General features: G+C 34.4%; 2 protein-coding genes across 4 annotated transcripts; one reads left to right on the forward strand and one right to left on the reverse strand.

Annotated features, from left to right (window-relative positions):
* Positions 1–407: 407 nt before the first annotated feature.
* Positions 408–12,374, reverse strand: LOC140803447 (adenine phosphoribosyltransferase 5-like). Of its 3 annotated transcripts, XM_073159325.1 has the most exons (7): positions 12,151–12,374; positions 11,877–11,987; positions 11,568–11,660; positions 11,173–11,322; positions 11,007–11,065; positions 1,228–1,302; positions 408–784 (listed from the first exon to the last, which is right to left on the reverse strand). In XM_073159325.1, exons 1-6 carry the CDS (start codon positions 12,239–12,241, stop codon positions 1,243–1,245), a joined length of 564 nt encoding a protein of 187 aa, XP_073015426.1. In that variant the 5' UTR covers positions 12,242–12,374; the 3' UTR covers positions 408–784; positions 1,228–1,242. The 3 variants fall into 3 exon arrangements, with proteins under 3 accessions (XP_073015426.1, XP_073015427.1, XP_073015428.1); XM_073159326.1 differs by lacking the exons at positions 408–784; positions 1,228–1,302 and adding an exon at positions 1,312–1,584; XM_073159327.1 differs by lacking the exons at positions 408–784; positions 1,228–1,302 and adding an exon at positions 1,312–1,664.
* Positions 12,375–31,776: 19,402 nt separating this feature from the next.
* Positions 31,777–43,638, forward strand: LOC140803449 (pre-mRNA-processing-splicing factor 8A). Its single transcript, XM_073159328.1, has 26 exons — positions 31,777–32,231; positions 33,727–33,850; positions 33,952–34,044; positions 34,187–34,577; positions 34,824–35,310; positions 35,418–36,208; positions 36,306–36,391; positions 36,502–36,684; positions 36,825–37,139; positions 37,315–37,619; positions 37,695–38,149; positions 38,274–38,400; positions 38,526–38,767; positions 38,888–39,011; positions 39,096–39,285; positions 39,377–39,484; positions 39,829–40,082; positions 40,224–40,840; positions 40,920–41,026; positions 41,110–41,364; positions 41,447–41,920; positions 42,058–42,219; positions 42,308–42,505; positions 42,580–42,858; positions 42,960–43,202; positions 43,291–43,638. Exons 1-26 carry the CDS (start codon positions 31,912–31,914, stop codon positions 43,480–43,482), a joined length of 7,122 nt encoding a protein of 2,373 aa, XP_073015429.1. The 5' UTR covers positions 31,777–31,911; the 3' UTR covers positions 43,483–43,638.
* The last annotated feature ends 9,450 nt before the right edge of the window (positions 43,639–53,088 follow it).

Consider the following 53,088-nt stretch of genomic DNA (forward strand, 5'->3'; position numbering starts at 1 on the left):
CTCCAGCTTAGTTGGAGACCGGATTTGACTCCGAGACTTCCCTACAGTTTATTAAAAAAAAAACACCTGGTCCCTCCATTTTATTACAACATTTTCTAATAATTTTATATTTGATAAAAAGTATTATTTTATTTTATTATTCAAAAAATAACAAAATTTTAAGACTTCCACATTAAAAAAATCTAAACATATATGTTTTCGTAAGCGTTGAATGCATTATTATTAGAGTGGCTCTCATGTAAGACCGTCTCACGGATCTTAATCTGTGAGACGAATCAACTCTACCGATATTCACAATAAAAAATAATATTAAGATATCTGTATCACAAATACGATCCGTGAGACCGTCTCACACAAATTTTTATCTTATTATAATGTGCATGAAACACAAAAATTAATTACTGCCATATTGCAAGAGGACAGACTTAATAAGAAGAAGCTATAGTCCAGTAGTAGACATCGAACCTACGTTAGATATTACAGAACATCATCAAAATAAGGAAAAATTCGTGACTAAAAAAAACTGCAATAACCAAACCAAACAATGTAATGAGAAGATAAAGGTGAATACACAGATAGAACAATACATAGAAGGAAAAAAAGGGAACAAAATGATGCAAGAACTTGTCCCACAGCCGATAGTAAGTCGATAGCAGCTTGAACATGCTAGAGTCCAGTTGCAGAAGAATTTTCACTTCATATGCAATCTCTGAAACTTACACCATCCTGCGTAGCTCAGGGAATTCAATGACACGAATTTTCTCGGAAGAACTCGACCCCATATCTGGTCAAATGCGCAGACGAGAGACAAAGTGAATATATAGTGCCGGTGATAATCGACTAATTTGCTAGAGGGTACAACTAGAACTTATGCGGTATTTACTCTTGAGGACCACAGGTAGGATTCAGGAACCATGAGTGTGTGTTCTTCGTTATATAGGAGAGTTATTTTACATAACTTTCTTGCTTTACGAAATCATTAGCCTTCTTCTAACCGATACTTAGAAAGTACAAAAAAGATGTGCAGAATATGTTTCGATCATTGTCGAGATAAATATTGCGAATCTGTCCAGTGACCACCGACGCGGTGGGGATATACTGATGATATTGTGAGCCAGACTGGTGCAATGACCAAGTTTTAGGGGCATTTATCCATTGTGTGACCACAGTTATTCGTACCGAGCATGTGCAATAACTAGGAATAAAGGGCGTGCGAATCCGGAGTACCTAGAAAATAAATTTCTATTGACGAGGTTCCACCAAGATGTAGAGTGGTCTTCCATCCAATCTGCTGCAACGCCCCTGTAAAAGTTGGGATCGAAAGATTTGGTAGATTTGGATTTCAAATCTTTCAGACTAATCCAATTACGTTTTGAACTATATCAACTAATCAAGGCATTTCCAATCCTAAATTATTGGTCATTTCAAATCTGTTAATCATTCGAAATTCATTGCTCCAATGAAATCTTCATGCAAACATAGCTTTCAAAAGAATCATCCCCAAGAACACGGATACTTGCTTCGGCTAAAAATGTGGGCTTTCCCGCATTACTTTCTGGTTAAGAGTTTCACACATACTACAATCTAACATAAAATGGAACAAATATTACAGATAATCAACTGAACAAGAGAAGAATTCACAGGGAATAAGCTATTTCAATTACCTTTGTGGAGACCGTGCATTATGGAAGGCACCAGTCTTGGGGGAAATCCTCACAACCCAAAAATCACTCTCCTATTGCAATTAAAGAAGCCAACAATCACTCCATTTGCAGCATGAGTCTCGGACGTGAACTTGAACCAAGAAAAGGGCCACATTCAGCTTGGAAGAGGAAACCGTAATCACCCGTTGACTAAGCTATCAGCAGAAATCTTGGAGTGATGGGAGCTTGCCTTGGAGCTGATAATTCAAGCCTATAAATATAGGTGAACCGAAGGGATACTACATACTGTAAGCTTCATCCCCGTACCTGCAGAATTCGAAAGTTCAGTTGCTGGAAAACAGATTTCTTGGCCCAACCTCCTACCCAAATTCGAGGCATTTTAGTAACATTTCGAAGTCCAGTTGCTATCGTTGTTAACAACCCAACCTTAGCCAAGTTCCTGCTGTTTCTTCGAGAGCAGTTGCTGCTCAAAATTGGTCCAGGAATAGCCGAGGAGCTTGATCAAACAAGCTATCCAAAAACCCGAGAATCCCGCAACGGTTCGAAGCAAGGTTGATGCCATTTTTTCCAGACCACTATCTGTCCATTTCCGAAGGTGACAGTAGCCGAATTCAGCCAAGATCGAGGCATTGCAGCAGCTAATTCGAAGCTTTGCCGTAGCGTTTTGAAGTCTAGATTCCACCACTTCAGAAACTCTCCACAAGTTGCTGTCTTGGACCAGTAGCCATTTGAAGCTTCAAATCCTCCCCACAAACTCAATTCTCGATTATCTTATTTGAAACGTAAGTGGGTTTTCTCCTTTGTTTTATTTTGCCTCTGATTTTATTGAATAAAATTGCTCAATCATATTTATTTAAGTGGCCTTGATATTTATACTCTTAAATAAATATGGTCCACTTATTTGATTATTTTGTTGTGGACTTCTTTTGTTTATTATATAAAAATTTCACAAATATAGTTATTTTAAGTGACTATTAGTATTTATACTCTTTTAATAAATATGACTTATTATTTAATTGTTTTTAAGGTAAACTTTTGAATATGTATATTTTTATATAAAATATTTGGGCACACTAAATCCTTTTATTTTTGTGAGAATGATATATGTAGGAAATAATTTAAATACGACTTTAAAAATTCGATCGGCATAACCTATTCATTTCCATTCGGTATAAAACCTCTTGAATTATTCGTTGTTCGATATCAGTTATAATATTCGAAAGCATGTTGAATTATTTGAAATGCACTGTAATGATTTGATTTAGAAATGGTAAAGGAAATTCCGAACTTCGATATGTTTTGTTTAGGCCCTGATGCGGTGGGTTACAATAACCGTTCCTTTGGCCTCGCCCCTTAGAGGAGTAACATATAGGGGACTGATCAGTAAAACCATAGAAAATGAGATGATTTTCAGTGCTATATTCGTAGTTTGTTATTATTTGATTCAACATGCTTAATATTGAAATTTCGATAAATTATTCGTATGTATATCCTCGATATTTGTTATGCTCGATCGGCCCCCATTTACTGAGTATTTCCCCAAAATACTCACCCCTTACATTCCCACCCAGATAAGAACGAGGAACAAATCGGGGGTGAAGAGCAAGATCACTTTTGGGGATGGTAATGAAGAAAACTCCATTTGAGACCAGTCGAATTTATTCTGTCTTTAATTTTATCATCATGTATTCCGCTTCCGCATTTTATTTCTATCGCATTGTAAAGACGATTATTGGTTATGAAAAAGACTGGTTATTTTGATTTACTACGAGGCTCGTTGTTTTGCAATTATGTGATTGTGAGACAACGCCGGTGTCGAATAACCCTGGTCTCGGGGCGTGACATTTAAGTGGTATCAGAGCACACCAGGTTCATAATCCGGATGGGAGATTGCCATAGGAAATTTGACGAAGTCAAATTTTGGCAAAAGCTTAATCATTTTCCTAACCAACTTTGTCATCAATATCCTTATGATTCATTCTTTAGAACCCTTGGAAAATATTCCTTGTTTTGTATCATGTTCCTTGACCGCTTTTCCGATACTTGTTAAACATTTCCTCTCGTTATTTCAGGAAATGGCTCGCACACGTTTGACTGCCCGTAAGAGTGTAGCTTCGATTACTCATAGAGAGACGTTCCAACTAGACAGTCCCCGACCTCGCCCGCGCGCCCAGTCCCTTCTACGTTTAGATGATTTGACTCTAGCACGCCACGATAGGACGGCTAGGAGGCTAAGAGCTAGCAACCTGGAGAGGAGGAAGCAAGTGGAGGATCTGACTACCAAGCTATTGGCAGCAGAAAAGAGGGTCGATCAGGTATATGAAATGTTTCAACTCGTTAATGAAGATAACGGCGAACTGCGAGAGTCACTACAACTGACGAGGGTCCAAACCAAACGAGCTATGGATGAATTGGACCGACGTACCGTAGAATTGGCTGAAGCTCGTCACGCACGGGTAAGAGATAAGGAGAGAGTGGAAGAGTCGTGGAAGGTGGTCATGCAATTGTCAGAAAATAACCAAAGGCTATCAAGGGAGATAGACGAAAGGAAGGCAAGGGAGAAGGCACTCATCCAGAAGGATCAAGCCAACTGCGCGCGTGCAAAGAATGAGTTGGACAACGCGATAGGGAAGATTCTGACTCATAAGGAACAGATTGCTGAATTAGAATCGGAGAATCAAAGTCTGCAGATGCAGCTGGCAGAATTTTTAGACCCGGAGATGCCGGAGGAGGATTCCGAAGAGGAGGAAGCCCCACCTGACGTAGCTGTGGGGAATGGAGAGATATCAGATTAGAATATTTTAGTGAACCTTTTTTTGTTTATTTCCGTTGTTGCCATTTTTTTTTTTCCATTCCAATAAATTCCCATTCAGTTGTTTATGTTTAATTGAGAAATCAATAAACGTTGTTAGTTCGATTACTTGTTGGCGTCAATTTACTTTCGCACAAATTATTCAATGCATTCTATCAAATTGTGCAACAAATATCTTAGAAACTTGTACACTTGTAGGAAATGGCCGGAAGACCTCCACGAGCCAATCGCAACCCACGGTACGCCAACAACCACAATGACAATAATGAGAATCCGAATCCTGACGGAAATCCACCTCCACCGCCATCACCTCCCAGAGTGGGCCTGAGCCAAGCAGATTTAATAGCTATAGCCACCATAGTGGCAACAACCATCCAGGGTTTGGGAAACCCCAATGGTAATCAGCAGCCACAACCACCACCGGCACAGAATGGGATCAAGCATCATTATGAGTCCCTTCGTAAGAACCGTTGCCCAGTGTTCAAGGGAGACGCCGACCCTGAGAGTAGCCAGAGTTGGTTGAAAAGCGTGGAAACCCAACTGCGACTGCTGGAAATACCTGAGGCACTTAAAGTAGAGGTGATAGTGCCATTCCTGGAGGATAAGGCAAGCAAGTGGTGGGAAACAGTCTCACCTGCCCTGACAGCCGCCGGAGTAATCACCTGGCAACAATTTCGAGATGTCTTTCTCAAACATTATTTCCCAACAGAAGTCAGACTACAGAAATTGAGTGAGTTTGAGAATTTCTCGCAAACTCCAGACATGTCAGTAGTAGATTACACCTCCCGATTCAATGACCTTGGAACTTATGCCCCGACAATCATGGTAGATGGGGTTCTGAAAATGCACCGATACAAAAAGGGATTGAGCAGCCGTATTCAGTCATCCTTAGCAGTTTACCAACCTACGAGCTTTACTGATTTAATGGGAGCAGCAATAAGAGCTGAGACAGACATCAAGCGTCGTGAGGACGAGAACAAGAATAAGCGGCACCTTACTGGACAATCATCCCAGGGGAAGCCGCCATTCAAGAGACCAAATCAGTCCAGTGGATCCTTCAAAGGTGCTTCGTCCCACCCAACTTACCAAGAACCAAAGATGTGCCCCAAATGTAATAATCGTCATTCTGGAGAATGCCACCGACAGACGGGAGCATGTTTCAATTGTGGGAAATTAGGGCATCGAATTGCTAATTGCCCCGAGCCATTGAAGAGAAGTACAAAGCCTAATGCTGATGCAAACCCAAACAAACCAAGGGAGAATAAGCCCAACGCTCGTGTGTGTGCAATAACCCAAGAAGAAGCAGATAATGCAAACGATGTCGTGGCAGGTACTATTTTTGTCAATGAAATGCCAGCTTATGTGTTGTTTGACAGTGGTGCTACTCATTCATTCATATCTAAAAGGTTCACTAAGAAACTAGGGCTTACACCTGAAATACTAGTCGAACCATTTAGAGTAGCAACTCCTACTAGTAAGACAATCGAAACACATAGAGTGCACCGACAGTGTAAAATCTGTATCCATGAGCACCTATTCCAAGCAGAATTGATACAACTGAACATGGTGGAGTTCGACATCATCTTAGGAATGGATTGGTTAGCAAGAAACAATGCGATGGTAGATTGCAAGGGAAAGAGTGTTAGGCTCCGAACCCCGAGCCAAAAAGAAGTCGTGTATCATGGCAAATCCAAGAAACGGAAGTCACTTCTTTCCGCATCCCAAGCATGGAAAGCCATGAAATCTGGAGAAAATATCTATCTAGCAATGGTTAATGTAGTGAAGGAGGAGATTGAACTTAAACCAGAGGACATCCCTATCGTGCGAGATTTCCAAGACGTCTTTCCAGAGGAACTACCAGGGACAATCCCGGATCGTGAAATTGAGTTCGAAATCAACTTAGTGTCGGAAGCGGCACCCATCTCCAAGGCACCGTACAGAATGGCACCAGCTGAACTTAAGGAGCTAAAGGAGCAACTTCAAGAATTGCTAGACAAAAAGCAGATTCGACCAAGTGCGTCTCCATGGGGAGCTCCAGTACTTTTTGTCAAGAAGAAAGATGGGAGCATGAGGCTGTGCATTGACTATAGAGAATTGAATAAGATCACTATCAAGAACAAATACCCTCTTCCGAGAATAGATGACCTGTTTGATCAGCTTAAGGGAGCCACAGTGTTTTCCAAATTGGATTTGAGAACGGGCTACCACCAATTGAAGGTCAGGGCTGGAGACATCCCAAAGACGGCCTTTCGGACAAGGTATGGACACTACGAATTCACAGTGATGCCCTTTGGTCTGACAAACGCACCAGCAGCCTTTATGGACCTAATGAACAGAGTATTCAAGCCGTTCCTGGATCGGTTTATAGTGGTATTCATTGATGACATCCTTGTCTATTCTCCTAGCAACGAAGATCACGAAGAGCATCTCCGCCTCACTCTACAAACTTTAAAGGAGAAAGAACTCTACGCCAAGTTCAAGAAATGCGAATTCTGGCTGAACAGTGTGTCTTTTTTAGGGCATGTGATATCGGAAGCAGGAGTATCAGTAGATCCAAAGAAAATGGAGTCAATTCTAGATTGGCCGAAACCGAGAAACGCCACAGACATTAGAAGCTTTCTCGGACTGGCAGGCTATTACAGGAAATTCGTCGAAGGATTCTCTTCCATAGCCGTGCCATTAACAAGACTTACTCAAAAGAATTCTAAATTCATTTGGGATGACAACTGCGAGAAAAGTTTTCAGACATTGAAAGAAAAGCTCGCGTCTACACCAGTGTTAGTCTTGCCCACCGAAGATAAGGATTTCACCATCTACAGTGACGCATCAAAGGAAGGGTTGGGATGTGTACTCATGCAAGAAGGAAGAGTGATTGCCTATGCATCAAGGCAGTTGAAGCCGCATGAACGAAATTATCCCACTCACGACCTCGAACTGGCAGCAGTCGTCTTTGCTTTGAAGATATGGAGACATTATCTCTATGGCTCCAAGTGCGAAATCTTCACAGACCACCAGAGCCTCAAATACTTGTTCACCCAAAAGGAATTAAATATGAGGCAAAGACGATGGATTGAGCTGTTGAAGGATTACGACTTGACTATAAGCTACCATCCAGGTAAGGCAAACAAAGTAGCTGATGCTTTGAGTCGGAGGAATATGAGTAAGGTTACCTTAGCTGCAATCTCCGCTCAACCATGTCTGCGAGAAATCGTCAAGTTGAACCAGGATCGAGACCCAGTTCTAGTAAAACTTAAGGAACAAGCTAAGGAAGCAAAGTCTCAAGACACTCAGATCGACGACAAAGGAGTCCTTTGGATGAAAGGACGATTGTGCGTACCAGACATAGATAACCTTCGACAAGAAGTAATGTCAGAAGCACATAAGTCGAAATTTTCAGTCCATCCTGGCAGTACCAAGACGTACAGAGACCTAAAGAAGAATTTCTGGTGGAGTGGAATGAAAAAGGATGTTGCGATATTTGTTTCCAAATGTCTTGTGTGCCAACAGGTCAAAGCAGAGCACCAAAGACCTGGAGGACTTCTTCAACCTCTAGAAATTCCAGAATGGAAATGGGAACATATCTCCATGGACTTTGTAGTTGGATTACCAAAGTCTAGACAAGGCCATGATGGCATCTGGGTAATCGTAGATAGACTCACAAAATCTGCGCATTTCTTACCAGTCCGCATGAACTATAATTTGGACAAGCTAGCCACATTGTACATGAATAACATCGTACGATTACATGGGGTTCCAGCCAGCATCTTGTCAGACAGAGACCCGAGGTTTGTATCTCGTTTTTGGAAAAGTTTTCAACAAGCCATGGGAACTAAGGTCACCCTCAGTACGGCCTACCACCCTCAGACCGATGGTCAAACAGAGAGGACAATTCAAACTTTAGAAGACATGCTGAGAGCATGTGCCCTAGACTTTAGCGGTAATTGGAGTGAACATTTGCCTCTTATTGAGTTTGCTTACAATAACAGTTTTCACAGCAGCATCGGAATGGCGCCGTATGAAGCTCTGTATGGGCGAAAATGCCGGTCACCACTATATTGGGATGAAGTAGGAGAAAAGGCCATCACTGGACCCGAGTTGATCCAAGGAACAGTGGACAAAATCGCTATAATCAAGGAGAGACTTAAAGTGGCACAAGATCGACAGAAAAGTTGGGCTGATTTGAAAAGAATACCAATGGAATTCATAGCGGGAGATAAAGCATACTTGAAGGTATCACCAATGAAAGGTGTGGTTCGATTCAACAAACCCGGAAAACTGAACCCTAGATATGTTGGACCTTTTGAAATTCTGGGGAAAGTGGGAACACTTGCATACAGACTGGCACTCCCACCAAATATGTCTAGAATCCATAATGTCTTCCACGTTTCGCAACTAAGAAGATATGTTTCAGATCCAAGCCACATTCTTGAAGCTGAACCACTCTTAATCGAGGGAGACTTGAATGAAGAACTTAAGTATAAAGAAGTCCCGATCCGAATCGTGGATACAATGGACCAAGTACTAAGAAGACGAACGATTCCATATGTCAAAGTACAATGGTCTAATCATACCGAAAGAGAGGCCACTTGGGAACTCGAAGAGAAAATGAGAGACCAATACCCCTATCTTTTCGAAGGACAAGTTAATCCAAGTTTCGAGGACGAAACTTAAAATAAGGAGGGGAGAATGTGGAGACCGTGCATTATGGAAGGCACCAGTCTTGGGGGAAATCCTCACAACCCAAAAATCACTCTCCTATTGCAATTAAAGAAGCCAACAATCACTCCATTTGCAGCATGAGTCTCGGACGTGAACTTGAACCAAGAAAAGGGCCACATTCAGCTTGGAAGAGGAAACCGTAATCACCCGTTGACTAAGCTATCAGCAGAAATCTTGGAGTGATGGGAGCTTGCCTTGGAGCTGATAATTCAAGCCTATAAATATAGGTGAACCGAAGGGATACTACATACTGTAAGCTTCATCCCCGTACCTGCAGAATTCGAAAGTTCAGTTGCTGGAAAACAGATTTCTTGGCCCAACCTCCTACCCAAATTCGAGGCATTTTAGTAACATTTCGAAGTCCAGTTGCTATCGTTGTTAACAACCCAACCTTAGCCAAGTTCCTGCTGTTTCTTCGAGAGCAGTTGCTGCTCAAAATTGGTCCAGGAATAGCCGAGGAGCTTGATCAAACAAGCTATCCAAAAACCCGAGAATCCCGCAACGGTTCGAAGCAAGGTTGATGCCCTTTTTTCCAGACCACTATCTGTCCATTTCCGAAGGTGACAGTAGCCGAATTCAGCCAAGATCGAGGCATTGCAGCAGCTAATTCGAAGCTTTGCCGTAGCGTTTTGAAGTCTAGATTCCACCACTTCAGAAACTCTCCACAAGTTGCTGTCTTGGACCAGTAGCCATTTGAAGCTTCAAATCCTCCCCACAAACTCAATTCTCGATTATCTTATTTGAAACGTAAGTGGGTTTTCTCCTTTGTTTTATTTTGCCTCTGATTTTATTGAATAAAATTGCTCAATCATATTTATTTAAGTGGCCTTGATATTTATACTCTTAAATAAATATGGTCCACTTATTTGATTATTTTGTTGTGGACTTCTTTTGTTTATTATATAAAAATTTCACAAATATAGTTATTTTAAGTGACTATTAGTATTTATACTCTTTTAATAAATATGACTTATTATTTAATTGTTTTTAAGGTAAACTTTTGAATATGTATATTTTTATATAAAATATTTGGGCACACTAAATCCTTTTATTTTTGTGAGAATGATATATGTAGGAAATAATTTAAATACGACTTTAAAAATTCGATCGGCATAACCTATTCATTTCCATTCGGTATAAAACCCCTTGAATTATTCGTTGTTCGATATCAGTTATAATATTCGAAAGCATGTTGAATTATTTGAAATGCACTGTAATGATTTGATTTAGAAATGGTAAAGGAAATTCCGAACTTCGATATGTTTTGTTTAGGCCCTGATGCGGTGGGTTACAATAACCGTTCCTTTGGCCTCGCCCCTTAGAGGAGTAACATATAGGGGACTGATCAGTAAAACCATAGAAAATGAGATGATTTTCAGTGCTATATTCGTAGTTTGTTATTATTTGATTCAACATGCTTAATATTGAAATTTCGATAAATTATTCGTATGTATATCCTCGATATTTGTTATGCTCGATCGGCCCCCATTTACTGAGTATTTCCCCAAAATACTCACCCCTTACATTCCCACCCAGATAAGAACGAGGAACAAATCGGGGGTGAAGAGCAAGATCACTTTTGGGGATGGTAATGAAGAAAACTCCATTTGAGACCAGTCGAATTTATTCTGTCTTTAATTTTATCATCATGTATTCCGCTTCCGCATTTTATTTCTATCGCATTGTAAAGACGATTATTGGTTATGAAAAAGACTGGTTATTTTGATTTACTACGAGGCTCGTTGTTTTGCAATTATGTGATTGTGAGACAACGCCGGTGTCGACTAACCCTGGTCTCGGGGCGTGACAACCTTGACCTCGGGTAATCCAATAACACATGCACACTCAACAACCTCGGCCCCGACACGTTCTGGGCAATGGAAAGAGCATGGATGTCAATCAATATACAACTTAAATAGAAGCTACCAGAATTTATATTAATGAGATACCAAGAGAACAAACACTTCAGGGCCGCACCTAATAGCCTTATGGCCGCTGCTAGAGTCCCTCCTGTAGCCACCAAATCGTCGATTACCAACGCACGGTCGCCTCGTTGGACAGCACCCAAATGCATTTCCAAACGATCATTGCCGTACTCGAGCTCGTACGATTCCATAATAACTTCACCTGGACAATACTTACAAAATTTTCTCAAGTATAAATCGCCAATTACCAAGATACTGCTGCAAAAGCATGACTGTAATGTGACAAGATTTTAAGGTTTGGAGGTGGAAGTTTATGTCAAATCCCATGCATCCGGGGTTCGTGCAAGCAAAATCTTGCTAGAAACTACTTTATATGTGTGCTCGTTTTACGAGAACGATTAGAATAGTCTAACATAGACTCTCATGAATCCATTCATTCAAGTTCACCTGGCAGCTTCCCTGGTTTACGCAGGGGAATGAACTTGGCGCCAATTGCCAACGCAATTGCAGGAGCAAAGATGAATCCTCTGGCTTCAACTCCTACAGCACAATTCAAGTTCAACAACACAGATTTGACTTCTTTATCTAAGCCATCTAAAATTTTAGTAAAATTACAGTATTGGAACAGATGAAATCATAAAAAGGCTGAAAGAAATCAAGATCCAATGTCTTTCAACAGATCAACTCTATTTTTGCATGCACTGACTATTACTTACAATTCTGGCAATGGAAATCTTACAAACGAAAACAGATTACCAGCAACAACAGAGATTCCCATGTCTCTGTATCTGTCAACAAATATGTCCACAACATCCTTGAAGGCTTTGTGGTTAGAGACAAGCGTCGTTATGTCTTGAAACATAATCCCTGAAAAACCCATGAAAGACTTGAAACCAAAACAAAACAAAAACATGAATTTCTCCAAAAACAATCCCACAACCCACAAGAACATGCATACACCCAAAATCACACGAGAGTGGCCAAAGATTACAAGTAAATGAACCAAATTTTCTCGAGTGGGAAAAAAGACCTGGTTTTGGGAAGTTGGGGACAACTCTAATGGCATCGGATATGGCCTTCAATCTTGGGTCACCCCTTAAACCATTTTCTGCGGCGAACATCTTTCTTTTTAAGCTCCTTTTCGTCTTTAATTTCAGTTCTGTTCAGGAGTCTTTACCCTTCCAGGGGGAGAGTGGAAAAGTGAAAGGACAGATGCAAACGATCTTTGAGTTGAATTGAAGCTGAACTAAGGAAGATCTATTTGCATGGTGGCTCTATTTTATACTAGAAGCCATAGCTGGATCATAAAATTAGGATTTTTAAAAGCAGTAAAAATTTATGATATAATGTAAAATAGTTTTTACACCATTAAAATAATTTATAAGAAAAATGTTTTTCAGTTTGTTATATTTGTCCTTGATTTTAGTATGTTATATAATCAAAATACAGTCTTAATCTTAGTCAATTTTGATCTAATTTTGGGCAAGAAAAATCTTACTATCAGGACTTTGATGATTTGGCGTCGGAGTTTGTCCATGTATCTTTCAAGTAATAGTTTGAAAGGATTCAAGACCATTCTCGTCTCCCAAATGGATATCGACTTCACATAAAAAATAACCCGAAAGTAACATTTTAAAATTGAAGTTTAATAATATAGATGATCAAAATTTCAATTTCAATATAATTGTCCTAAATTATATCTTTATTTTTGTATAATATATAATAGAAATAGTAGATAATAAAATTGAGTGTTATATCTTTTAAAACAAAATTTTAGACCAAAAATAATTCCCATGGCTGATATATTGAAAGAGAAAATTTGAGTGGTTTCTTGAATGATGGACCGAAGACCATTGTAAGGTGTCACTTAGTTAGGACATGGCATAGACACGTGCTGGTGACTTTTTTGCATTTGTAATGCATGCACGTTAGGTCTGGTATTAATGTAATCCTACGTACGTAAATTTTCGAGTTACGTGTAATTATGATTGTGCAATTCTTTTCTAGTCAAAAAATATATATGTGAATGATTACTTTGCGGGCAAAAAATTGTGTTTTGGAGCATTATGATTTGATGAAAACTTGTGTGACACGTTTTCACGGGTCGTATTTTGTGAGACGGATCTCTTATTTGGATTATACATGAAAAAATATTACTTTTTTATGCTAAGAGTATTATTTTTTATTGTAAATATTGGTAGGGTTGATCCGTCTCACATATAAAAATTCGTGAAACTATTTCACAAGAAACCTATTCTTGTAATTTAGAGATTGATCGCCAATTTTCAATACATGTTGGTTTGGGGTAAAGGGCATAATTTTCATAAAAAAATCTTGATAGTATCTATGTCATTATCATCATCATCTATTATTTTTATATTATTAAAGACAAAATTTAATAAAATATATAAAAACTTATTTTAGTGAATTTATGTCTATTATATAACTAACATATCTTAATAAAATATATTTTTTTCTCTATGTTTATTTTTGAAAAAAAATTAAATGATCATATCTATAATAACATAAAATATATTATAGAAATTACATTTTAAAAAACTTTTAATTTATTATGATCTCTATATTTTATACACAAAAAAATCATATGTAAGAACGCATGTCAAAATGTATATATACAAGATATATATATTATTTTATGTCATATTATTAAAGTTAGGAGTAACTAATTTTGGTGTATATGTACTCACAAAAATAATTCCATTATTCACATGCCAAGGGCACTAGTCAAATTTTTTTTTAAAAAAAAAAATCTATACGTGTTGAAATAATATATTTGAATATTGAAAAAGTAATAGTTGAATATTTGAATGTTGAAAATAAGAGTTGTAAAGTTAGAAATTTGTGTGTGATGATGTAGATAATGATGTATTTTATTTTTGGATTATATGTAATGAAACTCTATAAATAGATCTCTCATTTGTGAAGAAAATAACAATTGAGTAGAGAGAAAAATATTATAAAGTGTGTAGTTTGGTAAATTTTGAGAGTTTGAGATTTTTACTTTTTACCATAAATTTTTACTTTTTCACAACACGTTATCAGCACGAAGCTCTAAAAGTCCTACATAATTTTCCAAGCTCCAAACAGAAGAAAAAGGTAACAAAAGTAATAATATTTATTTTACTGTTATTTATTTATTGTGTATTTATTTAATATACAATATAATGTTATTATTATAAATAATAAAAATAAATTTTTCATAAACTTGTTATAAATCCTGGGAGGATGTTAAGACAACATCCCACACTCCCGGTAAGGGATACGACAAGTATAAAAGCCTATAAGGTTTTTAAACAAAATAAATTATGACACTCATTATAATATTATGATATGATATACATAATTATTTAAACATGTCTAATATTATATATATCATATTATTACCATAAAATTATAAAAATACATACCTTTATTTTTTTGTACACCAACGGTCATAAATGGTAAAAAACGGCTAGTTTTTGCCCTATAAATATGATCTCACAAACACATTCAATCACTCCAACTTTCTCTTCTTCTCTAAAAATTATTCATCATCAAATTTTTCGAAAAAAAAAAGAAGATGGCTTTCTCAAGGATATTTTTAATTATTTTGGTTATCATACTCACGAGTCTTGTATTTATCGGAGAATATCCTCATCGTGCGTTTTCTTTATTTTTACAAATACTTGTACTTGTTGTTTATCCGTTACTTTGTATTACAATATTTATTAACTAATAAAATGCATCGTAATTTTTTTTAGTACCACCATGTCAAATTTAACAAAGCTCGAATTTATTGCGCTCGACATCACGGGAAAGAATTATATGCCATGGACTCTAGATGTAGAAATGCATCTTGAGTCATTGGTCTAAGCGAGACCATTAAAGAAAATGGCATATGCACGTCACAAGAAAATGCAAGAGCCGTGATATTTTTGCGTCGACATCTCGACGATGGATTGAAATGTGAATATCTGACTGAAAAAAATCCCATGGTTTTGTGGAAGGGATTAAAAGAAAGATTTGAACATATAAGGGAAGTTATACTTCCGACCGCCCGGGATGAATGGAATACACTGAGATTCCAAGATTTTAAAAAAGTCAGTGATTACAATTCGGCGATGTATAGAATAATCTCGCAATTAAAATTTTGTGGACATGAGGTCACAGAATCTGAGATGCTTGAAAAAATATTTTCCACATTTCATGCATCAAATATTACTCTATAGCAACAATATAGAGTACGTGGATTTGCGAGATATTCTGAGCTCATCTCCTGTCTTCTCGTGGCGGAAAAGAACAATGAGCTATTAATGAGAAATCATCAGTCCCGACCCACTGGATCAACAGCATTTCCCGAAGTAAATGCTGTAAGTAAAAATGAATTTAAACCTCGGAACCAAAATCAAATTCATAGGCAAGATTTTGGTCGAGGTCGAGGTCGTGGACGTGGACGTGGACGTGGAATTGGCCGTGGTCGTGGTCGAGGCCGTGGTTTTGAAAATAATAGAGATAGTTATTTTTATAACTCATCTCAAAAGAGCGTCCCAAACCATCCACAGAAAAGGCATCATGAGAATACAAGTGTTAATGAGAATCACTCAAAAAGATATGAAAGTTCTTGTTACAGATGTGGTACTCCAGGACATTGGTCCAAATTTTGTCGAGCCTCTGAGCACCTTTGTAAACTTTATAAAGAATCATTAAAGGGGAAAGAAAAGGAGACCAACTTCACTGAACGCAGTGACCATTTGAGTGATTCAACTCATTTTGATGCTGGTGATTTTATGAATGATTTCTCTGGAAATGATCAACATGTTGGTGGGATAGAAATGAACAATTTTGATGCTACAGATTTTCTCAATGATTTCTCTGAAAATGAACAATTTAATGGTAGAATATAAATGTACAATAATTTATTTTTCATGTATTCATGTAATAATGTTTTATTGTACAATTATGATATGTGTTATATTTACATATGTATTTTCAGTAATTTTATTTCATTGCATATTTTTTTGAAGTTCAGATATGAAAAATGCTATGAGCAAAGCTGAAGTTTGCATACCCGATAGTGGTACAACGCACACTATCCTCCGAGATAAAAGATATTTTTTGGAACTAAAACCAACAAAAACAACGGTGAATACAATATCAGGTTCTGTAGACTTGATTAAAGGATGTGGTAAAGCACAATTTTTGTTACCTAATGGTACAAAATTTTTGATCAATGATGCTTTATATTCACCACAATCGAAAAGAAATTTGTTGAGTTTTAATGATATATATTCCCATGGGTATGATACTCAAACAATGAATGAAGGGAATGAGAAATATATGTGCCTTATCACATATAAATCAGGAAAGAAATATGTGATTGAAAAATTACCAATGCTCCCTACTGGATTGCATTATACACATATAAGTCCCATTGAATCAAACATGGTAGTTGATAATTCTTCGATATTAACCAATTGGCATGATCGATTGGGACATCCTGGTTCAACAATGATGCGAAGAATTATAGAAAATACACATGGTCATCCACTGAAAGACCAGAAGATCTTTCAGAATAATAAGTTTCAATGCAAAGCATGTTCTCTTGGAAAACTTATTATAAGACCATCACCAGTCAAAATCCAAACTGAATCACCAATGTTTCTTGAACGTATTCAGGGTGATATTTGTGGACCAATCCATCCACCATGTGGACCATTCAGATACTTTATGGTATTGATTGATGCCTCCAGCAGATGGTCACATGCATGTTTATTGTCAACTCGAAATGTTGCATTTGCAAGATTACTTGCTCAAATAATAAAATTGAGGAATCAATTTCTCGATTATACAATCAAGAAAATTAGACTGGATAATGCTGGTGAATTTACTTCCCAGACTTTCAATGATTATTGTATGTCTATGGGAATCATTGTTGAGCATCCTGTTGCTCATGTACATACACAGAATGGATTGGCTGAATCATTGATTAAACGTCTGCAAATGATTGCTAGACCAATGATTATGAAAACAAAGCTCCCTATTTCTATATGGGGACATGCAATTTTACATGCTGCTTCATTAATTCGCATCAGACCAAGTGCATATCATAAATACTCCCCATTGCAGCTTGCATTTGGTAAAGAACCAGACATTTCTCATCTGAGAATTTTTGGATTTATGGTGTATGTGCCTATTGCACCACCACAACGAAAGAAAATGGGACCTCAAAGAAAGGTTGGAATTTATATCGGTTATGATAGTCCATCAATCATTCGATATCTTGAACCTCAGACAGGCGACGTGTTCACAGCACGTTTTGCTGATTGTCATTTTAATGAGGAAATCTTCCCAATGTTAGGGAGAGAACAGAAACATAACGAAAAGGAAATTACATGGTATGTATCATCATTATTACATCTGGATCCAAGAACAAAACAATGTGAAAAAGATGTACAACAAATTGTACAGTTGCAAAGAATAGCAAATCAAATACCAGATGCATTTGCAGACACAAAAGGTGTAACTAAATCATATATACATGCTGCAAATGCCCCTGCTCGAATTGAAATTCCAAAGAAACAAATGGAAGATACTCATGATGTCATTAAACGCCTGAAGTGTGGAAGGCCAGTCGGTTCCAAGGATAAAAATCCTCGAAAAAGAAAATCCATAGAGAAACACGATGATCACAAAATAAAGAATGATGTTTCTGAAGAAACACATGATTATCACAAAATAGAGAATGGTGTTCCTGAAGAAACACATGATGATGAAAATGTTCTGTCAGAACCACAAACTGACGAGAATCATGAAATCTCTATCAATTACATTAATACTGGAAAAATATGGAACCGAAAAGATATAGATGAAATTGATGATATATTTTCTTATAATGTGGCAATCGACATCATAAATGATAACGAAGATCATGAACCAAAATCTTTTGGTGAATATAAAAATCGGCAGGATTGGATAAAATGGAAAGATGTCATCCAGGTTGAATTAGATTCGCTAAATAAACGTAATGTTTTTGGACCTATAGTCCTTACACCTGAAGGTGTAAAACCTGTTGGATACAAATGAGTTTTTATTCGAAAGCAAAATGAGAAAAATGAAATAGTAAGATATAAAGCTCGACTTGTTGCACAAGGTTTTTCTCAAAGGCCTGGAATTGATTATGAAGAAACGTATTCTCCTGTGATGGATGCAATTACGTTTCGGTATTTGATTAGCTTGGCGGTATCTGAAAATTTAGAAATGCGTCTTATGGATGTTGTTACAGCTTACTTATATGGATCACTTGATAGTAATATATATATGAAAATCACTGAAGGATTTAAGATGCCTGAAGCACAAAGTTCAAAACCCAGGGAATGTTATTCTGTGAAATTACAAAGATCATTATATGGGTTAAAGCAATCAGGTCGAATGTGGTATAATCGACTAAGTGATCATTTGATGAAAAAGGGATATGTAAATAATTCAATATGCCCTTGTGTTTTCATTAAGAAAACAACATCCGGATGCGTAATTATTGCTGTATATGTTGATGATTTAAACATCATTGGAACGAATAAGGAAATTCAAAAAGTTGTGTCATACTTGAAGGAAGAATTTGAAATGAAGGATCTTGGAAAAACCAAGTATTGTCTGGGTTTACAAATTGAACAAAAAGAATGTGGAATGTTTGTTCACCAGACAAATTATACAGAAAAGATCCTTAAACGTTTTAATATGGATAAATCATATCCTTTAAGTACTCCAATGGTTGTTAGATAATTAAACATAGAAAAGGATCCATTCCGTCCATGTGAAGATGATGAAGATATTCTTGGTCCAGAAGTATCATATCTAAGTGCCATCGGTGCCCTTATGTACCTTAAAAATTGTACAAGGCCTGATATATCTTTTGCCGTGAATCTGTTGGCAAGATTTAGCACATATCCAACAAAGAGACACTAGAACGGAATTAAACATATATTCCGTTATCTACGAGGAACGACAGACTTGGGACTTTTGTATTCAAAAGATGCTAATCCAAGTATAATTGTTATGCTGATGCTGGATACTTATCTGATCCACACAAGGCACGTTCCCAAACTGGATATGTATTTACTCGTGGAGGCACTGCAATATCTTGGCGTTCACAGAAACAAACGCTTGTAACAACTTCATCAAATCATGCCGAGATTATTGCACTACATGAAGCAAGTCGTGAATGTGTGTGGTTAAAATCAATGACCCAACATATCCAAATCTCATGCGGATTATCATTCGACGAGAAACATGTGATACTATATGAAGATAATGCTGCATGTGTTGCTCAAATGAAAGAAGGATACATAAAAAGCGACAGAACTAAACATATTCCTCCTAAGTTCTTCGCATTCACCAAGGAGCTAGAGAAGAATAAATGTATTGATGTTCGTCACATTCAATCAAGTGAAAACTCATCAGATCTCTTCACAAAGGCACTTCCTACGTCAATATTCAGAAATCACATATATAATATTGGGATGCGCAATCTACGAAATTTGTAAAGAATTGTTCATGTCAACATCAGGGGGAGTTTACGTGACTGCACTCTTTTTTCCTTACTATGGTTTTTATCCCAATGGGTTTTTCCAAGTAAGGTTTTTAACAAGGCAGTACAAAACACGTAATGAAGACATCATCGTATGATGATCATCATCATAAGGGGGAGTGTTGAAATAATATATTTGAATATTGAAAAAGTAATAGTTGAATATTTGAATGTTGAAAATAAGAGTTGTAAAGTTAGAAATTTGTGTGTGATGATGTAGGTAATGATGTATTTTATTTTCGGATTATGTGTAATGAAACTCTATAAATAGATCTCTCATTTGTGAAGAAAATAACAATTGAGTAGAGAGAAAAATATTATAAAGTCTGTAGTTTGGTAGTATGTGTGAGAAAACACTTGTTGCATATCTTTGTTCGGGGAATATCTTGAACCCAAGGTCGTATTTGAAAGTGGATAAAACTACAAGTACTGAATTTGATATGATTTCAAAAATATTGCTAAAAGTTAGTATATATCCAAGTGTTGCGAGTTGGTGAATAAAAACTTTAAATATTTTGTAGATTTTAAAACTAAGAGTAACATAATTAGCTAGGTTAGTAACTACTTTCAATTCAATTGAGTGCAACAAACAAGTGATAGAACCAAGCTATAACTGCGGAAAGAATCTACTAGACTTGGTGAATAAAAATACACAACAAGCTGGCTAGACAACAAGATCTAGACAGGGGACGATGAATAAACTATGAATGAAACTAGCAGGAAACAATGATTCAAGATTTTTATGGAAGTTCGATTAAAGTCTTAATATGTATCTCTTTCTTCTAATATTGAAAGGATTTCACTGTAAGATTTTGTTTAATACCGAAACATGTACAAACTCACTTCAATTGGTTGAACTTTAACCACCGAAGCTCCTAATATTCTTAATACAACTCTCACAATCTATCAATTAATTGGTTTATGACAATGACAAATAATTCACTCTTCTATCGGCGTAGTTAGAATAAATAGCAGAGTGATTAAAGTAGCATTGAGTGATCCTTGATGATCGGATATAATAATTTTCAGCAAATGCTTTTGAACAGTTTGATGTCTGGATTGAAAGAGTACTCAAAGACCCAAATTTTTACAAAGTTGATGTAGTTACTCAAGTGATTCAATATTCTTTAATGTTGAATGAAATGTTCCTTAAAGATAAGACATTTTTGAAAAAAAAACTTCTTATGTATGATCAGCTAACATACATACATAGAATATCACATGTCATTATTATCTTATTTTCATATAGGCTATGTTTGGTAGCCATGATAAGGGAATGATTATTAAATAATCATCCCTTATCTTACGTGTGATTCATTTTTTATTTAATCTATAGGCCCTTGATTATGTTTGAAAGCCCTCACAATTCAAGTTATTTGTGTGATTAAACATCCCTCTAAAAAGGTGTGATAATTTTTAATTATTGAATAATGATCATGATAAGATTTTATATTGATCATAATACCCTTGAATTATCTTCTTCAATATAATATGAAAATTAAAATTAGTGAAAATTTAATAATTAATTTAATATTTAAATTTTTATTATATTTTTTTATAAATTAATTTTATATATTTTTATTATTTTCCATCATTTTTAAAAAAAATAAATTGTAATACAAATCTATCTTAAATTTAATTTTTTAAATTTATAATTTTGTTAATTAATTCTTTTATGAAAATAAATATTTATTAAATTCTAATTTATTTTGTTTAATGATTACCTTGACTAGAGCATCTCATTGACCTCGAGATATCTATGAAGATTGAGAAAAGGCCGACTTTCGGTGGACGCGGAGCCAACGAGTTCAGTCGTAATATTTTCAAATATATTTCTAATAAATATATTTAAATTAATTTTAATAAACATAAATTATAAGTATAATTATTTAATTATCTATCTAATTATTTTATTGATATATATTTAATTAATACTTGGGGCATTTTGATCATTACAATAAAATTTACAAAATTAATCCATCATTTTAAAATCATACCAAACACCATGTTATTTATTACATCATACTATTAATCCATATCTCTCATTTTTCAATCACTCTAATTACTAATTATTTACTTATCCCATCACACGTACCAAACGGAACCATATAGTATACAACAATAAATGTTTTTGGCACTTGTCAAATTCCACAATCAACTTCTATTAACAATAATTTTTTAAAAAAAAAAAATTATCTATCAAATTCCGAATAATCCGATTTGCTTATGTTTATTTTTAAATATACTATACATTTAACTAAAAATATTAATATAAAAGATCATGACTAATTTATTCAAATCTTTTTTGAAAGATGTTAATTGATAATTAAGAATTGTAAAAGTTACATTCAGTTTTACCTAAAAACTTAATGTGTGGTGTCAAAAGAGAGTGACACTTGATTGAACAAAACACAAGGTACAATAAATATGAAATGCACGCCTTGTCTAATATCTATACATATATAAATATCTATACATATACTTTTATTTAATATCATCTTATCCACTTGCTATGCTTGCACCATCTAATGACAAAAACTTATGTGAGAAGATCTCACGGGTCGTATTTATGAGACTGATCTCTTATTTGAGTCATCCATGAAAAAATATTATTTTTTATGCTAAGAGTATTAATTTTTATTGTGAATATATGTAGGGTTGACCCGTCTCACAGCTTAAAATAACGGATCTCACATGACACCCACTCCCATCCAATATAGTATATTGCTTCATTCACTGATTCACATTAAACAATATTATATTTTGTATTTTGAACTTATTGAGATAACATTTTTTTATTTTGTATTCATATTATACTCTAAGTTTGTGGAGTTAAGAACCTAGTTACCTATTATCATTTTAAACCCCAAGGAACTTGTGGGAGATAGGATGATTCTAATATATGATATTTTTTAAGGAGAGATAAATTTCAACTTTTTTTAAGAATAAATCGAATATTTACTACAAGGAACTTGTGGGAAATGGAACAAAAAGTCTCCGACTGTTGTGGGTAAATGTCCAAAAATGACAAATAAAAATGGTGATTCTTTTCACTTTTTAAATCTACTGTTTTAGTCACTACAAATTGTGGAATGACATATATATCTTAACAGATGAGAAGTACAGCGATCTGAAAAAATAGAGAAAAAGTCTCATCCCATGTAATAAAAAAATTTACTTATTTAGCAATATATTTATACTATTTATTAAAACTAAGCCTCATTTATTATCTAACTCTGACTTTACTAGTGAAACTTTTTACTAATTGTAAAACATTATCTGACAATCCAGTCATGTCATATTTTCTTTTCTTTCATGCTATTTCAATTTTTAAAATTAATACTTTTATTTTAAAATTTAGAAAAAAAAAATCATTCTCTAATTATATATATATATATATATATATATATATATATGTTTGACCCGAACTTAGATTACTTGAAGCATCACCTAAAGAGTTTTTACCCCGTGTTATGAATATCTCAAATGTCTTGCCAAACTACTCGAGTTCAACTCAAATCGACACGATTAACCTGTCCTAGATTGAGTAGGAACAAAATATTAACTGGTAATTAATGTCTAGATGAGATGATAATGATGTACATACCTAAATAAACCATTTTTAGAATGCTCCCACTACCATATTAATTTTTAGCTTTTGGTATCCTATTATAGTAACTTTTTCAAAAGCTTGTCTCAAATTTTCTTACCTACAAATAAAAAATATATATTTGAATGCACGATCGATGATTGTTAAAATGATGTTTTTGTAAGTAACGCAAGTGTTGTCGATATATAATAGTTTACAAAAGATAATTGACGTGCTAATCTCTTAATTAATCGGCTAATACTTTTGATTAATAATTAAATATTAACGTCGTCGTCGCACATACGTCGCGTATATATAATATAATATATCTAGTGTTATTTATTTGTTTCTTATAAATAATAATTTTCTTTTATTTTTCAAATAATTATTTTAAATGTTATTTTCTTTTATTTTTTGTTTATAATTTTTATATTTTTAAATTAATAGTAAAAGAAATCGACTGAACTCGTCACAAAACGTGCATAATATTTATATAATATATATATAAACTTGACTAGGCAAAAAAGATGGTACGACACTGTTTAAGTGCACGCGTGGTGTACTGTCAAGCATGACACCCTGATCATTATTCAATATTAAGTCAGTGATAGGGTCCCCATTTTCCAACTTATCCTAAATTTCCAAGATTTCTCCACATCCCATTGTCCATAAATTTTGGATAAAAACTTATACAAGATGATTTAAAGAATTCTGTGAGATGAATTTTTTATTTGGATGATGTATAAAAAAATCTTATTTTTTATATTAAAATATTATTTTTTATCGTGTATATCGGTATGACTGATCTGTCTTACAGATAAAGATTAATGAGATCGTCTCATATACTCTAAACTTTGACGAGTTAAAAAGGAAACAAATAAGCGACATGAATGATTTTTTATGGATTTCTCATTATTTTGTCTTTGTGTAAATGATGAGCCTAAGATCCGATAATATTACATACATGTTATTGTAAAAAAGTTTTATTATGATCTAGGGGAAGAATAGTATTTTTATTATTTGCATATATGATCTAATATAATATATGCTCGAAGAATCATAAATATGAACATAGTGAATAAAAAGAAAATTGAAAGCCAAAACTAATTTCAAGTGATTTCAATTATATCAAACAACGTGATCATGATTGTTTTACGTATTTACTTGAATTAATTAATTACAACACATAAAAAAAAATAAAGATTACTTTTGATACGTGTTTTAATGATTTCGTGTTTGCGATAGATATGCACCTTCAGTGGCGGAGCCACATGCATGCCCAACAGAGTTGTCTAATTTTTTTTTAAAAAAAAACTTTATATGTTAATTTTGGATTAATTTGATATTGGTCAAGTTAGCTTAATTTTAAAAATTAGAATATTATAGAATTTAAAATTTTAGCTCGGTAGAGTAAATATCCTGATTCTATCCTCATGCATCTCAAAACTTCTAACTCTCAAATCTTCTCCAGTGTTATATCAAACTCAAAACGGTAATATTTTTGTGTGTGGTAACAATTTTCTAACAGACTAGTCTAGAGAGATAAAATAATTCCAAACAAAATATATGAAATTATCTATTTTCCATAAATTAATGTATTAGAAAATTATGATTTTAGTGATGTAACTTATCATGTTTTGAATTTTATTTTCTATTATTTAGTTTTCATTTATTTTCTAACTTGGATTTTTTTTTTCATTTTGACATTTTTTTGGCCAAAAATCCTAACTTCATCAAATATTATCTATCTGACTTCAACGTTCTTTTACGTAACTCATGTAACAAGAATAAACTCATATTACACACATCAAAATAAATCTAAACAAAAACAAAAATTAAAAATAAAACAAAAACGACACATATATTTTAAAAACGAGAGGAAAAAGCTTGTTTGGTTTACCTTTAATTTTGCTCAGATAGATTTTAATGTGCATAATATATGTTTTATTTTTGTTTTGTTGTATGAGTCATGTAGGAGAGTATCAGTTCCAAATAAGTAATATTTGGTATTTTTAGCTGTTTCAAGTAAAAAATTGCCAAAAAAAAATCCAAGTTAATTAGTGGATGAAAAAAAAAACAATGACAAATTAATAAGACTAAAACACAAAGCATGTCAAATTACAATACTAAAATTAAAAATTTTCTTAATGTATTATCATGTCATATCGTGAAAATCTTAATTTTAACTTTTCACATATAATGATTATATAATCCAGCTAGTTTATGCCTACATTTTCAATAAATTATAACTCATATAATTTATCTGAGTTTGTATTCTAGCCACAAAGGGACCTAATCATCAAAACCGGACTTTTTATGAGACCAACCAAGCGGTTGCCTCAGGACCCGATCCAATAAGGGCTCCAAATTTATATACATAAATATATATGATATATGTTATTTGTTCTTTAACTCACTCCAAATCTCAACCTTAATTTTTGTTTACATTCAACAAATAAAATTTACGATCTCCTAATTCTATTAAGCCTGAAGGTAAGTAATTTTCTTCATGAATTATGCTTTATTTCCATTTCAAATATTCTTTATAAATACACATTTATATTTATTTGTAGATTAATCTATCAAAAGATACTCACTGAAAATGAAATTTACTTCCGATATGGGCACAGTAATGTGCTTAGAGATTATGTTAATTAAATATATAACTAAAGCCCGCATCACATTATTTAAATTTTTTAATGAGTTATAATTGAATTATGAGTTTTATATAAATTTAATATGCGACTTGTGTAATTAATATGTGCATAGTCTAAGGAAATAAAATAAATTGTGAATATAGCTTGAATGTGTGGATCGTTGAAAGATAAAATTTACTGTTTTTTGGGATTTCTTTGTCCTTTCATTTTGTGGTTTAGACTCAAAAAATTCTTTGATTTTATAGTTTCTACAATGATAGAGACTAAAAGTGTATTTTCTACAAAAATTATTTTCGATCAACAATGTCGCAAGATAGACTAAATGAGCTAACTATGTTGTCGATTGAGAAAGAAATGGTCTGACAATTAGATTACACAGATTTAATAAATATTTTCGCCTCTAAAAAACTAGGCGAGTAGTAGTTATGTATTTATTTTAAATATTTATTGAGTTGTTATTGATGTAATATATTAGTTTTGATATACCAATGTATTTATTATTATTATATTTTGTTATTTGCAAATTGAATTTTATATTTATTACTGCAACAAGAAGGCTCATTTTTCAATTTTCGTTTCAGATCTCATTCAACACAGGTACGACTCTGCTGATCATACCCAATTAACGAATTATAATAAATTATCTTGATATAATCAACTTATGATTATTCAAAATAATTTATTGATCTTATTATATTATACTAAAAAAACAATATTTCAGTCTCAATTTAATTGAAATTACTGTAACATAAATAACTAGTTACATCATATGATTGATTGATCCAACAATCAATACATCTCTTTATATAAAATAGATAATTTGAGTCGATAATTTCTCAAACCGAAAAAAAGTAGTTCTCTTATGAGATGGTCTTACGAATATTCTTTATCTATGAGAAGGGTCGACCCTATATATATTCACAATATAAAGTAATATTCTTAGCATAAAAAAGTAATATTTTTTCATGGATGACCCAAATAAGATATATGTCTCACAAAATACGATCCGTGAGATCGTCTCAAACAAATTTTTTTCCACCAAACTGATGATTGACCTCCACACCTCACTTAATGACGGAGTACAGTGGGTTATACGTCTGCCGATCTTGCTAACTCACTTTGAAATTGAGGAGCCATTCTCGCCATTGTATGTTAATAATTCTAACCGAAAGTGACGGAAGATATCGATCATATAGTAGCTATTATTTATTTATTTGAGTAGGTCTCATGTGAGACCGTCTCACGGATCTCAATCTGTGAGACGGGTCAACCCTACCCATATTCACAATAAAAAGTAATACTCTTAGCATAAAAAGTAATACTTTTTCATTGATTATCCAAATAAAGATCCGTCTCACAAAATACGACTCGTGAGACCGTCTCACACAAGTTTTTGTCTATTTATTTATTAATTAAATTACTGCCTTATGTACGATTTATACAACGAAGTAATAATTATTTTGCTAATTAAATATATGCAAACATAATATTTTATATTGAAAGAGATAAAATTAATGTATTAATGTTGTGGATTTTCATAACAATTAACAACCACTATCTCTATCCGTATGGGTGACACAACAAATCCAAAGGGATGCAATTAATGATAAGGTTGCATGTGATGATTTGATTTTTGATGTGATTGGATTTGATATATATTGTGTATAAATTATTAATTAATATCCAGATTCTATTTATTTATCAATATAAACAGTATTTATTATTAGTTGTCAAGTGTATGCATGTTCTTCAACACCCCAAGTGAGCAGCTCCATATAAGTTCAAATACTCTAGGTTATCGCATTGGATACTCATTCTTCTTGTAGTTTGAAAATTATATGTTCCATTCTATTACATTTTACGTTTCTAGAGTAGACAATGGGAAATCGGGGAGTTGAGAGAATGTTAGGCATCGTCTTTTTTGGCGAAGAAAATCTTTAATCGTTATCTTTCGAGTGCGTATTGAGCAAATTCTCGAGCTTAAAGCAGTATTGACAACTGGGTAAACCGCACTAATATTGGTAGGGAAAATTGAATTTGCGATCACTGTTAGAGTATGTGTTTAGCGAGTGATCAACTTGTGGTTTGTGATTTATTGACTCTTATGTAAAAAATAATATTTATTTTTATAATTTTTTAATGTTTTATCTGATTATAATTTTACTTTATCTGTATACATATTAATGTACTTTAAGTTTTATGAGGTACTCGATCGAGTTGATCATGAAATTTGTTATGAAGTGTACTGTATATTGTAAATATATACGTAATTGATTCAACTACCTAAAATAAGGATAAATGTCACCCAATCTTAACACTATTATATGTGATGAAAACATCACGTTTAAATAGTAAGGACATGATGATATCCATTAAACAGATGAGTGATCATTTGATGAAGTATTGAACAACTCTCTCTCGAATTTTGCAAGTGGTTATCAGTTAGCGAGTGGATTAATATGAAGTTATGGTTGCACATCATTAATACTTTGATCCGAGACAACATGGAGGCTCTGCGTACTAACATTTACTTTGATATGTTTATCAACTCCATTGAGGGTTGTTAGGTTGTGAGGTTGAGTGTAATTTCAAAATACGTAGGGGTCAATGCATTGTAGTCGGATATTCGCCGTTTGTCTATATGTGTATATATCTTATGTGATATGATGAGTTAATAGTAGAAGGAGTCTCTAACTAGATCAAGAAATATACCTTAGGGAAATGTGTTATATTAGTTGCATGTACAATGTCATTATTATTAATCAAATATATATCACATAGTTATCAAATTCATTGCAACTCTCGACATACCAATAGTTACAGATTCGATCGCGATATATAATTGAAGGGGCAATACAGTCGCTGACCGCAACTTACTATTTCTTGCAGGCACTTCCGGTGATACCTAGGAGATTATGAGGTTATGCGACTTGACGCTCTTACCATGATCTGATTGGTGCAATCAAACATGATGACTTCTGACGTTCTTGATCAAAATGTTGATGTAAAAAATGTAGCTAATTAGTGTAAGACCGAATAAGAAAAGATGTTTTAAATCACATGAAGTTGTGAACCCACGACTAGTTGTATCCCTGAACCATTGAAATTCAACAAATATTGTATTTTGTGCTTGTGTGACTCTCGTTGAGATTGTCGAATTCAAAAAGTCAAATTCGACGATTGTAGTTTGATGGACATCAAATAGAGTGATTATAAAGAAGTTTATGAGTATATTCCATTATTGGAAGTCGTGGAAGTTAGCTAAATTGACAGCTCAGTGGAAAATTTTCACTTCGAATTTTTTCGTAATTCATCATATGAACAAGATATATACCTCAGATACATCAAAGTCATTTGATCGTCGATCGTAGTTGTAAAGAGTTCACAATGATTAATTTAGTGAATTTAGAAAATATTAATTAAATAATAAATTAATAGTAATTACTACTAAATATAAGATTATCAATGAAATATCCTAGAAAAACATAGAAATAATCGATTGATTGATAATTAATTAAGTAATTTAATAGTAGTTATTTAATCTTATCTGATAGACTAAATATAAGATTTTGACTACTGAACTGCATGCTCGATATTTGCAAAAGTATTTTTAATTAAGCTGTTGTGTTTACAAATTCTTATGTTGCTAAATGATTTGCAAAAGTATTTTTAATTAAGCTGTTGTGTTTACAAATTCTTATGTTGCTAAATGATTGTTGTCTTAAAAAGACAGAAATGTCCAGGCTGTTAGATTGCTTTGATTTTGCTAGATACAGTTGTCAGGATAATAAATTAATAATAACAAATTAAAGACGAAATGGGAAAAGGATCGTTAGGATTTTCATCATTTGGTGTCTAAATTCAAGAGGTCAATTTAGTACCTGATTTTGGAAGCTTTTTTTGACTTTTTTAAAATTATAATATCAAATGATTTCATGAAAATTATGTTTGATATGGTGGACTAAAATACGATAATATTGATAATCGTTCCATGTCAGCAAAAACTTATGTGAAACGATTTCATGGGTCGTATTTTGTGAGACGAATATATTATTTGGGTCATCCATGAAAAAAATTATTTTTTATGCTAAGAGTATTACTTTTTATTGCGAATATCGGTAGGGTTGACCCGTTTCATAAATAAAATTCGTGAGACCATCTCACAAGAAACCTATTCATTTATGTTTGTCCTGATTATTGTTAGACGATACATATATTTCAAGAAATTCTTATGTAATTTTTAAAATTAACGAATGTAAATATAATATTGATACAAACCTCGAGAAAGATACATGTATTTGTCTAAGTTAATTACATGTTTTGTAATTATTGCGAATATCTAGAGTTAAGAGAGATTTATGTAATTAACTCAATATAAAATGTTACTTTACCTTAGAAAGGCTCATAATGGTTACTTTACTTTACAATATCTTGTAATATCATATTCAATAATTTATACAAAACACTTAATCAATTATCATATAATTTTATTTAACATCAGACATTAAAATTAATAAAGAGTAATTTATAAATTTATGAAAGTTATACTACCCAATAGGTAAATAATTTGGGATATTACACTTTTTGAGTTTATAACTCAACATTGATGTTCGCGTTGAGAGTCGACGTAGCTGAATAAATGACTTAAAAAAGAGCTATCATCGGACTATCGTCAATAAAAAAAATATAAGATATATTAAATGCATGATGCATGCGCTGTCTAAAGTAGGTCACCGTGAACGTTGGCTTATCAAGAAGTCGTCGTGTTACAAATGTCTCAAATCGAATATTAAAATTAATAAAGAGTAGCTTATAAATCAATTAATATTATACAACCCCAAAAACAAGCTTTTTGAAATGATACACTATTGAATTCATAACTTAACAATATGATTTTTTTTTTCTTTCATGGCGCGTAATTATGATCAAAAAACGTATCTAGGAGTTTTGAAAGCCACCAATAAATTAATTGATTAATTTAAAAATATAAAGTCCATCAGTTTCTATTTGTAATTAATTAATTTTTAACAGTATAACAATGTAATTCAAATAACCAATGAGATAATTTAAAATCCACCCCATTGATTTCATTGCTAAAATCAATTAGGTTGCGTTTAGATTAATGTATTTGAAATATAAAATAATGAATTCGACTTAGTAAAGGATATGTGAAATTCTCAAACGACACGAACATTGACGGTGCAATTGAATCGAGGTTTTTTGAATCCATGTATTCAAATGCATTTTTTTTTATTACAAAACACATGAGGAGGGGAAGATCGAACCCGGAGAACCGGCTAATCTGGCAGGGGATGAGACCATGAGCTACAAGCCCGGTCTCAAATGCATTTATATTATTTAGACAAGTTAAACAAATTAAATGAAGATTATTTATGCTATAATTGCCGTAATCGTATTTTAAAATACTTAAAATATTAGAGTAATTTGAAATTCATTGCATTTATAACGTAAAAAATAGGAAATATTTTTATTTTAAGTTGTTTAAATATGAAAATGAATCGGAAATCATGTATTTCAAGCGACTCAATCCAAATATAATCTTAATGTAGTTGAAATCTATAATTATTATTGAAATTAATTAAATTGATATATAATGAATTTCAAATCACCTTCCTCCATTCAAACAAGTCAATGAAACCTCAGCTGGGCCTGTCGTCACCTACGTCAAATTTAGAGCCCAACTAAAACCAACGTTTTAGAGTAAAAGGCCCATAGTGGAACCGGCCCAAAATAAGTCGGTGAAATAGACCGTCTTTATTACCCATTAAGCAACAGTATATATAATTCGGCCCACACCGAGCTTCGTCTCATTTCTCTCCCTCTCTCCGGATCCACTCGGAGACGCTTGAATCACTCGTTTAGCTTCGATACCCTCTAAACCCTACTGGAATTCCCCAAAATCTCTGAACTTTGTATCCATGTTTTGTTTTCTGTGAAATCATGTACAACAACGGGCAGGACATGTGGAACAATAATATGAATAATCTGACGCCGCCGGGGACGAGTGGAAGCGGCGTAGCTGCGGGGATGCCTCCTCCTCCCCCGCCTCCGGGAACAAGCGGAGTGCAACCGGTTGCTCCTCCTCCTCCGCCGTCTTTGCCGCCATCGTACACAGTGGTTCCGAGCGAGGTGCAGCTTGACGAGAGAGCGAGGAAGTGGATGCAGCTCAACACGAAACGGTACAGCGATAAGAGGAAGTTTGGATTCGTTGAGACGCAGAAGGAGGACATGCCTCCCGAACACGTGAGGAAAATCATTCGGTATGTTTACTTGCATTTTTTCTGTACTGCCTACTTGCTATTCAAACTCTTGCTTGCTTTCGTATTTAGATATGTTTCCTGGATCTTTGATTGTATTTTTTTGAAGTTTTTAGTTGTTTATGTTTAATCGCTGCTATTGATTAGTGATGGCTTGTTTCATTCATTTAGCTAGCTACTCTTTGATAGTGCTTCCTTTGTCGGCCGGAAAATTTAGTCTTTTCTGCAAATTTTTTTTCCCTTTGAAGTTTTATGAATCTCATTTTATTTTTACTGAGAATTTGGTTCTCCTTGATTTATTAGACACAGCTTGTGAAACTTAAGACAATTAGTAGTTAGTGATCACTCTTAGTCTTACTGGTGATTCTATGCCGCCTTCAAGGTTGATATATCGCCAGTATTTATTTCAGACTGTTCCTCGAAATAAAACTCTATGCCAATATCTTTCAGAATCCTGTAAAGTTGGCCAGTTTGGTGGATTCTGATTTATGATGTTACTGGCATTTTTAGACCAAGAAATGTGAAAGTCTCGTCTTACCTTGCGGTGATGGTGAAAGAACTGAAGATAATGAAGTGAAAACATGTCCTATTTTTTGGGCTATACTACTTGAATTAGTTTCAGTTGGTTCAACCATGACATGCTTTTAATTTTAATTTTCTAACAGCTAACTTATGCTGTCTGATGATGTAAGTTGATATTTTGTCTATTTAAATACTAGACTATCATTTACTAAAATTTTCTGTCACTCTTTACAAGTGTTCGTCGAGTACAATTTTGAATTTTAAGTTTTGGCTCTTGCTTCTCAAAGATAACTTCATTTACCATTCATATATTTGTTTGACCACTCATTCATCTTTTTACAACTACAACTTCGTCCGCGTCCATTTATGAACTACTTGCTTTTAAGAAGTGAATGTTTTGTTTGCAGCTACCATACGTACACTGTGTTTTAATCCGCCTTTTAAAAGGTGCCGCTTAGGCCAGAGCAGTCGCCGCCCCGATTTTAAACAGCGATGGTGCTGTAAAAAATTGGCTGCCTAAGCTGGCTAGTCGTCACCTAGGCGGCTCAAAATCCATCTAGGCGACCTTTTTTTTTTTAAAATTGTCCGACATTTTTCAATCAATTTGCATAGGATATATATAATTTTTTTTAAACTTTTAAAAAAGTTGTCCGACATATTTTTCGGTCAATTTGTAATTGTATCAGACGAAGAAGAAGAATATGCCATTGGTTTTGACTTTTGAGTTTGAATACATTCTAAAGGAATTATTGGAAAAATATGGAGATAAAGAAGAAGAATTAGATATTTAGGTAAAAACGAAAAACTGCCTAGGTGCTAGGCGTGGGTGCCCACGTACCGCCCACTACTTTTTAGAACAGTGGTTTTATGTTATTTAGCTCTTGACCAGTTTGACATGGCTTTCTCTTACCCTCACTTTATATAGTTTCCTCTGATAATATAACTATTAGAATTTCTTCATTTTCTTATTTGGCAGAGACCATGGTGACATGTCGTCAAAGAAATTCCGTCACGACAAACGTGTCTATTTAGGAGCTCTTAAGTTTGTCCCACATGCTGTATATAAACTTCTTGAAAATATGCCCATGCCTTGGGAACAGGTATTCATGTTTGATTGATGATGTGATGGTTTACCTCTTGAATGATTTGTGATGTAGTACAAGGAGACATGTATTGATTTGCTTTTGGTTTGTGTCCATAGGTTCGTGAAGTGAAGGTTCTTTACCATATTACTGGTGCTATTACCTTCGTAAATGAAATACCATGGGTTGTTGAACCAATCTATTTAGCTCAGGTATGGCTTTATGCGTGCAAATCTACACCTATGTCCTCAGCTTTCTCTTTGTTGTCTAGTAACCTTTTCGGGGAGTTTTTATTTATTCTTAACATCATATAGTTCTGAATTTATGTTTACATTGCATATGATAATCTTTTAGTGGGGAACCATGTGGATCATGATGCGAAGAGAGAAAAGAGATAGACGTCACTTCAAGAGAATGCGCTTTCCTCCATTTGATGATGAAGAACCCCCGCTGGACTATGCTGATAATATCCTAGATGTGGATCCTTTGGAGCCAATCCAGTTAGAGATGGATGAGGAAGAAGATTCAGCTGTTCATACTTGGTTCTATGATCATAAACCTCTTGTGAAAACAAAGCTTATAAACGGACCCAGCTACCGAAAGTGGCATCTGTCACTTCCAATTATGGCCACATTACACCGGCTTTCTGGACAGTTGCTTTCTGATCTGACCGATGGCAATTATTTTTACCTTTTTGACATGGAGTCATTTTTCACTGCAAAGGCACTGAACATGTGCATACCTGGTATGATGGATAAATTGGATGCATACTTTACTGCAGAAACATTAGTTTTATAATTGTAGATGTGTTTGTGAATTTGTCTACATTTGAATTATTCATCTATTGTGCAATGACGCAATATCTGTGGAGCGCTCTGTTGCATGCCTTCTACAGATCATCTTCTCCTAATGGTTTTTAGATTGATAAGTGAAGATTATGGTCCATGTTTGTCTCTTTTCTTGTATATGCTCTGACAATGTCCTTTGGCAGGTGGACCTAAGTTTGAACCTTTGTATCGTGACATGGAGAAAGGTGATGAAGATTGGAATGAATTTAATGACATTAATAAACTTATCATCCGGTCTCCTCTCAGGACCGAGTACAGGATTGCATTCCCTCACCTGTATAATAATAGACCCAGGAAAGTAAAGCTTTGTATCTATCACACTCCAATGATTATGTACATAAAAACTGAGGATCCCGATTTACCTGCATTTTATTATGATCCTCTTATTCACCCAATAACAAGTACAAATAAAGATAGACGAGATAAGAAGAATTATGAAGAAGATGAAGATGATGATTTTGTCTTGCCGGAGGAGGTTGAACCATTACTTTCCGGAACACCGATCTACACTGACACTACAGCTGCTGGAATTTCGCTTTTGTTTGCCCCACGCCCTTTTAACATGCGATCTGGTCGGATGCGGCGGGCTGAAGATATACCTCTTGTATCTGAATGGTTTAAGGAACACTGGTAAGCTTCAATTTTTTAATTTCTCAAGTTATGTATGTTGAAGGATTGCCTTATCTAAACAGTTAATGCCTTATTCTCATAATATTTTCTATATTGCATTTCTTCAGTCCTCCATCATACCCTGTTAAAGTTCGAGTTAGTTACCAGAAACTGTTGAAATGTTTTGTGTTGAATGAGCTGCATCACCGACCTCCAAAGGCTCAGAAGAAGAAGCACTTATTCAGGTCTCTGCAAGCCACAAAGTTTTTCCAGACTACCGAACTTGATTGGGCTGAAGCTGGTCTTCAAGTTTGTAAGCAAGGGTACAATATGCTGAATTTACTGATCCACAGGAAGAATTTGAACTACCTCCACCTTGACTATAATTTTAACTTGAAGCCTGTGAAGACCCTTACTACCAAGGAACGCAAAAAGTCACGGTTTGGTAATGCTTTTCATCTTTGTCGTGAAATTCTGCGTTTGACAAAGCTTGTTGTTGATGCAAATATTCAGTTCCGGTTGGGAAATGTCGATGCGTTTCAGTTGGCAGATGGGCTGCAATACATTTTTTCACATGTTGGCCAGTTAACTGGTATGTACCGGTATAAATACAGGCTCATGCGGCAGATTCGAATGTGCAAAGATTTGAAGCATTTGATTTATTACCGATTTAATACTGGGCCTGTTGGAAAAGGTCCTGGATGTGGTTTCTGGGCACCTATGTGGAGGGTATGGTTGTTTTTTCTTCGTGGAATAGTGCCTCTCTTGGAAAGGTGGTTGGGGAATTTACTTGCTAGACAGTTTGAGGGACGTCATTCCAAAGGAGTGGCTAAAACAGTGACAAAGCAGCGTGTTGAAAGCCACTTCGATTTGGAGCTTCGTGCTGCTGTCATGCACGATGTTCTTGATGCTATGCCAGGTTAGTATATAAACAGTTTCTTTTTTTTTTTGAAATCTTTTTTCTTTCAACTACCACGTTACTTAAACATCCTTTTACCATGTTCATTTGACTGCAGAGGGTATTAAACAAAATAAAGCAAGAACTATTTTGCAGCATTTGAGTGAAGCATGGCGTTGCTGGAAAGCAAATATTCCCTGGAAGGTATTTTTACTGTTCGGCTATTCCTTGTGATGTTCTTGATGGTAATATCATTATCTTGTTTAATTGGACTTGTGCTAAAGTTTGCTGTCAATTATCTTTCCTCGTATTAGGTACCTGGTTTACCTGTTCCCATTGAGAACATGATACTACGTTATGTCAAGTCTAAAGCTGATTGGTGGACGAATGTCGCTCATTATAATCGTGAACGTATCAGGAGAGGAGCAACAGTTGATAAAACTGTTTGTCGAAAAAATCTTGGAAGGTTGACTCGCCTTTGGCTAAAGGCAGAACAGGTACGATCTTTTTATCTTGTCCTCACTTAGAAGTTGTGTTGTAATCTGGATGCTTGCTCCAGTCTTTCTTCCTCCTGTGGTTTTTATTAATGTTCTCTGTAATGCCGCTTTCTGAAACTTCTTCTTTGCTCTGTCTTCAGGAACGCCAGCACAACTACCTGAAAGATGGCCCATATGTCACACCTGAGGAAGCGGTGGCAATATACACAACTACTGTGCATTGGTTGGAATCAAGAAAATTCTCTCCTATACCATTCCCTCCATTATCTTACAAGCATGACACAAAGCTTCTCATTCTTGCTTTGGAGAGATTGAAGGAATCTTATAGTGTTGCTGTCAGGCTAAACCAGCTACAAAGAGAAGAGTTGGGTCTGATTGAACAAGCCTATGACAATCCTCACGAGGCATTGTCTCGTATTAAGCGTCATTTGCTCACTCAGCGTGCCTTCAAGGAAGTAAGTTGTGAAAGAATCCCAATTCCTATATGTAAATTCACCGCTTTTGTGAAGTGTAAATGTTCTCATAAGTTGCAATGTTTTGTGGTTTAATCGTGAGAAAGACTTGCTGATTACCGTCACATGCAATTTTTCGGAAAGAAACATGTTTTGCTAATTATTGAGTTGTCTGCAGGTTGGCATTGAGTTCATGGATTTATATAGCTATCTGATTCCAGTCTATGAGATTGAACCACTTGAAAAGATTACTGATGCATATCTCGATCAGTACCTGTGGTACGAAGGTGATAAGCGCCACCTTTTTCCAAATTGGATTAAGCCTGCAGATTCAGAACCACCACCATTGCTAGTTTACAAATGGTGTCAGGGTATAAATAACTTACAAGGCATTTGGGACACTAGTGAAGGACAGTGCGTGGTGATGCTTCAGACCAAATTCGAGAAATTTTTCGAAAAAATTGATCTAACCATGCTTAACAGGTAATCAACATGATTTACTCTGTTATTTTAGGGTTTAAAATCACTCACTTATATTAAATTTTCATATTTTTTTAGGCTTCTTCGGCTGGTTCTTGACCATAATATAGCTGATTATGTTACTGCGAAGAACAATGTTGTCCTTTCGTACAAAGATATGAGTCATACAAACTCATATGGGCTTATCCGTGGTCTGCAGTTTGCTTCTTTTGTGGTGCAGTACTTTGGACTTGTCTTGGACCTCCTACTTCTTGGTCTTACTCGAGCCAGTGAAATTGCTGGTCCTCCGCAGATGCCTAATGAGTTTATTACATACCATGACACTAGAATCGAAACACGGCATCCAATTCGGTTGTACTCCAGATACATTGATAAGGTTCATATACTATTTCGCTTTACTCATGAAGAGGCTCGGGACCTTATCCAGCGATATCTCACAGAGCATCCTGATCCCAATAATGAAAATATGGTTGGCTATAATAACAAAAAGTGCTGGCCAAGAGATGCCAGAATGCGACTCATGAAGCATGATGGTAGTGCTCTTCTTTGCTAACCGCCTTCAAGTATTTCGTATTATTTTTAAACTTTTATTGTAATGTCAAACCTAATTAAATTTGATTCAAACTTTTTGGTCATGGTATTTTTTTTATCTTGCAGTCAATCTAGGGAGAAGTGTCTTTTGGGATATGAAGAACCGTCTACCTAGAAGCATCACCACACTTGAATGGGAGAACAGCTTTGTATCTGTCTACAGCAAAGACAATCCGAATTTGCTCTTTAGCATGTATGTTAGCTTCATCTATCTTCTATTACTCTACCTTTTCAACTATATTACTTTACATCTGCTTGATACATGCGTGCACCCATATACATATAACTTGGAACATAATAAAATAATGATGCGTGCAGGTCTGGATTTGAAATTCGTATTTTACCGAAGATAAGAATGACACAAGAGGCTTTCAGCAATACAAGAGATGGGGTTTGGAACCTTCAAAATGAACAGACAAAAGAACGCACTGCTGTTGCTTTCCTACGGGTAGATGATGAACACATGAAAGTGTTTGAGAATCGAGTAAGACAGATTCTCATGTCCTCTGGTTCAACAACATTTACAAAGATTGTCAACAAATGGAATACAGCTCTTATAGGTAATGGTTTGATATCTCTTTCTAAAGCTTCGAGTTTCTTCCAAAATGCTTGAACTGGACTGTTACAGTGCTGCTGGTGTTTTTTTTTAATGCTGAATAGTTTTTGTTTTACTTCTGCAGGTCTTATGACTTATTTCCGTGAAGCAACTGTGCATACACAGGAGCTCTTGGATTTACTAGTAAAATGTGAAAATAAAATACAGACGCGTATTAAGATTGGGCTGAATTCTAAGATGCCTAGCAGGTAAAGATACAGATTATTCTTGTGGTTTTATATTATTCTCTGTATACTGACTTTTGAGAATTTTTTGAAATTTCTTCTTTTCAGGTTCCCACCAGTCATCTTTTACACACCAAAGGAAATTGGAGGTCTTGGAATGCTCTCAATGGGGCACATATTGATTCCCCAGAGTGACCTTCGGCACAGTAAACAGACAGACGTCGGTGTGACTCATTTTAGAAGTGGGATGAGTCATGAAGAGGACCAGTTGATTCCCAATTTGTATCGCTACATACAGGTACGAGGAATTCAAATAGTGCTTTTACCATGTCTTTTGCTCTAAATTCACCTTGTTGTTTACCTCTATCTTGCCTTCGATTTTGTGACAGCCATGGGAGAGTGAGTTCATTGATTCACAGCGTGTTTGGGCTGAATATGCATTGAAGAGGCAGGAAGCCCAGGCACAGAACAGACGTTTAACACTGGAAGATTTGGAAGTAAGCTTAAAACTATTTTTCTTTTGGAATCTGTAGTTTTTTTGTTCATTTTGCCTTTTGGGGGTATAGCATTAGTTATACACTTAAAACTGTTGGGAGCTGCAATTGTCAAGGTATCTCTCTGATGAGATCTCTCTTCACACCCTCAAAAAATGTAAAAACATGATAACTGAAGGAAAGAAAAATAGAGATTTGATTGGCATTGTGTGTCAAGGTTTAGTATGGTTGGGACTTTTCCTGTTACATCTAGGTTTACTTAGGTGTTCACTTTGATAGGGCATTTTTACTAGTTATTTTGTTTTAATAAAAGCATGTTAACACATTTCTTTCTATTTGATTTGTAGGATTCTTGGGATCGTGGAATACCTCGAATTAATACTCTATTTCAAAAGGATCGACACACCCTTGCTTATGACAAAGGGTGGAGAGTGAGAACAGATTTTAAACAGTATCAGGTCCTGAAACAAAATCCATTTTGGTGGACGCACCAGAGGCATGATGGGAAGTTGTGGAACTTAAACAACTATCGTACTGATGTCATTCAAGCTCTGGGAGGAGTCGAAGGAATTCTTGAGCATACATTGTTCAAGGGAACATAGTAAGTGACTGTATTTTTATGTGGCTTAATACAATTTTATGTGGAAATACCATTTTTGTTAAATGTTGGGTTGAATGTTCTATTGCTTGGTCTTTGGCTTTATCAACTTGATGACACCATATTTCCTTCTTGTTTTTCCAGCTTCCCTACATGGGAGGGTCTTTTCTGGGAGAAAGCTTCAGGTTTTGAGGAGTCCATGAAGTATAAGAAATTAACCAATGCACAAAGATCTGGGCTCAATCAAATTCCTAACAGAAGGTTTACACTTTGGTGGTCACCAACTATAAACCGAGCAAACGTATATGTTGGTTTCCAAGTGCAGCTGGATCTTACTGGGATTTTTATGCATGGAAAGATACCAACTCTTAAGATATCTCTGATTCAGATATTCCGTGCGCATTTGTGGCAGAAGATACATGAGAGTGTGGTGATGGACCTTTGCCAGGTTTTGGATCAAGAGTTGGACGCCCTGGAGATTGAAACTGTTCAGAAAGAGACAATTCATCCAAGAAAGAGCTACAAAATGAACAGCTCGTGTGCTGACATTCTCCTCTTTGCCGCTCATAGATGGCTTATGTCAAAGCCCAGTCTTGTGGCTGAATCAAAGGATGTGTTTGACCAAAAAGCCAGCAATAAATACTGGATAGATGTTCAACTTCGCTGGGGTGACTATGATTCCCATGATATTGAACGATACAACAGGGCGAAATTTATGGATTACACAACAGATAATATGTCCATCTATCCAGCACCAACTGGTATGCTCTTTCGATGGTAGATGATTTATTACAAGTGCTGATACCTCAGATCAAGTAACTTGGTTGATTCCACGTGCAGGGGTAATGATAGGACTTGATCTTGCCTACAACTTGCATTCTGCTTTTGGAAATTGGTTTCCTGGGTCAAAACCATTACTTGCCCAGGCCATGAACAAGATAATGAAGGTGCTATGTCATTTTTTGTTTCAACATTTATTGTCGCTGAATAATTAGCTAGGTATTCTAATGTTAGAATCTTTTGGATGCAGTCAAATCCAGCGCTATACGTATTAAGAGAACGTATAAGGAAAGGGCTGCAGTTGTATTCCTCAGAACCTACAGAGCCTTATCTATCATCTCAGAACTATGGGGAAATATTCAGCAATCAGATAATCTGGTTTGTTGATGACACAAATGTGTATCGAGTCACCATTCACAAGACTTTCGAGGGAAATCTTACGACAAAACCTATTAATGGTGCAATTTTTATTTTCAACCCCAGAACTGGTCAACTCTTTCTGAAGGTTGGTGTGTAGAACCTGCTATTTTTCCAAATATCTTGAAATTTATGCATAAATTTATTGTGTTTGTGTAAATCTCTTGCAGGTTATCCACACAAGTGTCTGGGCTGGGCAAAAGCGTCTTGGTCAGCTGGCCAAGTGGAAAACTGCTGAAGAAGTGGCTGCTCTGGTACGGTCATTGCCCGTCGAAGAACAGCCCAAGCAGATCATTGTGACTCGCAAGGGCATGTTGGATCCATTAGAGGTCCACTTGCTTGATTTCCCAAATATCGTGATAAAAGGAAGTGAGCTACAGTTACCGTTCCAGGCTTGCTTGAAGATTGAGAAATTTGGTGATCTAATATTGAAGGCCACAGAGCCACAAATGGTGTTGTTTAACATATACGATGATTGGCTGAAAAGTATCTCATCTTACACAGCATTCTCTAGGCTGATATTGATTTTGCGGGCTCTCCACGTCAACAATGAGAAGGCTAAGATGTTGCTGAAGCCTGACAAGACAATTGTCACTGAGGCTCATCACATCTGGCCTTCATTATCGGATGAACAGTGGATGAAGGTGAGATTTTCTGGTGATGCCCATGTGTGTAATAGTGGCTGTCATAAAAGTTTATGTTCCGACGGAAAATTACTACATTTCACATTACTGAGCAACACTCTCAAATGCGTTTTATTCTCTTGTGAACTGTAACATAGGTTGAAGTTGCTCTGAGAGATCTTATACTTTCCGACTATGCGAAGAAGAACAACGTGAACACGTCAGCATTAACCCAGTCTGAGATCCGTGATATAATTCTTGGAGCTGAGATTACTCCACCTTCACAACAGCGACAACAAATTGCTGAGATTGAGAAACAGGTGATCCTATATCATATGGCATAAATTGCAGTATTTTTATTGTTTTTCTGCTTGATTTTTTTAATCATAAATTGACTTTTATGTCCAGGCAAAGGAGGCTAGTCAGCTCACTGCAGTCACTACTAGGACCACAAATGTGCATGGGGACGAATTAATAGTCACCACTACAAGTCCCTATGAGCAAGCAGCATTTGGTTCGAAAACCGACTGGCGAGTAAGAGCAATATCTGCCACAAATCTTCATCTCCGGGTGAATCACATATATGTGAACTCTGAAGACATTAAGGTAATTTCATCCTAAGTCGCATTTGAATCAAGTACATATGGAAAACACTCGCTAAGATTGACTTTCTTGATCAGGAAACTGGATTCACGTACATCATGCCTAAAAATATTCTGAAGAACTTTATATGTATCGCTGACCTCCGCACTCAAATTTCCGGGTACCTTTTTGGAATAAGTCCTCCAGACAACCCTCAAGTCAAAGAGATACGCTGTATTGCAATGCCCCCTCAGTGGGGGACTCACCAGCAGGTTCATCTTCCATCAGCTCTTCCTGAGCATGATTTCCTGAACGATTTGGAGCCTCTAGGATGGATGCATACACAACCAAATGAACTTCCTCAGCTGTCACCCCAGGTTTATACTTGACCCGATCTATATACTTCGTTTACTCTCATTTTGCATGGACCCTTTTCTGTGGTCATTCTCACATCATCATCTAATGCTGAATAATATAGGACCTTGCGGCTCATGCGCGGATCTTGTCAAACAACAAACAATGGGATGGAGAGAAGTGCATAATTCTGACCTGCAGTTTCACTCCTGGTTCTTGCTCTTTAACAGCATATAAGTTGACCCCTTCTGGATATGAATGGGGAAAAAGCAACACCGATGCTGCGAGTAACCCCCATGGGTACCTTCCGACTTTCTACGAGAAAGTTCAAATGCTTTTGAGTGATCGATTCCTCGGTTTCTACATGGTACATCATTCTCCTCCAGTTCTTATGCGTAATCTTCTTATTCTTCTCTCTTGCTGGTCTCTTTTGTGATAAAATTTTGGTTGTGCAGGTTCCGGACAATGGTCCATGGAATTACAATTTTATGGGGGTGAAACATACTGTGGGCATGAAATATGGGATGAAACTCGGGACGCCTCGAGAATACTATCACGAGGATCATCGGCCCACTCATTTCCTGGAGTTCAGCAACTTGGAGGAAGGCGAAACTGCAGAAGGTGATAGGGAAGATACCTTTGCTTAATGTAGCATTGCCCCCAGGGCTTCTTGTTATCTAAAGTTCGAAGGTTTTTTTTTTTATTTACCTTCTGTTGAGCAACTCCACTTCGAAGAAATCCAACAAATGTACAACTCTGTGTCTATGTTGTTCAGTAAAGTAAATACGAAAATTAGAATATAATTGTATAAACACAAAATAAAATAGATCCACGCCATTCATAGATGTATACTAGAAGCCTGTCTGTTCTAAAGATTAAGTATCAATTTGTTAGTATAGTCTCATGGATGCATCACCTAAAAGACCATGTTAAGGAATTGTTATCATATGTATTATATATTAGTAAAATTGATTAATATTAATTTTGGTACGTAATCCACTTTTAACGTATTACTAAAATGTTTTACCTCCCTCTTTGATCACAAATAAGTTTTATCAATTTTTTGTTTTGGTCTCTTAAGTATTCAAACTTGGGTTTTAGTCTTATAATATTGTCATTTTTTTTATAAAGTTGTAACGCAGCACATGAGACAATCATTTTTGTGTATCAAATATACTCCGACGGCAAAACCAAAAAACAACATGAATGGGTAAGATCTTGTCACACATACAATTTCAAAAAAAAAAGTGAATCTTATATATGCATGAGCAAATCTTAGACATCCATCCTATCACGGGACAATGTCCACATAAGTAGGATGAAATATACCGTTCAACGGGCAACTTCAAGGAGATAGAGAGGCGGTTTAGGGGCTTGCGAAAGTCAATGCATTCAAATCAACTCCCTTAATGACTTATATAGACGGTTTAATCGAGCAAATAATCCGAGAATAAATCAAGGTAAAAGGATCATAGAATTTCACATTAAATTTTTTTTAAAAAATTTGTTGCGTATTTAGATAATTGAATATAATGTAATTAGAGTACAACAGAAGACGTAGCACTAAAACAAGAACAAACAAAAGCTAGCTATTGAGAATTAACAGACTTTTAGTTATATTATTCTTGAAGATGATTAAACAGGTAGCAAAGCCTATTGAACAATGTTTCCATATATAATTTACCATCTAGTCACAAATAACTCTATATTTACAACATCACACTCGATTTTCAAGAAATCTTTGATCACATATCCATAAAACAGACCAAAAAATAGCAGTCCACCCAAGAAAACTTCTGAAAGTTGTAATTTTGTGAATCATAGCGCTTGATTTGGAGTTTGATTTCGACATATGTTGCAGACTATTTGTCGGCCCGAGTTCCGGTGTCTCGCAATGGCCAATGCCTGCATCAGACAATGTGTCCAAATCATTTCCTAGCCACCTTTTGTATCATAGCATAGTCCCAAATAATTGTCAAGCCTTCATTTTCTTCTCATTCTCCAAACCATTTCTCTTGGGATAGGCCCTACCAGTCTGTTATTGTCTAGCATGAGATCACTTAAACCATTCAAATTCGCGATATTTGCCGGTATTGTTCGGTTTAGTCGGTTGCCATGAAGATGCAACACGCACAGTTCCGTTAGTTTATCTATTGACTCCGGTATCGACCCTAGAGGGGGACAGAGGGGCGTTCACAAAATCGATTCTCCCGTCCAACCTACCGCCCCACAACACAGAAAAGTTTAGGTTAGACGGGAGAATCGATTTTGTGAATGTCCCTCTGTTCCCCTCTGTCCGGCTTTTTTTTTAAAATTAGACGTTTAGCAAAGTTGTTAGAAATAAAAATTTGGTTCGATGTATGTGTGAATGTAAGTGCGGCTCAAATAAAAATTTTTATCCGTGCGCCTCAAAAGCACATTTTGCTTGAAACCTCACAATTTTATGAATAAAAAAGAATTTAAAAGCTCGAGTTTCTCTTAAACTTTTCTGTGTTGTGGGGCGGTAGGTTGGACGGGAGAATCGATTTTGTGAACGCCCCTCTGTCCGGTTTTTTTTAAAAAATTAGACGTTTAGCGACGGTTTGTTACAATCCGTCGCACGTTGCGACGGATTCTTAAAAACCGTCGCTAAACGTTGTTTTTTTTAAAAAAAGAAATTGCAAATGTGGGCGACAGCTGTGCGCCAGCTCAGCTAATCTATATATATATAAAAACAGAGTTGTTGCTAAATTTAGTAAATTCCCGCCTAAAAAACATCCTAAAAAAGGAAATAATCGAAAAATGTGGTAATATATATTATAATAAATGTCTAAATATATTTAATTCATTATTTAAAGTTTATATTAATGTATGTGTGTATAATTGCTTGAAAATTGAATCGGAATTACAAACTAAATTAAATTACATTTCAAATTTCAAATCCAGAAATTAAAATTCATTCTGGAATTATAAACCAAATTCAAATTGTTATTCAAAATTTAAATATGAATTCTGAAAATTTAAAACATGTTTCAAAAATTGTGCTCATTTGGAATCATTTTATTAATTTAAAATTAATGACACATATGTATAGATGTATGGTTATTATAATTTAAAAAATGCATCTATGTTTATGATGAATTAATTTTTAATTTGATTTTATTTTTGAGATCTAATATATTTATTTCAATGATAGTATAAAATCATTTTTCTCTTAAATATATTAACTTTAATCTTAGACCAACAATTCTCGAATTATTATAGATGATTAAAAAATAATTGTATGTCATTTGGGATCTAATATATTTTTTTCAATGATAGTATAAAATCATTTTTCTCTCCAATATATTAACTTTAATCTTAGATCAACAATTCTCTAATTATTATAGGTGATTAAAAAATAATCGTATGTCAATTTAATATAAACTACCATTTTTTATTTTTTTATTCATGCAAAATAATATAAACACGGAAAAATTGTTGATTAACATATTTAGAATTAAAATATATGTATAGAATTTGACATACTCAACGGACAAATTTTGTTAGTTAAATTACTTTAAGGTCAAAATTGATTGTAGACTTGTATAGTAGGCTATTGTTAATAATCCATGTTAAATAAATTTATATTAAATACCAATTATTATTATTTTTAGACTTGAATACATTTATCTTGTGAGTTATCATTATAAATATTTCTTTTAGAATTAGTTACATTTATTTTAATTATTTTTTGTTGTAAATATTTAAACAGAAAATATAGATTTGAGATCCACAATTTAGTTTTCATGGTTCAGTCAAGATGTTGATTCCAACATCAATATATACGTTAAGTAATATTACAAATGGTATGATTTCTTTTAATTAAATAAATTATTTTATCTCCAACATATATCATTTTCTTAGATTATGCAATGACACTAGATTGATCGTGACAAGGCTCAGAAACCATGTTTTGGAAGGAAAAATTCTTATCGAAAGTAATGCATGTCATAAAGTGCTTATTCCAAGAATGTCATGGACGCCTTCTGATCTAAGGCTTCTTTTTAAATTTCAACGAAGACAGTTCAATATTATTTGATTGTATCATATGCAATGATAATCAATAAAACTCAGGGGCAATCATTGTCTCATGTAGGACTTTTTTTTAAGAATCCTGTTTTTAGTCATGATCAGTTGTACATTGCTGTATCTCATAGTTATGAACCCTAAGAGTCTAAATTTTTTTATATGTGATAGTGATATCAACCCAAAAAATTCAACGACAAATGTTGTATTCAAGAGAGTTTTTCAAAATTTGTGATTTGTCTTTGCTTGTATGATCTATAATCCATTTAGTTTATTTGTATTTTAATTTAAATTATTTATTGAAATTAAAATCAAATTAAAAGTTTTTATCATGTTTATGATTTTATTTTGTTACAGTTATTGTTTTATACATAGTACATAAATTTATATGTGAATACAATAAAATTGATAAACACATTATGTCATTCATTGTATAATACAAGCGTGATATTAATTTTCAGCCGAAATACAAAAATAGCTCTTTTATTTAGTGTTTCATTATTAAGATCTATATGTATATGAAAACAATAAACATTCCCTTTGATAAAAAGTCACATTATAGAAAAAGTAAACAAATTATTATACATACTAATTTCATAATCAATTAGATAAAATAATTGTCCGTGCATCGCACGGGTGAAAAACTAGTAGAGATAATAGAGAAGAATTTATTAATTTCTAAATTTCTTTGGGTTATTTATATTTAGATAATTTCTAAGAGTAGCTTAGTAAAATTTTAAAATTCCAAATTCGAATCTTTTTTTCTCCAAACAAGAAAAGGATTTGTAAATACCATTTTTAAATTTTAAACTAAACACTAAATGGAATTTCAAATACTTGAATTTTCAAATCCAATTCAAAATCCAAATCCAATTCATATTTTGAAAGAACCAAACACACTTTACTGTTTTTATGAAATAAGATATATTCTTAATTATATTTAATTTTTGGTGAAGTATATAGCAGATTACTTTTAAATAATATTTAATTTAATAAATCATTCAAATCATACATTCATTTTTAAATATTTGTTCTATATGTATGACCAAACACTTTCACATTATCAAAATTTATAGTTGATGGTAACATTACAATTAAAATCATTTAAACCGTACAACAATTCAAACACAACATATCAATTGTTCTATCCAGCCTGAACAATTATTGTACCCATCAATCTACCTTTCAATAATTGCACTCCCTGCAATTAATGAGTATCGAACCGCTGATTTGGATCTGATATCGATTGTAGGACTGCACGCTTGACGTTTTATCAAAAGATATAATTGGTGGTAACGGTACAACTCAAATATTTTAAACCATACAATAGCTCAGACACCATGTAGAGCTAGGTAAATAAATAATATATATTACATTTAAATAAGGGAGTGATTCTTGCTAAACTTTACTTATAAATCCAATAATTACAACGTTAAATGAGGATGAATACTTTAAGAAAATAATATTAAAATTTGATTTGTTGTCGAAATTCGCGCGGTCGCCGGTAGCATTAATTTTCAAGTAAATTGTTTATATTGATTAATTTGTTGATATAAACTGTCATAAGAATATAATTTTCCGTACTTAATTTTTTACTTTACATCACATTTGAAAATTAATTTTCATGTATTTTTAAAAATAAATTAAATTTTCATTGAATATATTTACAATTTTATTTTTCTTATCAGGTTTTAAGACAAATTTTAGGTATCTAGTAAATTTATAAAACAGTGTAATAAAAAAAACTTTGACTTATAATTTTCATAGTAAAAACTTATCCAGTCAAAAATTAATATTTTATTTTCAAAATACCATTGATTAATTTTCTTGAAAAAGTCTAACTTTTGAGAAAATATATATGTTCATTTAATTTGATTGGAAAGTATATTTAAATAAATTATATTATAAAGATATCCTAGTAGATTTTTTAGATGATTAATGAACTTAATTAGGTTCTAAAAATTTGAAAATACTATAATTACCACCAAAGTTTATTTAAATCAAATTTAATTTATCTGAGCCCGCGATCTTTATCCATATTTATCATGCTATATTATCGTTTATCTTATATTTTCAAGAAGACTTCTACTTTTTTTAAGGACACAAGCCAAAAACAGAAGGATACTGCAATAACTTTGATGATTGCACATCCATGAGAAAGTTGTCTAAAAATAATACAACTTCGTGAGTCTGAATGTCGTATTCACAGAAATTTTGAGGAAATTACAAGTTCATTATGATATCCTTGTTTAGGTTTTAATTATTTGAGTCTTAGATGATGATGATTATATATTCAAATTTTAAATTAAATAGTCGATATTAGAGGATATGTTCGTATTATTTTAATAAAGTTAGTATGAATGAACTTGAATTGAATCCACTTGATAAATATATAATTATTAATATTATATATATCAAAACATATAAATGTTATCAAGTATTTATTGTTGAATGAGTTTCATGTGAGACCGTCTCACGGATCCTAATCTGTGAGACGGGTCAACCCTATCGATATTCACAATAAAAAGTAATATTCTTATCATAAAAAATAATACTTTTTTCATGGATGATCCAAATAAGAGATTCATCTCACAAATACGATCCGTAAGATCGTCTCACACAAGTTTTTATCTTTATTGTTTTTATAATTATAGACACCAAATAAAAGTTTCCACTTTAAACGGCTGATAAAACTGAGAAAATATTTAAATGATACAAAAAATTTAATGTTACGATATAATTCATATATACTAAATCAAAGTTCTCGCTTTAAACAACTGATAAAAGCAAGCTAATAATTAAATGATACAAAAATTTGGTGTAACACATAAAAAAATCAAAACTCTCCCTTATAATTACGTTATAATAATGCTTAAAAAAAATAATATATATTTAATGTTATTTAATCTTTATTCATGATCACTTGACATTTTCATATCTGACTTTAGAACTTTAGCTTAGCATGAAAATTTTGAATATGTAACTAAAATGATAATTTTATTTAAGTGAAGAGATAAACAGAGAAAATCATAAACTAAAAGTTTTGTTAACTGAATGAGGGATACCTGCAATCATCACAATTCACACCTATTTATATGCATATTTATAAAATAAAAGTCGTAGAAAATTGAATTGTCTAAATCGTGGTAAAATTTTACAAGTATTTTGAGAGATGTTGTCAAAATCCCATGCATGGTCAAACTGCAATTCCATCGATACAACTTTTATTGGTCCCAATTACGGTAATTTGAGATACTAAATATGAAAATGAAGAATAAATTGGACATCGAGATTTACGTGAAAAACACCGGGTAAAAACCATGGGCAAGATGAAAAGAATTCAACTATAATATTTTTATGGTTTACAACTCACTCACTGTATTTCCAAAGAGAACACACACTTTCTTAATACAGGAAAACAAAACATCTCACAAATATTATAGAACTAAGCACTCAAATGCAATAAAATGATAAAAAAAACTCGAAGAAGAGATGATTTCAGAATGAAGGGAAGGAGAATAGAGCTCCCTGTCAGTGTGAAGACGCGTAGAAAGCGCGTCTTCCGTCTTCAAATTCTTCTGCAGCTTGTTTTGACATATACTAGCCAACATTTGTTGAATGCTACCATCAAATAAATGCATGTGTCAATAAATGCATTTCCCTGCTGCTTATGTTTCCGCTAGACCACTTGAGGATCTACGTCACTCAAATTTTTCAATGTACACTGGTTTGGTCAAAAAATCAGCTTTATTACCTTTTGTATGGATCTTCTGCATATCCACCTTTTCTTCTTCTACCACTTCCCGTACAAAGTGAAATTGGACTCCGATGTGTTTCGTCCTGGAATGAAAGACTGTATTTCTTGCGATGTGCAAGGCACTCTGACTGTTACAAAACAAAGAAATATTCTCTTGTTTGTGTCCGATTTTCTCCAATAACATTTTAATCCATATTGCCTCCTTGTGAGCTTGAGTAGATGCCATGTATTTTGCCCTCGTTTTAGATAATGCAACAGTTGTTTGTTGTTTTGAAACTCAGCTTACTGCTTCCCCTGCAAGTGTAAACACATAACCAGTAACTGATTTCCTCTTATTAAGACCATCTTCATAATCTGAATACACATAGCCCCTGAGTGTAAAATCTGATCTTCTATAACATAACGTAGTATTTGAGGTACCCTTAATGTATCTAAGGATCCTCTTGACAGTGCCCCAATTCTCTCTTCCTGGATTCACCATATACCGACTAAATGCTCCAACTGCTTGAGCAATGTCTGGTTTTGTACAGATTATAGCGAACATCAAACTTCTCACTGCTGATGCATAAGGTGCTCGAGACATCTTCATCCTCTCTGCTTCACTGCTAGGATACATCTCAGAGGATAATTTGAAGTTAACATGAAGAGGGGTCGATATTGACTTGCTATCTTGCATGTTGAAGTGTTGCAAGATTTTCATCAAATAATTTTTCTGGGAAAGCCAAATCTTTCTGTTACTTCTGTCTCGGTGAACTTGCATTCCTAGAATCTTGTTTGCTAGTCTCAAGTCCTTCATATCAAATTCTCTAGCTAATTGTGCCTTCAATCCTTGAACCTGATCTTTGTTGGGGCTTGCTATCAACATGCCGTCCACATACAACAACAAAATAATATAATCATCACCAGATCTCTTGAAATACGTACAAGGGTTTGCACTCAGTGCATGTTTGAAACCGTTCAGAGATTTGTTCAATCTAGAAACCAAGTTCTCTTCGTATTTTTCCGCAAAACCTTCTGGCTGAAGTATATAGATTTCTTCTTCAATATCTCCATGAAAACATGATGTTTTTACATCTAGCTGCTCTAGATGTAGGTCAAACACTGCAAACAATGCCAACACTACTCTGACTGTTGTAAACCAAACCACAAGAAAAATATTTTCATTGAATTCAATGCTTTCTTTCTGAGTATATCCTTTTACCACCAATCTAGCACGATACCGCTGCACTTGGTTATTGCCATCACACTTGATAGTATAGACCCATCTGTTGTCAATGACTTTCCTTCATCGTGGTAGTGTAAAAATCTCAAGTTTTATTCTTGTCTAATGCCTCAAACTCTTCTTGCATTGCTATCATCCACAAATATACATCCGAGCTTTGAGTAGCCTCGTGGAAACTCGATGGCTCACCATCCTCTGATAATAGACAATATGCAATATTGATTTCAGTGACATAATCTGAAAGCCAACCTGGTGATTTTCTGTCTTGAGTTGACTGCCTCACATTGAAAACTTCATACTCAACATGTTCTTGTTCTTCGTGCTATGGTACTCTTCACAAGAATTTTGATCTTCGTCAGTCTTATTTTCCATCTGAAATATAGTAATTTCCGAATTCAGCGTGCCTTTGTCTCCTTTTAGTTTATCTTCCTCGAAGATAACATCCCTGCTGATGACAAGCTTATGGACAATGAGATCCCACAAGCGAAACCCCTTAACTCCATCAGCATATCTCAAGAAGATACATTTTCTAGATTTCGAATCCAACTTTGATCTTTCTTGCTCATTGTACAGAACGTACACAAGACTTCCAAATGTATGCAAATGAGAATAATTTGTCGGTTTCTCGGTCCACATCTTCATCGGAGTCTTCAGATCAATCTTCACTGAAGGAGAACGATTGATAATATAACACGCGGTTTTGACTACTTCTGCCCAAAATGACTTGTCTAGACCCACAGTCCTCAACATAGCTCTTGTTTTGTCTAAAAAGGTTCTGTTCATCCGCTCCGCCACTTTATTCTGTTGAGGTGTGTAAGCCTTCGTGAATTGTCTTTTGATGCCCTCATGTTGAAAATATGCATCAAATTCGTCAATGATATATTCTCATTTATTGTTAGTCCTCAAACACTTGATCTTCTTTTCAAAATCAAATTTAACTCGCGCTTTAAAATCTTTGAAGACTGGGAAAACATCTGGTTTCTTCTTGATTGGATACACCCAACATGTCCTAAAGAAATCATCAATGAACGAGACAAAGTATTTTGCTCCTCTTAGGAATACAACTGGTGTTTGCGAAACATCCTAATGAATAAGTGCATTATGCTTTTGCTCCTGGCAGTAGAAGTACAAAATTTAATCTGTATTGTTTACTGATAACACAATGCCCACAAAAGGGTAGTGACAATTTTGTAAGTCCCGACAGCAGCTTCCGTTTTGAGAGAATTT

The sequence above is a fragment of the Primulina eburnea genome, chromosome 10 (genome assembly GCF_022965805.1).
Source record: "Primulina eburnea isolate SZY01 chromosome 10, ASM2296580v1, whole genome shotgun sequence".
Taxonomy (NCBI): domain Eukaryota; kingdom Viridiplantae; phylum Streptophyta; class Magnoliopsida; order Lamiales; family Gesneriaceae; genus Primulina; species Primulina eburnea.

Coding starts and splice junctions, on each gene's coding strand:
- LOC140803447 (XM_073159325.1), bottom strand. CDS start 12,241: ATGTTCGCCGCAGAAAATGGTTTAAGGGGTGACCCAAGATTGAAGGCC. Junction 11,323..11,567: donor TAAACCAGGGAAGCTGCCAG/GTGAACTTGAAT, acceptor AGTATTGTCCAG/GTGAAGTTATTATGGAATCG. Junction 1,303..11,006: donor TTGGATTACCCGAGGTCAAG/GTTGTCACGCCC, acceptor CAACTTTTACAG/GGGCGTTGCAGCAGATTGGA.
- LOC140803449 (XM_073159328.1), top strand. CDS start 31,912: ATGTACAACAACGGGCAGGACATGTGGAACAATAATATGAATAATCTG. Junction 36,392..36,501: donor AAGCAAATATTCCCTGGAAG/GTATTTTTACTG, acceptor TCCTCGTATTAG/GTACCTGGTTTACCTGTTCC. Junction 42,859..42,959: donor TTCCTCAGCTGTCACCCCAG/GTTTATACTTGA, acceptor TGAATAATATAG/GACCTTGCGGCTCATGCGCG.